This window comes from Hyalella azteca, unplaced genomic scaffold (assembly GCF_000764305.2).
Source record: "Hyalella azteca isolate HAZT.00-mixed unplaced genomic scaffold, Hazt_2.0.2 contig14064, whole genome shotgun sequence".
Lineage (NCBI taxonomy): Eukaryota > Metazoa > Arthropoda > Malacostraca > Amphipoda > Hyalellidae > Hyalella > Hyalella azteca.
The window spans coordinates 107,428-179,516 of record NW_025943963.1 but is presented as its reverse complement, the minus strand read 5'-3'; the positions used below and the strand labels follow the sequence as shown (position 1 = coordinate 179,516).

The 72,089-nt window shown below is 36.6% G+C and overlaps 5 protein-coding genes across 8 annotated transcripts in view; 1 reads left to right on the top strand and 4 right to left on the bottom strand.

The window, feature by feature from the left end:
• Nucleotides 1-6,785: 6,785 nt before the first annotated feature.
• LOC108678354 (tumor susceptibility gene 101 protein) lies at nt 6,786-15,668 on the bottom strand. Of its 3 annotated transcripts, none has more exons than XM_018166738.2 (10): nt 15,395-15,668; nt 14,899-14,983; nt 13,536-13,601; nt 12,551-12,714; nt 12,090-12,237; nt 10,584-10,711; nt 9,950-10,013; nt 9,317-9,492; nt 8,627-8,760; nt 6,786-8,368 (listed from the first exon to the last, which is right to left on the bottom strand). In XM_018166738.2, the coding sequence occupies exons 1-10, from the start codon at nt 15,440-15,442 to the stop codon at nt 8,179-8,181; spliced, it is 1,203 nt and encodes a 400-aa protein (XP_018022227.1). In that variant the 5' UTR covers nt 15,443-15,668; the 3' UTR covers nt 6,786-8,178. The 3 variants fall into 3 exon arrangements, with proteins under 3 accessions (XP_018022227.1, XP_018022226.1, XP_018022228.1); XM_018166737.2 differs by lacking the exon at nt 13,536-13,601 and adding an exon at nt 14,120-14,185 and having other exon boundaries at nt 15,395-15,667; XM_018166739.2 differs by lacking the exon at nt 13,536-13,601.
• An 8,125-nt stretch (nt 15,669-23,793) lies between these two features.
• On the bottom strand, nt 23,794-39,472 carry LOC108678352 (transcription elongation factor B polypeptide 3-like). 2 transcript variants are annotated; one of them, XM_018166735.2, is made up of 3 exons: nt 39,216-39,472; nt 31,165-31,446; nt 23,794-29,857 (listed from the first exon to the last, which is right to left on the bottom strand). In XM_018166735.2, exons 1-3 carry the CDS (start codon nt 39,291-39,293, stop codon nt 27,767-27,769), a joined length of 2,451 nt encoding a protein of 816 aa, XP_018022224.1. In that variant the 5' UTR covers nt 39,294-39,472; the 3' UTR covers nt 23,794-27,766. The 2 variants fall into 2 exon arrangements, with proteins under 2 accessions (XP_018022224.1, XP_018022225.1); XM_018166736.2 differs by having other exon boundaries at nt 31,282-31,446.
• Nucleotides 39,473-39,914: 442 nt separating this feature from the next.
• On the bottom strand, nt 39,915-48,927 carry LOC108678351 (U1 small nuclear ribonucleoprotein 70 kDa). Its single transcript, XM_018166734.2, has 9 exons — nt 48,724-48,927; nt 48,231-48,476; nt 47,677-47,758; nt 44,190-44,291; nt 43,835-43,931; nt 43,193-43,358; nt 42,404-42,519; nt 41,780-41,871; nt 39,915-41,283 (listed from the first exon to the last, which is right to left on the bottom strand). Exons 1-9 carry the CDS (start codon nt 48,865-48,867, stop codon nt 41,159-41,161), a joined length of 1,170 nt encoding a protein of 389 aa, XP_018022223.1. The 5' UTR covers nt 48,868-48,927; the 3' UTR covers nt 39,915-41,158.
• Nucleotides 48,928-58,254: 9,327 nt separating this feature from the next.
• Nucleotides 58,255-62,621, bottom strand: LOC108678349 (probable N-acetyltransferase san). The gene is made up of 5 exons (XM_018166731.2): nt 62,487-62,621; nt 60,265-60,324; nt 59,924-60,060; nt 59,145-59,331; nt 58,255-58,403 (listed from the first exon to the last, which is right to left on the bottom strand). The coding sequence occupies exons 2-5, from the start codon at nt 60,270-60,272 to the stop codon at nt 58,262-58,264; spliced, it is 474 nt and encodes a 157-aa protein (XP_018022220.1). The 5' UTR covers nt 60,273-60,324; nt 62,487-62,621; the 3' UTR covers nt 58,255-58,261.
• Nucleotides 62,622-70,595: 7,974 nt separating this feature from the next.
• LOC108678348 (RNA-binding protein Musashi homolog Rbp6) overlaps nt 70,596-72,089 on the top strand; it is a gene marked incomplete at its 3' end in the record, with an annotated part of 89,627 nt that continues 88,133 nt past the window's right edge. Inside the window, 1 exon segment of the mRNA XM_018166730.2 lies at nt 70,596-70,755. Coding sequence (XP_018022219.1) covers nt 70,685-70,755 — 71 coding nt within the window.

Genomic DNA, 72,089 nt, shown 5'->3' with positions numbered 1-72,089 from the left:
ATTGAACCCCATAAAATTTGATTCTAACCAGTATAACCAGTATTATATTTATGATTATGTTAAAAAGTGGCAAGTTAATTGAAGTAGCTGCAGATTGGCAACTTATGTGTCAATCTGTTAACAATAAACAATACCGTATATGGTAATAGCAATAAATTTATTTGAACCTTCTTTATCAAGTTCTATAGGAGCAGTAATTTGGTAGGTAGAATGGAGATTAGCACCATACATACATAGGATATTGAACAAAATCCTAAAGTATATCAGGAAATTGGAATGAACTGGCTTGCAAAATTTTTTTCTGTTATAAATAGGTATGTGAAGAATGCAACTCGATTAAATCACCACAGCACCTATATATATATATATATATGTATCTCGCATCCAATAGAATGATCTCTTTCAATTTAATAAAGAGCTAGAACCAAAACTTGCTGGTAGGATTGGACTGATTTCATTATATTTTCAATATATATTTATAGTAATTGACCAAACAAACACATGTAACAAATTATATTTTTGATTGGCATTATACTTATTTATAGATCAGCAGTAACTCAAGCTGTTCAGCACAGAGCCACAGACTGTGCAGCACCTGCCGAATGTTATCTCATGTGGCATCAACAACCAAAGTGGAAAATTGGGCAGAAGCCACCTGTGAAACACACAAAATGCCCATGAATCTGACTAATATCATCCAATCCTAGGACTTTTTTCTAATTTCTTTGTCAAAAAAAAAAAGAGAAAAACCACCTATTCGGAAAACCACAAAAATCATTTTGCTTCCAATTTAGAAAACTTTTGTCCCATATTGGAAATTTGATTTACAGCAACTCTAAGTCTACCAATTACCATTAGTGACATAAGCTGCCACTTGGCAGCTAGAGCAGTAAGAGCACTCTACTCAATTTGCTGCTCATCAATGAAAACCATATCATGCTGGTACTAGAAAGAATTATGAGTATTATTGGCACTGGGCCATAGCCAGGGTGCAGAGTTTGGTGAATGCATTGCCAATTTCTACATTTGTAGACCAAAAACCTTGCCAACAGTACCCAAGATGCATTGCCATGTTTCTGGCAGTCTTTAAAATGCGTTGCAAACAATTTTCATCAAAATTTTTACCAAACAAACATTGATGATTGTATCTTCTCATAACCTTCAGCACTCCAGGGACATAAGGCTATATACTTCATCCAAGCTCTAACGTGAATTACATCTGAACTTTCAGGCATAAATATACTTTTCCTGCCGTCGCCGCGAGGGCGACATATCAAAATATTTTAAGTATCAGAAAAGTTTTAAGAGTCAGGCATTGAATATATCAACTTGAGAACTTGGCAAACAGCAACTGGATTTTTAAAGCCATGGTTTTATGGGTTTGACAACTGTGATTCCATTTCGTTGAGCCATGAATTCCATATCTAGGGCATGAGAAGTTATTTACAAGCCACAAAGGCACATACTTGTTTACAAAGTTGCATGCACATGTTACCCCATATAGGTATCTAATTTTGCCCTAAAAACAGTCCAATTGTACAGCAACACTAACATTTGTCTTCACTTAAGTCAAGTTAAGTGTCAACTGAAGCATGAACATGTGAAAATGAAGTCTCAGTGTCTCACTGCTCTCGGCGGCGAGTCCGCGCTCTGACGTGACCGCAACTACGAGCATAGTGGCAAAGCAGAGAGTTTTTTACACTATTCCTCAAGTTCATTTTTGAGTCCTATAAGTAGACCAGTAAAGTATCTTGAATACCAGAATTATCATTATAAGAAATCTGTTAAAATATTGAGTAAATAAGGAAATTATAAATGAACTGAATCTAAAAAATCACTGGTTTGCCACTATGACTACAAGATCTTCAAGGAAATGTTTTGGGTTACTTGTTGTCAAGCATCAAGCATGGAAATTTTCTACCATTAGCCTTAGGGCTGCGAGTCTGCGACTAGAGCTTTCCTGCAAATCTGCCATTTCTGGAACTGCAAGATTTCTGAAAGATGAATTACTTCCTATCTAATTGTTGACAGAAGTGCATGATCAGGCCATAAGATTCCAAATGTAACAGATTTCCCAAGATTTCAGAATTCAGAAACAAGTAGGAAATTTCCAATCCTGCAGTTGTTGTTATCGAGTTCTGTAGGATATTTTGGCAGGAGCGTTGAAGTTATGTGGATTTTGAAAATAGAAAATTTTATGAAACATCATGTTTGCAAAGTGCAAACCATGATTTTTTCAATCAAAGAAAAATACATGATATTAGAGCTGTGATATTTCAGAAAAAAGTAAGACTTTTCCTGAGTGTCCTGACCTGCCCTTAGTAGCTAAGTACCTTATTCATACTGCAGTGGACAAATTTCAACCAAAATTCCCAAATTGTGCTTTGCCTCCTCATTCGACCAACCAGAAATCGGAAATTTTAAAAACAATGTAGCCACTGGTTCACCCCTGTTATGCAGTTAGCAATTAGCATTGCTGAAGATTTGTAAATATCTAAAATGCAATAATTTCATTCCAAATGTGTCAGCAAGATCTACTGAAGGCATAGGCCTAGCTAAATTTTCTTAAATGTCTTCAGATAGGTATTTGCCTTTTTTCTGCACCCTGGCTGGGGGCAGGGCCATTGCCGCCATAGATTAAGATTAGGGTCATTAGGCTAGTAACTAAGTAATAAACAACAGATTCTTTGGAATCAATTCAATTTTAATTTGGCCAACTTGACAGTGACTTTGAGTCTTGACAGGTTGACACCAGGCTGTCACGGTGTCACCAGCCGGGCCGCCGGCAGCCACAACTGCAACACAACAGTTACTTACTTGGTTACTTGGTTAAGATGAGGCGCGTCACCGTCTTGAGTATTGGCGCCCCCAATCCGCATTCTTCAGGGTGCATTAAATGTTGTTGAGCATGTTGGTGGCTTGGAGGTATTTGATGATCAGTTCAGCAGGGAATTCAGGGGTAAATCTGAGGTACTGTACAATTGAAACAGTTTGTCCACTTTTGATCCTCCTTTTCATTTATAGTCAGTCACCTGGCACAGCACTGTATCTAAGTAAAGCATTCCACCTTGGGTGGAAAGCTTTTTTATAAGTGAACTTCCATTTCTAGAATTCCACCCTGGTGTCAACTGAAGCATGAACATGTGAAAATGCAGTCTCAGTGTCTCATTCACTCACTGCTCTCGGCGGCAAGTCCGCGCTCTGATGTGACCGCAACTATGAGATCTTCAAGGAAATGTTTTGGGTTACTCGTTGTCAAGCATCAAGCATGGAAAATTTCTACCATTAGGGCTGCGACTAGAGCTTTCCTGCAAATCTGCCATTTCTGGAACTGCAAGATTTCCCAAAGATGAATTACTTCCTATCTAATTGTTGACAGAAGTGCATGATCAGGCCACAAGATTCCAAATGTAACAGATTTCCCAAGATTTCAGAAACAAGTAGGAAAATTCCAATCCTGCAGTTGTTGTTATCAAGTTTTGTAGGATATTTTGGCAGGAGCGTTGAAGTTATGTGGACTTTGGAAATAGAAAATTTTATGAAACATCATGTTTGCAAAGTCAAAGTGCAAACCATGATTTTTTTCAATCAAACAAAAATACACAATAATGATGATATTAGAGCCGTGATATTTCAGAAAAAAAGGTAAGACTTTTCCTGACCTGCCCTTAGTAGCTAACTTAACCTTAAGGTCTTAAGCTAAGTATTGCAGTGGACAAATTTCAACCAAAATTCCCAAATTGTGCACCGTGCTTTGCCTCCTCATTTGACCACCCAGAAATCAGAAATTTTAAAAACAATGTACCTAGCCTGTCCCTGTCTGAGGCTAGCCACTGGTTCACCCCTGTTATCTAGTATGGAATATATCTACTTGGCGAGCCGCGACTGAATTTTTCGAGCCGTGGTTTTATGGATTTGCCAGCCGTGATTCGATTTCACCGAACCGTGAGTTCCATATCTTGGCCATGAAAAGCCATTTACGAGGTGCAAATTTATTTACGAAGTCCATGCACATGTTACCCCAAATCTCTAACTTTACCCTTAAACAGTCAAACGGCGACAATAAAATTTGTGTCTACTGTAAGTTCAGCACACATTAATGCAGTCTGTGAGTCTGACCGCTTTGACATGACCGCAACTATGCGCGATCTTCAACAAAACGTTTCGTTGATCTGTTTACATTACAATGTTTATGTTTTTTCTGCAAGATATTTTTGGTGGGAACGGTAAACGGGTAAAGCAATGCGGATTGCGCCATGCAGAAGTTGAAAATTTTATGAAATGACATGTTTGCAAAGTGCAAACCGCGATTTTTTAATCAAACAAAAATTTATGACATTCGAGCCGCGAGATTTCATACCTACTGAAATTATATGATATTAGAGCCGCGATATTTCAGACAAAAATAGGACTTTTCCAGACTAGNATTCGAAACCGCCAAACAAAAATGGTGGAGCTTGCGTCGCAAAGATCGGTTCGACAACCTTACTCGTCCTAGGCCATACCATCACTGATCAGTAATCAATCAAGGATCATCACTTTCGTCCTTATATCGTACTAAACACTGTTGTTAAATGTTAACAATTAGATTGAGGTTATTTCATCAAGCGGTAAACTTGCGGGTCCAAAAATGACTTGTAAGCTCTAGTCGCGCCGCTCTGAAGGTAATCCATATAATCCACGCCTAGTCGCCTACGCTGGAGGAACGAGGAAGTTCAAACTTCCGAGGTGGAACTTGATGCAGTAAATTCGCAGCAAGCCAGAAAATACCAGATTTAGGCAAATATACCAGATCTAGGATATTCATACCAGACATCTTCTGGAAATACCAATTTGTGAAATTTGGTATAAAAATATACCATCTGGCAACGCTGGCCAGAAGCCCAGAAGAAGCCAGAACCAGATGGTTTCAGGAGAAAAAAAAAGCCAAATCAACTAAGAAAAAAGCCAGGAGCGGCCACAAATAATTTTGAAAGGTTCTATAGTCTATACTCTATACTAAAAAATTCCGTTAGATTCATAGAAGATTCATGTTGCTTAAATTTCCCCTCTGCAACAAATTTCGACCGAATTCTTAATTTATCCTCTATCGTCTGGTTCGATAGGAAATTATAAATTAACATAACATGTTGATGTCGGCGCTTAATACCCTTTACTGTCTGATTTTCTGGGTCAAGAAATAGCAAATTTCACTTTTCCGGTTTTTAGTCTCACCGTAAAGCTGACATTCTGACCTATCCAACGGTACCAAAATCATCTCTTTACGTTGATTTATGCCTTGACGACAGATTGCGAAAGGGTTAGGGTGGGGGAGTTCTTTCACATTTAATTAAGATAGGCGAAAATTACCGGCCGGGCACATATATAGACGGTCTGACCGTCTGAAGACGCTGATCTTTAGTTACCTCCTAGGATTTTACAGTACCTCCCTGTACAGTACTGTAAAAATCCTAGGATTTTTACAGTACCCCCCTATAGGCTGTTTTCTAAGAATTTCACGTTTTCTTTCATTTTTTCCGAAAAATTCACACAAAGAAAAAATTCTTAAATTTATTTTTCACATATTGTACCAAGTTTCAAAGTGATCCGTCTGTAAATAACCGAAATAAAATTTCCACAAGAAATTGGAAATTGACATTGGAAATTGGAAATTTCTTTTCGGTTATTTACAGACAGATAACTTTGAAACTTGGTACACATATGTGAGAAATAAATTTAAGACTTTATTTGCTCGTGCAAATTTTTCGAAAAAATGAAAGAAAACGTGAAATTCTTAGAGAAAATCCGTGCTTTTTGAAAGGCGACTTGAAAGCCCGATTTGGCGTTAAAGGGTTTTTAAGAGTAGGCCTGATGTGGCCTGTCGCCGATTCTTGCACTTTTCGTGACTTGTTCACAGAAAATCTAAAATTGTTCCTTTGACCGGATGTTTTCAAGGCTGACGATAGTTTTAATAGTTACTGGACTTACACCGGGTTCGATATGCTGCTAGGAATTTCAAGTCTGAACATATATTTTTCCATAGCTTTATCTAGTCTGCTCTTGTCCAGCATTTTTTTATACGTTTCTGCTAGCGTAAATCTTACATTTTTTATTGCATCGCGACGAGCGATAGTTCAATTATTTTTCATTATTCCGCGTTTGAATTTTTCAATAAATGGGAATTGGGAATTCGTGGTCGTGCTGCGCTCTGAACTTGGAAAGAACGAATGGTTGCATTAAATTAAAAATTCATTGTCTTTTCAGCGGGGGACTTATAATGGATTGTAAGGCTTTTTATATGTAGAAAACACGATTTTTAGTTGAAGCACAAATTTATTTTTGTTAAAGTCCGTTTATTGACACGTAAATTTCAATTCTAAGTTTCAGCGCAATCTCGCCACAAAAAGTTCATGTTTAAAAATCACATTTTTTTCTAGGCAGTACCTGCTGGTGTTTTCAACGTGAAAATAGTGCCTTGACTCCTGAAAAGAGTATCGGACATGAGTGTCTTCCTTGTCAGTTATAGGATTATGAACTAAATCATCCCGGAAAAGGGATAATTTGGTTGAATCAGTAAAAAAAATTAAAATGCACGATATTTTTGCAAAAAGGCCTAAATCGTTGAATTAGGCCGAGAAAAAGCCCATCGGGCAACTCTGTTTAGCACAAGAAAAGTCCTAAAGACTCCGCGCATGTCTCAGGACGAGCTTCAATAAATGAAAAAAATATCAAGAATCAATTAATAGCTAATATTATACGAAAAATGAAACAAAAATATCATAGAAAAGGACTCAATCAATTGCTGGTCAAATTAAAATTACTATATTTATCCATACAATAAGTCATACTTTCATATACAGGATAATATAAAATATAATGGCCATTAAGTTCATCCCTGGAAGAGCTCCAGACTCCAGAGCAAATTGTAAACTCATCATTGATGACATTCTTCGAATCTCAAAGAAGAATTAGTGAAACTTTATAAAATAGATTTCAATTAATGTTAGAAACATTTTCTTCAATAAAAAAATGCTAATTCAGCTCTGATGAATAGTTGAATTTCAGAAAAACCTGAAATGAAGGAATAACATTTCTTTTACCCAGACTACCGGGAACACGCAAGGTTCTCACCAATACTCTGAAGTAAACAATACATCCAATTGACTTGTACCAAAACAATTATACAATTACATATACATATTACAGAAAGAAATCAATTCAGAAGGCATTATTTAAGCGGAATTACGCACCCATAACTCCACTGAACTCTAAAGTGATGGTAATGCTAAAGTAATTTAAAAATGCTGCTTTATCTCAAATGACAGTCCTGTATTCCTGGGTATATAATTGGTAGTCATTGCACCAGGCCAGTGTGTGGTTTATGGATGAAATGAATTCTACTAGAGTACATAATTATAATCACAAAGTACATCCATAGCAAAATGAAGTATTCCATAAATAATAGACAAAATAATTACTAGCATTACTTAGCACTCAACTTTCAAAAATCATACAACGAGAACGCTATGATAAAACTATTAACTTTATGAGAATTTCAATAAGTTATTACAATGACCTGCTTCATAAATCTGAAAAGAAAATGACAAAAATTTGTGTTCTCAAGAAACGAACAAAACACATCCTACCCACAATTATACGCCGCGCCAGATAGCTTGCTTCTACACAACGTGAGTAGTACTTTTAAGATGACACAACTATCTTCCAGTCAAATAACGTTGAGACAACGTTCAATAAACGTTATTTTTAACGTACCAACGTTTGAAAAACGCCCTGAAAAAGTCTGATCGACATGTCAGTGGCCGAGAGCACGTGAAATAAAACACAACGTCGATGTTTTTCTTTCAATATAACACAAGAAATCCGCACCGCAGTTGGAAAAAAAAACGGAGAAAATGTTTATTATCACGGAGCGGCCCAGCCACTAGAACGCCGGTTAGACAATTTTTTCACCGTTATTTCTAACAGTGTATATGCCAGGTGAGAAGTAGGTCTCCTCAAAGTTACTCTCTTTAACAGTGCCCTAGCATATAGGTACAATACATAAATTCCTCTTGTAGTGCAAGAAATGACAAGTTAGTTACAAAAGGTCAATATTGCCATTCAATAAATTGAAAGACTATCCGAAGTGCAGGAACATTATGATCTAAAGGCATATTAAAGCAGATAAAAATGCAGAAATTATGGGGCAAGGTTTGCTTTTTGCCGGCAGAGAGACATGGTGGCGCGGAGCTGGTACTGTCGACGGCTGAGAGCGCGCACGTGGCGCATGTACGTGTCCAGGTCGAGCACTGAGCGTCTCAGGGCCTCGCCCAGATAATATATAGCGTCTTGGGTGGCTTGTTCGTCCGCGTACGCAGCTACAAGTTGCCTGCAGGTGCCCACAATTTAGTAATTCAGAACAATAATGTTTGTCCATATTGTGATCAGACTAGCGTTCTGGCCTTGAATGATAAACTAACGAACTACCGTCAATGAAAATTCACAGCACTCAACTTTCCGAACATTAATTTAAAAAATTCGTTGGCAAGATATTTGGTGATTAATATTTCCCCATGGGCAAAATTAATGAACATTCAAAAGTTTTAGGAAAATAATAGAATAGCAGGCAGGAGTTGAAATTATTGACCTGTAGAGAGGTGCGGTTGTGGTCACGGCTTCATCGATGTCCAATTCTTTCTGAGTGCTCTCGCTCTGCTCGACCAGACCACGGAGCTCAGCCTCACGCTCCCTCAGCACACGGATGCTTTTATTCACTTCGTTCTGGCAAAATATTGTTATACTATAATTATTATATTATTAAACACATATATTATTTATAATGTAAATATATATGTTCTTCATCAAGTACAGAAAATAAATCGAATATATTATTCTTGTCCTGACAGTTGGTGCTATTGTATGTGGTGAGAAAAAAAAAAAAACACTTGTAAACAAACTTACAGTCGACAACTCTCAAATCAAAATAAATTCTACAGGACCAAAAAATCATATGAAATGTTTATAACCACTCAATCAAGCATGGTTGCAATATATATGCATACCTGTATACCTATGGGAAAGGCAAAATGGAGAAAGTAAGTTTGCATAAATAACTAGTATGTTCAATGAATATATACACATTGAATATAAAATGTTCGTGTTATATTTTCTTTTTAGGCCTGATAGAATAGTAATAGCGGACCTGGTGCAGGTCTAGTACTCTAACCTACACGCTTGGGTAAACAAGACGCATAGTTTAAAAAAGTGCATTAAAAAAATATTCAATTCTCAGGTAAAAAGTTGCATAGTTTTTTCATTTAACTTATTTTAAAGTAACCTGCTCAGCCTGGAGTTTGCTGATCATATTGTTGAGCTTGGCGCGCCCTCGCTCGAGGTCGGCCTTCTGCTGCTTGAGCACCGCAACCTCGGCCTGCGCGTCGCCGTGTTTCTCGCGGAGCTTGTCACGCACTCGGTCCTCTACTGCAGACACCAGCGACAGGCGAATGTGTTCCTCTGTAATACACCAGGAACTTTTTAGTATACAAGGAATGTGTTACAGTGTACAAGGAATGTGTTACAGTGTACAAGGAATGTGTTACAGTGTACAAGGAATGTGTTACAGTGTACAAAGAATATGATGTTGTACAGGAGGAACTAATCCTACTACCGTCAATGACAACACTCTACACGCTGTCATATCAAGCTGATGGATACAATAAACCGACGTAATTATCTGGAAAAAATTCTAAAATTCATACGTAGCTTTGAATTTCCAAAGCTATTGACATTCAGGCAAAGATGAGGTTAAAAAGAAGCTCATGTTAATCCCAAAATAAATGCATTGAGAAACACAAATAGATAAAGATAAGAACTCTTTATTCATTAGGGTGATCCATAACTACCTATAATTAAAACCCAGAGAAAGAGAGTATGCATGGAAAATTAATGCCAAGATTTCATTGCTTTGTACCAGTTATGGTGCCCGTATTTCCTGCAGCAGCGGCCATGGAAGCAGAGCCACCAGCTAGAGTATTCTGCACAGAAATAAGAACAAATATAAGAACCAATAAAAGACAGTATGAAGCAGTAACATTTCAGAACTAACTCAGAACTTCATCACATAGCTTATTAACTAAACATAACCTCAACTAACATTTCAAAAACTTCAGTAACCAACTCAAGAAATATGAGCTCGACTTTGAGTTCCGGTAGCAATCTTCACATTTTAGGCTAACAAATAAACATTTCTTATTTCAATTGAGTAACTTGGGTTAGTGCCATCACAAGACAAAACCAGTGACAGCATCAAGAATATAAGACAAATCAATAATGTTGAAAATAATTGTATTCCTTCATTAACTAAACCAAAACTAAACTAAAACTAACTAACTAAAATGAACTACTTAGACCTAATTCGTACTTCTAATCTTACATACGTATAAACTGAGTTCAACATATTCAAAGCAAAGATATGGCTAATATCATACCTCTGCAAATATTAATATCTTAGATGGAGGCGGAATAGAGGTAATCCTACACCAGCAAGGTTGCTACCTTAAATGGAGGAGGAATAGCAGTAATCCTACCTCTGCAGGGTTGCATACCTCAGCAGGAGTAGGATAAGGTGTCGGGTAGGGCAAGTTGCCGGGGGGCGGGTAGGGAGGATATGCTGGTGCAGGATACCCTGTGTTGGAGGGAGGGTAGCCCGCTCCTCCGTGGTATGCCGGGTAACCTGCCAAACAGATCTCCATCAAAACTATTGAAAACTTTAGAAAATGAGCATTATTTCAATTTAAATTAAAAAAAACTATTTCTTCATTGGGTGTTGATATTTAAATAATATGCGTTTAAAAATGACTTTTTAAAGACAACACTTCTAAAGAATCCAGTGTTTCCAATGTTACAGATGTACAATGAATTTCAAATGTTATTTTCAAATATTAAAAAATTAATTTTTCAGTTTTTTACATATATATAACTTTTTTTCAAAATTATATATTCTGTCAATTGATTCATGCATTGTAGATTTGTAGCTGACAAAAATTATTTTTTCAATTTTTTTATTATAAATTTTTTTTTTACTTTTTAAAATCATTTATTTTGACATTTGATTCATGCATTGTCTCCAAATTTACACAAGTGTGCAAAATTTCAGATCAATAGGATAAGTAGAAGTGTATTAAATTTTGATTATAAGATTTGTAGCAGACAGACAGACAAACAGACAAGAAGTGAAGTTAAAGAGAAGTGTTGTAAGTAATAATAATAATATACGTTTAAAAATTACTTTTTAAAGACAACACTTCTAAAGAATCCGGTGTTTCCAATGTTACAGATGTAAAATGAATTTCTAACTTCATTTTCGAATATTAAAAAAAATTCAATTTATTTTTTAATATTTAAAATTTGTTTTCAAAATTATTTATTCTGTCAATTGATTCCTGCATTGCCTCCAACTTCACACAAGTGAGCAAAATTTCATGTCAATTGGACAGGTAAAAGTGTGTCAAATATCAGTTATAAGATTTGTAGCTGACAAAATTATTTTTTCAATTTTTTAATACAGTATTGAATTTTTTTTTTTAATTTTTAAAATCATTTATTTTGTCATTTGATTCATGCATTGTCTCCAACTTTACGCAAGTGTGCAAAATTTCAGATCGATAAGATAAGTAGAAGTGTGTTAAATTTTGATTATAAGATTTGTAGCAGACAGACAGACAGACAAACAAACAAACAAGAAGTGAAGTTAAAGAGAAGTGTTGTAAAAAGAGATCAAGTTAGAGATCTCCTCAGCTGACCCTGATCAGATCAACCAGGACCAGGTATAGACAAGATGCGATTCTAGACTGTGAATGTAATTAAGTGATAGCATGAAGAACTGAACCAACGGCATAAATACCTATTCTATTAGCATTAAAACGAGAAATTCGTCTCACATACGAGACAAGCGCGTCTCACACACGAGATACGTGTGTCACACACAAAACAAGTGTGCATCACACACGCAACATGAATGTCATACACGAGTCCATCACTCTTAAGTACAGCCAATAGATCATCACAATTTAATAAGGTTATCACAGCGTGCTAACATGATGTGCACTCACTTGGCTGGGTAGGATACGGGGTAGTTGGGTATGGCATGGCAGGCTGGGCTGGAGTAGGAGGCGCTCCTTTAGGTTTTGCATAGACAGGAGGCATCTCACTGAACGTCATGATCATCACTTGCACCAGGCCAATCAAATCTGAAACGTCCTGAAACAAATAATTATACTAGAAAACTTATTTAAACATGATAAGTTTTTAGTGTAACACAGGTTGTTAGAATACAAGATATCTTCAGTGAATACAAATATGGAGATGAACATGATAACTGATATTTTGAAGCTATTGCATGCAAATCAATTTTTTTGATATTCACTGAAATTTATGAAAATGTTTTGTTCAATATATACTGAAAATCATCCCATATGATGAGGTCTGTACTAGCATAAAACATATATGAAAAAAATATTGAACATGATGAGATATATGCACTCTTCAAGTTCAATATGGAACAAAAACTTACTGGATTCCACTCATGGAGGTAAGGCAAGTAGATCTTGCCATTTTGGTCGACGTGCCTAGAGGCCTTGATGAGCATATCTGCAGTCGGCTTGACAAAAGCCATGGGGGCAGAGTATGGGTGGGTGTCCAATATCCACAGGCAGATGGGGATGTTGTAGGTGCTACCTACAATATTTAGCACATATATAAAATCCTTAATGATAGGTTGTACATTCTACTACAAAATATTGGATGATGTAAAGATAATAATATAAGTGTCAGTTGCATTAATAGAACTATTCAAAACATCACTTGATAACAAGATTGTGAATTCTTTGATAATAAATAAAATCACAAACATAAGAAATACAATGAGTTTTTCAATATTTCACACATAGCATTCTAATTGGCAAGAAAGTTTCTAGCCTTCTTATAGCAGAGAACCTAAGGAGTTCACCATTGCAAGTAATTATAAGTGGACAGAAGCCAAGAAAAGCAATATGGTATACAGGTATACTTTAATTAGAAGCAAGGCTATTAAAAAAATCCAGAAATTTCAATATATTTACATTAGGTTGAGTTAATTAATACAGGTGTCACAACTTGCAGCCGATGCAAATAAATAATTGCAGCATAAGTAAAGCTGACATTAAAGAATAAATAATTAACTAGACTAGTACATATGTTGTAGCAGACCAAATATATTAGGTAATAAATTTGCCTTTCTGGCCAGAAAACTCCATTACCATACATCAGGAATTGAGAGAAATTGGGCATCCACTCAGAAACAATAAAATATCAACATGAAAGCCAACTTTGAAAGTTTGTGTAAGAATAAATTTAAGCACTTCAGTTCAGGTGTGAAACAACTTTTGACAAAGAGAGAGTAGGAGAGGTTTTTTGTAACTAAGAAATTAAGCACAGTCACAGAGTGCAATGCAACAGGAAGAAGGTGCAAGGCAGGATAAAGGCTTCACAGCATCTTGTCAACAATGAAATTGTATTACCTTTGTAGACAACAGGTATAGTTCCCTCAAGACACAGCAGGTAGCGGGATGTTCCACTACTAAACACTTCAGAAGCAGGCCGAGACAGAGACAAGTAATGAGAATCACAGAATGATAGAAAATTTGGCCTCTGCAAAACTGTGTTGTGGTTAAGAAAATTTGTGGCAATTTCCACATGAGTTTTAGTTAGCCACAAATTTTATTAAAACCAAACAGCAGCATCAGCAGGTGAGCCAATGTAATTTTCAAGCATCATACTCATGCAAGCCTGAAAGATCACATGCACAGCCTTCAAATGCATTTTAAGATTCTCTGTGTCGTCATTTGAACAATGAAACAGGCTAATCAGTCATTTATACTTCCCACATGATTGCTGCAAGTGAGATTTCATCAAAATGTTTACATCCCAGTCCATAAGTAGATATACAAGCAATCAAGTACCTATTGAAATGCAATCAATGCAAATAAGATGGCACAGCAGATCTCAATACTGAGAAAATTAACAGGCAAATAATGCATGGAGAGGAAATGTAACAGGAGATCTTTCAGGCAGAGCAGTAACATTAAGGCCTCATTAAACTCACCCTTGAAGGGTACAGGAATGGTACCATCCAGTGTGAGTAACTGCTTTGTGATGCCATCATTAAACACTTGAATATGAGGAAGTGATAATTAAAATGCCATGAGAGTGGAGAGGTACAAGTCATGTACAGAGAAGGTAGAACTAGTGAGTGATGAGCTAACAAATTTATTGCTGAGTATATGATCATCATGAAGGTGGATAGAGTACTATATTTGATATGGCAAAATATAAGATTATTCAAAATTATACACAAGATTACACAAAAAACCAGAACCCTTGAGCAAAAAATTGAAATCACACTATCATCAATGAATTAATTTATTTAAAATTTACTAACAATCTAATAAAAATGACAACTATGGTAATGATGGAAATTATATTTTTTGTGTATTTCATTGAGTTTATCTGTGTAGAGTCAATATCTTTAACTAACAAAATTATGGATATCATTAAAAATTATCTCTATAGACGTTGCATATTTGGCAAGTTCTGTACATATCCTATACATACAACAGATATACAAAAAAGTATATCTTATGCATCCTTTAATTTGTAAACATTACCAAGCCTCAAGAGCAATGATGTTTAAACTTGTATACTACTTGAATCATTACCTATATCATTATATTTTAGAATCTATCTTATTAACAATCCATATTGGTAATAAGATAGATTCTATCTTATTACCAATCCATATCTTATTACCAATCCTATCACAATAGTCATAAAAGTTCACAGGAAATGACAAAGAACTAAAGACAGATAATGGGCACAACCTACCAAATCTATCCAATTTGGCAGCAAGGCCTCGATACTGGTTGAGTAAATTCATACAGTCCGTCTTGGTCTTGGCAACATGTTGATACTGTGAAATAAAGGCATTCAAAATTTACTATAAAATACCAATAGGATGAAGAGACATGAAAAATGATAGAACATTTCAAACAATTCTATGAAATATAATGAGAAAGCTACATCCAACCTAAATCAATTAATGCCATTCCATGTAAGATGTATACTCAAATAATTCATATAAGTCAAATAACAGAAATAATCATATCTAATAAAAATGTGTCCAGTGCATTTTTTTATTAATAATTAGAATTATTTTAATTAATTTATACATACCAGTAATCTAAGAATTAAATATATATTTTGTAATCACTGATAAAAAGCAAATTGAAATGAAACCACAATTTTAATTCATTTAATTCAATAAAAAATAATCAATAAATTCGAGAGCTTTCCTCTAAATTTTAAAAGATTATCTACTCACCCGATTAGCCAGTGCTTGAGCCACACGCTGTTCAGTGCTACCTGACATTATGAACTGATTTTTTTAATGAAGGAGTTTGCAAATGATAGAAATATTTATAAGTTTAACACAATTTTCTCTTCATTTCAACTACAGGACACAGGAGTTCCAAAAAATATATACATACAGATTAGATTAGTATCAATTTATTCTACAGTACTGCAGACAATTTACTTAATGCCTACATCAATAATGAAATCATTGGAACTACAAATTCTTTGTAGCTTGGTCTCCAGTAATTGCTGTGGAGCCAGTTTCCATAACATTTTAATATAATAATAATTTTAATAAATTTCCACAACATTTCCATAACATTTCCATAACATTTTTTAGAAGTTATAACTTATAACCTTTCTCTGATTTCCAAAGGTCAAATTGTCATATTTAGATAATACTATCTGTTCAAGTTGTTACCTTTTAGTTTTTTCTTTCTGTATTGGAGAATTGACTGGGGAAATGCCCTTCAAAAGTTCAAGGATTTCTTTCCACCAACCAGGTCAATTTTCTTGCGACCATAGTTTTTAAGCTTAATAGTTAATTGAAACAAATCCCTTGCTGTATACTAAACTCGATAAATTTACAGATTCCTTTTGTCATTGAACTTTAGCAAAGGGACATCAGTAGAGTTTCATTGCATCCATTTAAATAAATAATTTGTCCAATTTATCAAAACACGGCAAATTTTTATTAATTTTTCTGATTGAATTAGGCAATCTCAATTTCTTACAACTAATATTCTAGATTCTAGTGGAAAATTGGGTAGAAGCTACACTTTAATTATACAAAAATACCCATGAATCTGGTCAATTTCACCCTTTCACATAGCTTTTTCATAAATTTATTCTGTTAATAACAGAAAAAACTGCAGTTTTACCACACTTCTCTTTAACTTCACCTCCTGTTGTTTGTTTGTCTGTCCGTGTGATACAAATCTTATAAATTATAACCAATACAATATTCAACACACTTTTACGGTCTACCCAGGGCTGGTAAAGTCCCATTTTTTTTCTGAAATATCATGGCTCTAATATCATATAATTTTAGTAGGTATGAAATCTTATGGCTCTAATGTCATGTATTTTTGTTTGATTGAAAAATCACGGTTTGCACTCTGCAAGTATGTCATTTCATAGAATTTTCAACTTCTGTAATCTGCACTACTTCAATAATCCAGCCAAAATATCCTGCACAACAAAACAAAAACATGTCAACCTAAAATGTTTCCTTACAGATAGCTAGTTGTATGTAGTCACAGCAGAGTGGGCAGACTGCATTATCATGCATGGTGGCAGGGAATTATTGAGAGTACTTATCGGTCCACCGCCGTGCGTTGGTCTTAACCCTTCGCAAGGCCCCATGCCCTTGGCCCTTGGGCCCCTCTTGCAAGTTGTAATGGTCTAAACTCTATTTTGAATTGCTGCATGCATTCAAATTCAAATTAGGTCCACCCACACCCCACGGCCAGTATAGCTGTCAGCTCACCTTCTTCAGAAGTGTGAAAGCTTTTGCCGGTGAAGGTGTGTTTTACGATCGATCCATAAAGAAGTGTTAATCGGTTCAAAATGACATAAGAACAGGTTCTTTTGAATAACCTATGGATTGGCACCATGTTATCATGTGATAAGTTGCCACTCAAGTGAAGACAAATGTTAGTGTTTACTGTTTTTAGGGCAAAATTAGAGATTAGGGGTAACACGTGCTGATGTGCAAGGGACTAAGTAAACAGTTCGCGGCTGCTGACTCATAAATGGCTTTTAATGGCCAAGATATGGAATCATGGCTGGCAAATCCATAAAACCACAGCTCCAAAAATTCAGTCGCGGCTCACCAAGTACGGTAGGGTAGGGCCTACCCTACCGTGGCATACCCATAGTGGCAAAGCAGAGAGTTTTTTAGACTCTGCCTCAAGTTTACTTATGAGTCCTATAAGTACTTAAGTAGACCAGTGAAGTAGGTATCATGGATACCAGCATTATCATACTTGGGAACTTTGTTTAAATCTTGAGTAAATGAGGAAATTAAAAATGAACCTATTCTAAAAAAAGCTCTGGTTTGCCACTATGCGGTAGGCCTAGCCGCCTAGATAGTATATTCCACGCGGACCATGCCTGTTTCTAGGCTGAAGTTCTTGTCCTAGCCTACCTGTCCAATCAATCTGAAATTCTGAAAATGTGTGTAAAATTGGAGGCAAATCAGGCAATGCATGAACCTATTGACAGAATAAAAAAATAATGTTTAAATTTTTTTCAATATTCAAAAACAAAATAAGAAAATCATTGTACCTACATGTGAAACATTGGACTAATGTCTGATTGGAATCATACCAGCCTGCAGCCTCTTTCTTTAAAAGTGTGTTTTTTAAAAAGTAATTTTTAAATGCATATTTTTTTACCCATAATTCTTGAAAAGCTCCCATCCCATCATTCATTTCCTAGGGCTAGGTATGAAACAATTATTTTTATCTGCATTTAACTTAGTGTCAAACCAGAGATTTTTTAAAACCTTTGTTTAGATAATGCTAGTATCCATGGCATGATTCCATCTTACATTCATTGCTGGATAGCTCATAGCTGGTCTATTTATAGGACTCAAAATTTAATGTGAGCTTGTGAGGAAGAGGAATAATATAAATAAAATAAGTCTCTGCTTTGAAATTGACACTATGAGTGACTTTTAGGCTTTAGCCTTTAGGAAACTCCCTTTCCCAATATTCCAAATAGTTCTAGATACCTAATTAGATTCAACTTTTAAGTTACAGTCTTTCAGAGTTTCAGTTTCATAAGCTGAGCTGAACTGAGAAGCATAGGTAGGATCACATCATCATAGAATCCAAAAATCCCAAATTATGAAACAGAATTTCAATCTAGAACTTTGAGGTGCAAAATTGAATAACATAATCTGAAGACTGAAAGACTGAGTGTTAGCCTAGTTATAATTTAATAAGTGAAGCAAAAATAAAATCTCAGCAAAATTTCAATGAGAAACTATTTTATTTAGGTACCTAGGATCCTAGGCAATCTGATCATTGATCAATAGGTACTACTTACTAGTATTATCAAACTACAGTTCAATTGAATCAGTTGTAATGTAAGCTCTTGGTCTAAAGTCACAGGCCTTCAATTTAATAGGGCCGATATATTTTATAAAAAATAAACCACAACTATGAATTGAACTTATTGAAGGGTGCTCCGTAGAATCGATGAATCGTAGCCGTCACTCTAACTGCCTGACGGAAAGGCGAGCAATGACGCAATAGGACAATGCAACACAGCTCGCACGACTCCCTAATCCCTATAAATTTCTGACGGTGACGGGAAAAGTTATTAACACACATAAACGTTTAACGTGAACGCCGAGCTCAGACTCCCGTCACGCAGTGGTTACGTGGTACGTAGAGACTAGAGATAGACGTGAGTATTAAACTCAATTTTCAAAAGTGTTAGCAGTTTTTTTACAGCAAATATTCCATCATTTGCCTAATTTGGTACGTAAATAGGTTTTCTGGTTCAAAAACTTGGCATTGAGCAATTCCAATTGCCAACTGCACTGCCGCACTGGTACCGTCGTACCGATGGGCGATGATGCGCAAGTTAACCTTGAGGAGTGCAGGCAGAAGTACGTTCAATCCGTAACACTGACCACTGGTAACAGTGTTGTCCGTAGCTGAATCCAGGTACCTAGAATACCGCTGGTTTGGTGTCTCCCACTTTAACATAACATTAGTGATCTCGGCGCTGAAGGAATTTACGCTTTCCCTTTACCACGTTTTACTGTTCTCCCACAGAGTCCTCCTCATTCTAGAAGTGGGCTACGGCCCTAAGATACATACAAGACAAGTGTTCAATCAGTGTTCTGTTAAAGTGACAGTGGTTTTCTAACGTGTAATATTAGATTAGTATCAATTTATTCTACAGTACTGCAGACAATTTACTTAATGCCTACATCAATAATGAAATCATTGGAACTACAAATTCTTTGTAGCTTGGTCTCCAGTAATTGCTGTGGAGCCAGTTTCCATAGCCAAGACCAACATTTTTTTTAGTTATAACTTATAACCTTTCCTTGATTTTCCATAGCCAAGACCAACATTTTTTATAAGTTATAACTTATAACCTTTCCCTGATTTCCAAAGTTCAAATCTCCGAACTGTACTATTCTTATTTCTTATCTACACTAGAATATCTTCCTCTTACTGGTATCCTCATACCTCCCAAGTTTCCTTTTATCCATCTTACTATAGCTTTCAGCACTATATTGTACCAAAATCTAAAGTTTGTTAATTTTGCTATTCATACTTGTCAGTGTTTGATACATAATTTTTAGCAAGTCTAAGTCATATTTAGATAATACTATCTGTTCAAGTTGTTACCTTCTAGTTTTTTATTTCTGTATTGCAGAATCAACTGGGGAAATGCCCTTCAAGGATTTCTTTCCACCGACCAGACCAATTTCTTGCTAACATAGTTTTTAAGCTTAATAGTTATCTGAAACAAATCCCTTGCTGTATACTAAACCCGATAAATTTACAGATTCCTGTTGTCATTGAACTTTAGCAAAGGGTCATCAGCATAGTTTCATTGCATCCATTTAAATAAATAATTTGTCCAATTTATTAAAATGTTACAAATTTTTATTAATTTTTCTGATAGAATTAGGCAATCTCAATTTCTCACAACTAATATTCTAGATTCTAGTGGAAAATTGGGTAGGAGCTACACTTTAATTATACAAAAATACCCATGAATCTGGTCAATTTCACCCTTTCACATAGCTTTTTCATAAATTATTCTTGTTTGTTTGTCTGTCCATGTGATAAAAATCTTATCAATTATAACCAATACAATATTTAACACACTTCTACCCAGGGCTGGAAAAGTCCTATTTTTTTCTGAAATATCATAGCTCTAATATCATATAATTTCAGTAGGTATGAAATCTAATGGCTCTAATGTCATGTATTTTTGTTTGATTGAAAAATAGCCGTTTGCACTCTGCAATCATGTCATTTCATAAAATTTTCAACTTAACTTCTGCAATCTGCACTACTTCAATGATCCAGCCAAAATATCCTGCACAACAAAACAACAATATGTCAACCTAAAATGCTTTTTTATAGACTTAGTGGCAAAGCCGAGAGTTTTTTAGACTCTCCTTCAAGTTCAATTTCAAGTCCTATAAGTAGACCAGCAAAGTATCATGGATACCAGCATCAACATACATAAGATATTGGTTTAAATCTTGAGTAAATAAGAAAATTAAAACTGAACTGGTTCTACAAAATCACTGGTTCGCAACTATGCTCATAGTGTAGTAATACTGTAGTTGTAGTCACATCAGAGTGGGCAGACTGCATTATCATGTGATAAGTTGCCACTCAACTCAAGTGAAGACAAATGTTAGTGTTTACTGTTTTTAGGGTGAAATTAGAGATTAGGGGTAACACATGCAAGGGACTAAGTAAAAAGTTTGCAGCTGCCAGCTTATAAATGGATTTTAATGGCCGAAATATGGAATTCATGGCTCCATGGATAATAAATCACAGCTCCAAGAAATGGAATCATGGCTGGCAAATCCATAAAACCACGGCTCCAAAAATTCAGTCGCGGCTCACCAAGTATGGTAGATAGTATATTCTATGCCTGCTTCTAGCTACCTGTCCTGCTTCAATTCTGAAAATGTGTGTAAAATTGGAGGCAGATCAGGCAATGCATCAATCAATTGACAGAATAAAAAAAATAATGTTAAAATTTTTTCAATATTAAAAAATAAAATAAGAAAATCATTGTACATGTGTAACATTGGAGTCNTACAGGACTCAAAATTTAATGTGAGCTTGTGAGGAAGAGGAATAATATAAATAAAATAAGTCTCTGCTTTGAAATTGACACTATGAGTGACTTTTAGGCTTTAGCCTTTAGGAAACTCCCTTTCCCAATATTCCAAATAGTTCTAGATACCTAATTAGATTCAACTTTCAAGTTACAGTCTTTCAGTTTCATAAGCTGAGCTGAGAAAGTGAGAAGCATAGGTAGATCTGCTAGAATCTAGATCACATCATCACAGAATCCAAATTAGATGAAACAGAATTTCTATCTAGAACTTTGAAGTGCAAAATTGAATAACATAATCTTAACGACTGACTGTTAGTTATAATTTAATAATTGAAGCAAAAATGAAATCTCAGCAAAATTTCATTGGTGAACTTTTTATTTAGGTAACTGATCATTGATCAATTACATTACTACAATACTACTTACTTTAGTACTAGTATTATCAAACTACAGTTCAATTGAATCAGTTGTAATGTAAGCTCTTGGTCTAAAGTCACAGGCCTTTAATTTAATAGGGCCGATATATTTTATAAAAAAAAATAAACCACAACTACCTATGAATTGAAGGATGCTTCGTAGAACCGATGAATCGTAGCCGTCACTCTAACTGCCTGACGGAAAGGCGAGCAATGACGCAATAGGACAATGCAACACAGCTCGCACGACTCCCTAATCCCTATAAATTTCTGACGGTGACGGGAAAAGTTCAAGTTATTAACACACATAAACGTTTAACGTGAACGTCGAGCTCCGACTCCCGTCACGCAGTGGTTACGTGGTACGTAGAGACTAGAGATTAGGCGTGAGTATTAAAGTCAATTTTCAAAAGTGTTAGCAGTTTTTTACATCAAATATTCCATCATTTGTCTAATTAGGTACGTAAATAGGTTTTCTGGCATTGAGGAATCCAATTGCCAACTGGTACGGTGGTACCGTCGAACCGTACCGATGATGCGCAAGTTAACCTTGAGGAGTGCAGGCAGAAGTACATTCAATCCGTAACATTGACCACTGGTAACAGTTTAGTCCGCAGCTGAATCCAGGTAGTAAGGTACCTAGAATACCGCTCGTTTGGTGTCTCCTGTTTTTTAACATAACATTAGTGATCTCTGCGCTGAAGTGTAGGTCTGATGTGGCCTGCCGCCGATTCTTTTCCTTTTCGTGCCTTATTCACAGAAGGTCTAAAATCGTGTCATTTGACCGGATCTTTTCCTAACTGACGATAGTTTGAAGTAGCTACGAGACTTCCACCGGGTTCGATATGGTGCTAGGCATTTCAAATCTGAACATATATATTTTCGCAGCTTTATCTAGTCTGTTCTTGAACGTGTTCATACTTGGAGCGCCAACGATGTCATCGGGGAGGCTGTTCCACATGTCGATGATTCGTATCGAAGAGAGAAGAAATTTTGCCGCGTGAAGAAATTGCAGCGCAGTTTTTTTTTATTTTATAGCCGTGCCCCCTGGCGTTGGTTCTTGTTTCAAATTCTAGTAATCAGTAGGGACATCCAAAGTCAATTTAGAAGTCTTCGGGGACCTTGTATAAACCATGAGTATACTTGTATCAGTTGTATGTATACTTCAATGAGGTGTTATTGAGGTCCCCACGCAGACGTCGATAACTGAGTCTTGGGAGCTTCATAATCTTCAATCTTTCTTCATAGGACTGGCCCTTCAAGCCTGGAATTATCCTTGTTGCACTTCTTTGAACATTTTCTATTAAATTTTTGGTATTATTGCAGATTAACTACATCCAAAAAAAAGGGTGTTTTTTTTTTTGGACCGTTGGCCTTGTGCTTAAGATCACAACAATTGGAGCAGTGAGATGCGGTTCGAAACCCGCAAGTAGCTGTGAAAGATTTAGTAAAATCAGAAAGCTGTCCGGTTGGTTGAGAATCGGCGTTATTATTATTATATTTTTATTAATACTGAGTAGTTACAATAGAATTTCATGTCTAGGCGCATACTTCACTGCACAACTCCGTCTTTGAAATAACTTTAATTTCTGCATATTTACTGAGTGATTATCGATACATAATATACGGTACTCTTCCTACATTTCTATTTTCTCTTTAATTCGATTTTATATCCAGAAGTAACGATGATTAACCCAAAGACTTCATTCTTGGCACATATACTCTTCACTGAAAAAAAGTGGGAGCGAAGAGAAGTAAAAAAAAAAAACTCGTTCCTCAAACATATTTCTTATCTAAAAAAACACAGGGCTATGTAACTTGATGGAAATCGGCACTTTATTTCAAATAAGATGCATTAGCCTTGTTCATGCCTATGAACGTTACTTCCTATTTACGCGTTTCAGAAATGAAATTAGGAAACAGTTTATTCCGTTTAATGAGCACTCGTCTCCAACAGAGCTAGAGAATCTATTACATTTTTATTGTTTATACATTCCAGGAACACGAAGACGTAAGTAAAACAAATCTTACAAAGAAAAGGACATACAAGCAACATGGCCGCTTATATCATCCACATTACGACACACGTAATTCTCTCGTAAAGCACATTGACAAAAAAAAAAAATTTAGTGTAGAGTATAAGGATCTGAGCTGAGGTGATACTCAAATAGAACCAAATGATAAAAAATCTTTGTACAATTATTCATGGGCGATAAATACAGTACAAACTTTAGTAGCGTATTTAATTTCATATAACTTAACCCACGAGAAATTTAGAAATTAGAAATATTTATGGAGCATTCTAAACAGCTGCATTATGCATACGCAATCTAAATAGCGTGTCTCGAGCAGCAGTTTGCCCACACGCAAAAATCTCATGCACTTTTATTCTAAAGTTGTATCACGACTTGAACGGATTTACATAATAAAATCAAAGATAAAGGAATTCGCAAGATATTCATTGGGGCATAGAAAATATACAAAGTGAAACGTGGAAAGCATCTTTCTTTGCAACTGTGTACAGTGGGCAGAGGAAGTGCATACTTTGATAACATCTTGGCTGAAATCATCTTTCGTTAATAAATAATAAACATATTAATTGTAAAGACCATACCAAACTCTTGTTAATTGCAACAATTGCTATCATCAAGTTCACACGCCACGTGAACGTGGAAAATATATTTTAGATCATCTATATATATGATCGGTACATGAAACCATGAACGGTTGTCAGGGTATCAGTAAGGTTCTTAAATCAAAGCATCAAATCAAATTCGTTGATCAAAATTGTATAAAGTCCACCTAAATGTTCACTGCTTTAGAAGAAATAAAGAGTATAAAATATATTGTTAGTAATGTTCTGTTACAAGATTGATTAAACTAAACGGGATCGATTACAGACATCACGAGACAATACATTTATAGTATTAGAGAGAAATGTCTTCTGTAAATCAACGATTTGACCAGTATACAAAAAGCCTTCCAAACTGAGATGAATAGTCTATATCAGTGAAACAAAATGTACCGTTATCCAACCAAATTAATGTTACAATTAAGTAAGAAATTTTAAATTAAATTAATTAAATCAGAAATGGTTATAAAATCTGGTTACATTTTCGTGTAAAAAAATCGCAACTGGCAACGTTTACGGGTATTTGGCATATAATAGAAACTTGAAACAGGATTCAGCTGCAGCTAGGAATTGAAACAGGTTCGGCAGTGGCTTGGAATTGAAACAGATTCGAAAGAAACCAGGAACTGAGATATTTTCAATCGTAATTAGGAACTGAATGAGACTCGATTAGATAGTGTTAACAAAAACAGATGCGATTTAGGAATTGAAACAGAACACCTGATCATTTGTTTCAGTTATACTATAATTTTTTACCGTTTCATAGCATCTGCCACCGAAATGGTTTCATTTGTGTATCAGAAGTAACATTTAATTAAAATCCGAGTTGTCACATCCCTCGTCGGCGCTAGACAGCTTCATCTCAAGAACCAGAACAAACGGCTTACGGCCTGTAACCTAACAAATAAATGGCGTCTGGTGCTAGTTATTGAATTCAGCAAACATATAGTGCTATAGGCCGCATTTGGTTAGTTATACAAGTTCGAATCACGCGGTTATTGAAGTCAAAGCACAAAAAATGGAGATGGATTACAGCTAGATTAAAAATACGCAGCTTTAAATGATTTAAAATTGATACCCACACAGAAAACAACGGAATAATCACTTCTAAATTTGATAAACTGATAACACGTAAGAAAACTAGCATATGAGAAGAAACAAATGGATATGGTTCCTAGCGAAGAATGTAACGATGGAGAAGTAAAGTGAACACACAAAAAGTTGAACTTAATAAAAGCAAATAGTCACAGAATAATAGAAAGAAACATAGTTGAATATGAATCAATTGCGTTAAAATACATGTTGACATGGCTATATCAATGAACTCGACATTAGTAACGTGAAATTACAAAATTCTCGTTTTTGACTGGAATAAAATCAGTGGCAGTGAACAAATGATTGTAACTCGCACCAAACGAACCTTAGTCAAACGTATCGAGAGCGAAGGAAATCGGTAGTCAGTAAGTATTTTTGTGCACCAATAAAAATGTCTGGGTTGCGAACTACATTTACGTAACAGATATTGCTCGTACAAAAAAAAATCAATTGGATCGCTGAATACGAGTTCCAGTTCATCACCTGATGTCTGGAGCGGGCCCTACAACCATCAAAGGGCATCTGGGCAGAACTAGAGTTCAAGTATCGTCGCCAGAACACCGACTTCATGTTATCAGCTGATCACATCGTTGTTATCTATCTTATAAGTACTTTGCTAAACATCATTCATAGCTTTTCAAGTCAACTCAAAGATTTGAATCAAAACTCGTATACCGAGCGTTAAAAGGTACCAGTAAAGTTGTTTGCTCTCGATTTCTTCGAAGTATTTTTCCAATATCCATTGTATATTCTCAAGAAACTGTGTAGTGGTAATGACTGGTAAAAGATGGCATGGAAAATTTACTATGTTGATAGAGCAGAGATATTCGAAGAGTATAAATAAGGAAAGGAATTTCAGAAGAAGTTCCAGGTTCTAGTCAAACTAGTACAGAGATTACCATGGAAACGAACACAATAAATAGCTTTTAAGAAGCACTAGTCTGATAATTAATAGATGAATAACACACTGAAAACACACGAGTAAATGTCAACTTAAATCAAAGAGATGCGGACAAATGGCAAGAACAATGTAGAACTGGAGGAGAAAGTTGTGGAGTGAGCTAAGAAAGCACAGCAATGACCGGAAAAAATCCTACCATTTATGCCTGAGATTCTTCCTATAGCTGCGAAACAAGCAGGTTTGTTGTAAATAAATCAATATAAGAAGGGCTGAGTAGCATCTGCCCTCATTAAATAGTTCTGGAACTAAAAGGCGACTTTTATATACTTAAAAAAACGATGCGCAAGTTAGAAATATTATACATGAAAAGCGGTTAAGAATTACAGTATAAAAGAATAAATAGATTCAAAAAGACCATTGAAACATTACGGATACATAGTATAAGGCCAAAATAATGGTTAGATAATTTGAAAATCGGGAATTGGAAACTTTTGTAACTTAAAAGTATCTATTGCTGGAAATGATCATCAAAAATGCAATTCACGAATTTTCATGAGAATAACGTTCACTAATCAAAAGACGAATATGTTACAGGGAATTTAAAAGACGAAAAATTGGAGGTCACAAAAGGTAAAGTTGACGAACAGAATGTGAAATTGAAGAAAAAATATTTCAACTGGAGTAGCCATGACCCGCAACAGAGAGCTCCAGGAGCGACAGAAGAAAATATCTGAAATTTAATAGTCTCTGATGTATTCACAAAAAATTCAGCAATTTTCAGCAAAGGCTTATAATAATTTTCACTATACCAAAGTAATGAAAATAGAAGAACACACTCAAGGAACACGTAGTAAGAAATGTTCAACCAAAATCTCGCCGCATCAGTGAGTCTGAGTGGTAGGCAAGGAAACCTTTTTTTTCAAGCTCACAAAATGGGAAATAAGAAGTAAGATGACAATAAATAATGCTAAAAAAGAACTGGTAATTATATGGTTCAATTGAAATCTGATGCTAGAACAGAAGTGTAACAGTAAAAGTAGTATCTGAAAATAATGTTGCACAACCCTCACCCCAGACACCAAATCTATAGATTATTTTCCTAACCGAAGTTAATTCCAATTGAGGATAATTTCCATAAATGATCAAAAAATAATAAGTATGAACGTGTTGCTATTAAATCAAATATCAAATAGTTGCAAGTTGATCGTGGAGTAGCGAATTAATAGTTTTCCCTACACGTTAGATCGTCAAACCAGAAATGAGGAAAATCCAAAAATTGCCAAGCGATGTATCTTCTTTTTCCTTCAAGGCTGGCACCTAGGTAAGTTTTGCATAAGAGAGCTCGGGCGAGAGATTAAATATTTATAAATTGCCAAAAAAACACAAATATATACACACATCAAGTAAGTGAAGTAGATTGCCAGGCTTCTCGATGACGTGAACGACGACCGAGAGTTATTATCGTCTAAACGTTTTTCTGTAGTCCTGCATGGTTTTGGCCATGAGAGGAGCTTTAGGTTTCTTTGAAGCACCAGGTCTTGCATTGGCACCGGCGCCGCCGCTCCTTTCGGCTCTCTGGGCATTGGCCATGGCCGTCTTTCGAGCTTTTATTTCATCTGATTTTGACTGGTTGGCAGAACTAACAAGCGTCGCTGTGCCAAACTTTGCCTGAGCGCGAGCAACATTCTTGGGTGGCTTAGCAACCGTACCGACAAAAGCGAGCTGAGTTGTGCGTCGCTGGGCGATCGCAGAGGCCTTCTTGTGGGTCAGTTGTTCACTCAAGGCCTTGAATTTTTGTTCACGTTCATCCATCAGTCGTATGTACATATCACGATAAGTTTCCATTTCTTCAGGTTTTCTGTTCTTGAAGTCCTTCTTGCAATGCTGCTCCCAGATTTGATTGGTGCTCTCCAACAAGTAAGGGTTGTAATGTTCTAAATTGAAGAGTTGCTTCGCAGTGGCACGTTCCACAACAGGCCTAATAACGTCAAACGGCACACCCCCCGTGAACTCAATTGAATCAATATTTTCTTGTAGACAGCGGGTGGCAATGTCAAACAGAGTTGGCACTTCAGACAAACCGGATGACTTGCCAGAGTAAACAGGTCTCCTAGAAGTTTTCTTTGATGACATTACGCCCCGCGCGTATTCTTCTGCTGAATAATGACTGTCAGAGGGTTGATCGTTCATAGGATATTCATCAATATCGTCATCCAGAACATCAGGTAAAGGAACACGGGGCAGAGGTCTATAGTTGGGATTGATGGCAGCGAGTGCGGGAAGTGCAGCTGCTGCAGCTACAGGGGCGGGAGTGGCAGCCTGAGGAGAAGTTGCAGCTTTGTTTACCTGGTATGAAGAGCTGGCCGCACCAGAATTGCGTGGTGGACTTACAGATGGAGAGGAAGCTTGCAAATCTGTATCAGAGCTCAATTTCTTCTTCTTGTCCTTGTGACTGCTTTTAGACTTGTGATTTTTGTCCTTTTTAGATTCTTTCTTATCTGGAAACTCTTTAGACTTCTTATTTGTGCTAGTTGATTGCTCAGACTGAACGCCCAATAGGGCAGCTGCGAAACCCTCATCTGAGTGCAACTTTTTCTCCTTAGGAGCGGCCGATGACGTGCTGGGCGAATGGTCCTTGCCACTCCGCTTCTCACTCTTCTTGCGATCTTTACTAGAGCTACTGTGTTTACTATGATGATTATGTCTCGAACCAGAAGTCGATCTTTGCTTACTTTCTTTTACACTTTTCAAATCTGGGAGGGAGTCGTAGCCATTATATACAATATTGCAATCAAGGGTATTATTATCAGGACTTACATCACTACTATTCACTAAAGAACTATTATCATAGCTTGGGTCATCTGCAACGAGCTTAGGAACTTTTGAACGTCTACGATCTAAGGATTCTTCAATCATGGATTCTGTTCCCTCTGCTTCTCTACTTCGTTTGCTTGAACTTTTTCCATCTTCTTTTCTCTTGTCCTTGTGTGATCGATCCTTTTCAGAATCAGAACTTTTAGACTTGTGATGTTTACTTCTGGAGGATTTCTCTTTGCTATGACTCTTGTGTTTTTTTTCCTTACTGCGAGTATGTTTATGTTTGCTCTTCTTATGGGCAGATGACGGAATTTCTATAGAAGGAAGGTCTTCATTGTCATCCTCTGAAGCGTAAGGGTTGGCAGGAGTGGGTTCATAAGTTGGTTTACTGACGGCAACAGCACCTACTTTGCCATAATCTTGCATAGAAGTCAGTGGATTGTATTTACCTTGTCCGTGATCACTGTCACTCAAGGAAGGTTCACAAAACGTCCCTGCTTGGTATTTACTTGAGTCGCCATTGCTTTGTGGCAGGATTGCATGTGGTCTAGATGGATCGTAGTCGTTTTCAGGTGCAAGGTTACATAAATGGCGAGGTGATATGTCTTCATCAGGTAATAGTGAAGATTTCATGTTATTTGATATTGCTGAAATTTCACCAGTGTAGCCGTTGGCGTCTTCGTCAACTTCAATTTGCAAACGCTCATCATCTTCATCTTCTTCATCAGGAGACTGCAAAATTGAAAATTGTCAGTACAATTAAAAAAAACATAACAGGGACAGAATATACCTATACAAAAATTTTTTTTTGAAAGTTTATATTGATACAATGCTAATTGTTGTCTCATTTTTGTACATAATGGCCTATGATTAGTGCAATGGATGGAGGCATTACAAGCAATTCAAAGCCCACACAAAATCAGTTATGAACTTTTCACTCTAAGTTTGAGTTTATATAGTTCTAAAATTTACACGAATTTCCAACCCCTAAGATAGCTTCCTAACATGCTGCCTTATAAGGCTGTTAAGGAGGCCATGCACCAACATGGAATGATAACAATAAATGATAAAAGAAAAAATTCTTTTAGCTTTATAAGTTGATAGAAATGAGGAGGTTTGTGGCAATGTTGCCAATAAGGTGCGAATTATTCAACGGTTTGCTACACCCACAGAACAATGGATGGATTAGATAAAGGATAGAAATTTGAAATGTGTAAAAAATGCACAAGGAAAACCATATACATCCAAAAATACTCTAAAGATACAAAAAAGTGAAGTACTTTTCAGTACATATAGCAATAAATTTATGTAGCTAAAGTAGATCAGATGTTATTTTACCAGTAGATTCCCAAGTAGAAGAGTTGTACATTTATGAAGCCATTTCCATTGATAGTGAAGTAAGTAAAAAAATTTCATGTAAAAAGAACATGCATTTCCTTGCGAGTTATTACAGACTAGATTCAAGGGTTACAATAAGCAAACCCAATTCAAATGAACCCAATCTCTACTGGAAGGACCTTTTATAATAAGCATTTTTATATTTTATGGAACATGACAGAACGGCCATAGATATTTATTCAAGAGAATGTGGAAATTTGGTTAATGGTATAAAATTAACACAAGATTTTTCTATTTCACATAATAGGGATAGCATTAACTATGTTTTATAACTGCTATTGCCATAAAGGATATTTAATAAAGCAAAAAAACTAGGGAAGTTTCCAAGCTAGTAGCTGATATAAAAAGGCAAAGTTTTTACATATAGGTATACATCCGCAACTCAAAAAATTCATTAGCCATCCAAAAATATGCAAGAAAATTAAGGAACTAAATAAAAAGATATTCTAAAAATTACCAAAAAACATTAAATAAACAAAAGCAATGTTGCATAAATAATTAAAAATAGGAAATAGTTACATAACCCCTTAACTAGTAGAGAAAATGTTGTGATGATAGTTGCTAAAATGTAGAATTTTAGCAGCACTGAACATGAGTTAGTTGCAGTAAACAACAGGCATGCCATCTCTGAGTACGCTAACCATCTGACTAGCCGGCTGGTGTTGTTTGTGCAGCCTGCCACCAGTTGAACATCCAGAGCTTGATGACTCTTTTGATTTGTTGATTGATGCAGAGCTGTGCTCATTACTGTCACCCACCTCAGCTGCCACCATCTTCTTCCATACACCAACAAGGCTTCTAGCACGTTCACCCACGGAGCCTTCAAAGTGCCGCAGTGAGTTAACAGATCTCCCTACTCCAGTCTGCTCCAGGTGAGGAACTTTGATAGGCAGGTGCTTCAACTTGGACAGGTAGTACACCAACTGCAAGATAAAATCAGGTGAGGCTTAAAATTAAAAAACAAGAAAATGCCAAATTAATATTGACTAACATTACCGAATAATATTAGGGTCCATGTTGTTGTACAGGTTATGTTGTGAACTTTATAGAAAACACACAGTGATTATTTTCTTACCAAGATGCTAGTAATTTATCAATCTATCAATTGTAATTTATCTAATTTATCAGCACTTAGAAACAAAATTAGATCAGAACATTTTATATTGTTGGGGTCAACAATTCAAAAAGTTATCGTGAATAGGTACTGTATAATTTTTTTATGGAAACTGTGGCAGAACAAATGAGAAAGTTTCTATGAAAAAGTGCATTTCATACATTACTTGTGCACAAGAGATAAAGAGAACAAATAATAATGTTGGATTTTGAAAATCATCAAGTGCATAACATTAAACTGTATCTTTCAGGAAATCCATTTAGTTATTTATATAGACAACATTGACTCAAGGAGATATTGAACCCAATGGAAATATTGAAGAAATGGAATTTGGCCTACTTTTAGATGATGAGGAAGAGATGGTAGAAGGTATAAACTTTCTTAGAGTTCAAGTGATAATGATAATAACATCATCTTCAAAACTTAAGTTGATCCCTAAACTGAAGATGATATAAGTCTGAAAATAACAATGACAGTTCTCGCTTCAATAACTTCAAATGAGCATGACAATGAGCATGAGGACAGAAATATCCTAACTAATATATTATTGCATACTGCACAAATTTGTTGATATACATATTACATTCCATAAGCAAGAATAATTTTGTCAGATAAAATTCTTCATAATTGATGAACCAAATCAATTAATATGCTGCACAAGAAATAAAAGAAATGCAGAGTGCAGTAAAAATCTTATATCATATTGAAGTGGCAAGGCATCAGTGATACAAAAATCAGAAATTTCTGAAGCTTGAGTTGCCAATAAATCTTGTACTTTTGCAAGGCCTTGAATTTGGCATTCCAAAAATAAAATAAACTGAATATGCAAATTATCTTCCAGTTGTCAGCTGACATAGTTAGAAATTGTTATGACATAGGTACATGTACACTGAGATATTAAAACTAAATAGTAAATTAGTGGTTTGAAAATGAATCTACTGGTCAAATTAACATCAAGTGGTCCCCCTGGTTCCAATACCCTCATTCACCAGCACTATGAGTGTCCTAAATTAGATCTATGTGAATGAATCTCAATTAATAGAAGTACACACTGATTGGATCATTGAATACTTTAAAGTTTACATTCCCTGACTAAGATGATTTTCTTCTATCTATTGGCAGAATTACAGCCAGATGGAAAAATTCATGCACCCTATTGGTCATCCCAACTTTAAATGCAGTTCATGTGGAATTGGTTGGTTGGTTGGTTGGTTTAGTGGCCAAATGTTTACTAGCCCTTCAGCCATTTAGCTATCTTGCAGCGAAAGTCAAGATGAACAACACCATTGAGGTGGAAGGTCTCAATTATCCATCACCCACAAGGGCGCAAGGTCTCAGATGTCCAGCCCGCTGAAGCTGGCTTGAAGGAAGCAGCGTTAGCATCTCTAAGAGACGAAGTGACAAGGAGGGACAGGTGAAAAGCAACAGAAACGAAGACACTCGAACAAGAGGTCGCTTACACAGTTACACGGGACGTCGGCCACCCGCACGAGAGAGACAGAGAAGGGAAATGCAAGGAATCCTACCTACATAATAACTTAGTGTAAGGAATCCTACCTACATAATAACTTAACCCCACAACTGAGACCTGCAGTCAGACACTGCGAGCTCAGCGGTGGGGCGCTCAGGAACAATCCCCCTAGGAGCGCGAAATCCCATAGGACTTCTAACGCGCACAGACACATGTTAGAAGTCCCCCCTGAGGGGTTCATGTGGAATTGTGATTCAATCATGAAATAACAATGATTACTATCTGGCTTCATCATCTTATCTTGCTTGGCATCCATCACTCAAATTAATCGATGATGTATGATCGCCAACCATAGTGAAATTGCAGGAAGGGTTAGGTCATTCAGATGCACCAGGATGGTTGGAGCGCTCTGCACTTCAGGAGGGAAGGGTGCAATACAAAGGCCCTCCAAGAGTGCTAATTGGTAAGGAAATGGCAGTGATTTGGGTGCTGGAGCACTGTATTGCATTCATTCAGGAATCAGGATGTCCTTCTCCTTCCTTTTGGAGGGATTGCACTACTATTTTGGTCACCATGCTCCTTAATTACATAGGTACATGGTCATTTGGAAGGCATTTAGAATGCCAACAGTGAAAATTATATGCCATCTTCAAGATATGTTGCTGGCTTGTCACATCACTGGCAATCTTCAAAATGCGAGAACATAATTTTCAGAGAAATTCTTACAAAACCAGCTTTAACAAGTGTATCTTCAACACCCCAGGTATTGCAGTAGACAATTGCATTGCAACCAAAATTAATGAATTATGGATTGTGCTTTGCAGCCACATCTCACCATATAGGACCTGGAAATTATAATAACAATGCAGCCACTGGTATACCTCCTGTTCCATGGCTAGCATTGCCAAAAATTTGCAAATATCTAAAACGCAATAATTTTGATCCAAGTATGTCAGCAAGATCTTCTGCTATCTGTAGGCACAAATTTTACTCCTGATGAGTTGCCAAAGATCTTCAGATATTCACACATTAGCTGCACCTAGGGATTCACAGACATTTTGGTCCAAGCCAGTCTGTAGAGTATGGCACAACATAGGTCGAGGACGCCATTTTTCTGCCCTAAAGACGCCAAGGCACCATCTGAACAGAGGGTGGATGCCGATGTTTGCAGCGAAGGGACGGCGATCACATCGAACACATTGTTACCACATTACATAACACATCATAATGTAATACAACATATCATAACAGAACACATTGTTACAGAACATATCATGATATAAAAAATTGTAACACAACATAAGATAAGATAGTATTAAGGACATTATAACAACACATTTTAACACAACATAACACAGCACAGAAAATAACATAACAGAACATAAAATAACATACGGTAACAGATTATGCTGTGTTATGATGCATTGGTTTATATTAGGATTTGTTATAAGTGGTGTGATGTGTTATAATGTGTTATGTTATACTGTGCCATGATATAATGTGTGATATTTTTTTGTTATGTTGTGTAGTGTAATAATGAGTTCTGTAGTGACATGTATTATAACTGTTTATGTTTTGTTTTATGTGTTGTCTTATGTTATGATGTGTTGTGTTATTATGTATCCTGTTATATTATGTTCTGTTGTTATGTGTCCTATTTTATTATCTTATGTTATGTTATATTATAATCTTTGGTGTTACATTGTGATGTGTAATAATGTGTTAGGTTTAGTGGTAATGTCTTATAATGCATTGTAACATGATATGTTGAGTAAACAATGTGCTTTTATTATAGTTTTTGATATAATTTTTTTATTGTTCTTTATTATGTTACAATGTATAATGTTATATCACGATGTTTTATATTATGTTATAATGTAAAGTGTTATTTTATGTTACATTATATCAGTGATTCCCAAACTTTTTCAGGCTGGCACCCTCTTTGACTCCCTACTGAACTTCTAGCGCCCCCCCCACAGACATATAAAAACATACACCTCTTTCTTGAAATTTAGTACGCTGCAATTTAATAGATAAATGTAAAACACAAATGTGTATTTCATAAATAAAACCCCATTTAGTGAACCAATATGTTTTTATGCTGTTCTAACTGTTTCAGCACTAGAAACCTAGCATGTCTCGTGCATATTCATGGCCAGACTCGTGGCCGGTCGCACGACCAATCTCCAAATTCAATTATCCAGTAATATCTCCCAAACTAATGAACGCAGCTCAAGGAAACTTGGAACATATATTCATCAGTACCTAATGTTGATTTTTAGCTTGTGAAAAATTTTAAATTTTATCTTCATTCATGAATTATATTGCGATAAAGGCCGAAATACGCAGTGATCAAAGAATTTCTTCCAAACTACTGAACAGATTTGAATGAAATGTTGAATATACATTCCTAACTACCAAGCATTGACTTTTTTGGCTTTTAAAAATTTTCGATTTTACCTTCGTTTGCGATTTTTTTTTACACTTCACAGCCATTCTTGATTTCACATTTCATTATATTTGGCCCTTATTGCCGGATAATTTGTCGCTCAAATTTGCGGCGATCAAGAAATTTCTTCTAAACTACTGAACAGATTTCAACAAAACTTTGTATATAAATACCTAACCTCTCAACGGTGATGTTAAACTTGCAAAAAATTTTCTACTTTGCTTTTGTTTGCGAGTTATACAGATATAGAAGGAATGACCGGTTTTCTACCAGCCGGTTTAACCAAGAGCTGTTTATGTATATCCGTATACGTATAGCCGTATAACTTGCAAATGAAGGCAAAACGAAAAAATTGTAGCGAGCTAAACATAACCGTTGCTGAGGTTAGGTATAGTCAGATGGGGTAAGACAATACCAAAATCACTAACAAGCCTGTAGCATCTGTACCATGAATATCTAAAAAACCCTAAACCTATCACAAGGTGNAGCTAAACAATAACGTTTGGTAGTTAGGACTGTAAAATGTAAATTCAAATTTCGTTCGAATCTGCTCAATAGTTTGGAAAAAATTTCTTGATTACCCGGTACTGTGAATTTTGGCCCGCATTGCCATATAACTATGGCAAAAACAAATGAAGGCAAAATAAAAAAATTCACAAGCTTAACATTACTGTTAGGTTCTAATGCATATGTGCACCAAGTTTCATCGAGTTAAGTTCATTAGTTTGAGAGATATTATTTGAACATTGAATTGGAAATTAGCCGTGAGATCAACCGGGAGTCCGGCCATTAATTTTTCCAAGACGTAAACCCAGGAGAGGTTAAAAAAACAAATCTGGGTGAAAACCCCATCACTGGGAGTCATGATGTGCTGCACGTGTTGTGTACAAATCGTACAATCAAAAACATTCGTGTACAAATCAACAAACATTCAAACTTCTGACTTCGACTTTGGACTACCACCCTCCTATCGCCCCCCAAACGCCCTCTTCTTCCTTACCGCCCCTAAAATCTTTTTATTGCCCCTAGGGGAGCGATATTATAATATGATATTATAAACGATATTATAAACACTTTGGGAACCACTGTGTTATATTATAATATGTTATTTTATGTTGTTACAATATGTTCTGTTATGTTATGTTGTGTTATATTATGTTTGGTATGATATGCTGTGCTATAATGTGGTGTAATGTTATGAAGTATTGTGTTATAATAATATTTGTTGTAATGTTTTGCATTATAATGTAATGTCATGTTATGTAGTGTTATGTATTGGGCAGTGGCCAAATCGATCATTAAGCGCTTGCCTGTGTTGATCATCCAGCGTAGACCGCATTGATCGTGCAGCCCGAGCATCATAATCGATCATTGGGCATCGGCCACATCATAAAATGCATGCATCCGCGTCGATCATCGGGCATTGGCTACATTGGTTTTAAAGTAGGTGTATAGGTGTTGATCATCAGACATTGGCCGCATTGATCGTGGAGCGCGAGTCAGAATCAATCATTGGGCACCTGCCATATCGATTGTAAAATGTGTGCATCCATGTCAATCAAGCCGCATCATTTGCAAAGCAAAAGCATCGGTCACATCAATCGTAAAATGCATGCATCCATGTCAAGCATGCCGCATCATTTGCAAAGTGAAAGCATTGGCCTCATTGATAAAAAAATGCGTGCTTCCATGTCAATCATGCCCTATTGTTTGCAAATTGTGAACATTGGAATCGATCATGGCATCGGCCACATAGATCGTAAAATGCGTGCATCCATGTCAATCATGCCGCATTGTTTGCGAAGCGGGAGCGTCGGCCACATCAATCGTAAAATGCATGCATCCATGTCAATCATGCCCCATCGTTTGCGAATTGTGAACATCGGAATCGATCGTGGCTCGTGGGCATTGGCCACATAGATCATAAATTTCATGCATCCATGTCAGTCATGCTGCATTGTTCACAAAGCAAGGGTTGGCCAAATCGATCGTAAAATGCGTGCATCCATGTCAATCATGCCGCATTGTTTGCAAAGAGCGAGCATCAGAATCTATCATTGGGCATTGGCAACATCAATCATAAAATGCGTGCATCCAGGTCAATCATGCCGCATTGTTCATGAATCATGAGTGTTGGAATCAATCATTGGGCATCGGTCACTTCTATTGTAAAATGCGTGCATCCAGGTCATTACGCCGCATCGTTTGCGAAGAGTGAGCATCTGTATCGATAATTGGGCATCGGTCACATGGATTGTAAAATGCATGCATCCAAGTCGATCATGCTGCATCGTTCGCAGAGCATCAGAATTGGTCATTGGCGTAGGCCACATCAATCATTATTTATCTATGTCAATCATGCTGCATCGTTTGCGAAGCGTGAGCATTGGAATCAATCATTGGGCACTGGCCACATCGATCGTTAAATGCGTGCATCCATGTCATTCATACCGCATCGTTTGCGAAGCATGAGCGTCGGCGGGTCGGCCACATTGATCGTACAATGCGTGCATGCGTGTCGATCATTGATCTTAAAGCGCGGGTGTCTTGGTCAATCATTGATCGTAAAACGCAGGTGTCTTGGTTGATCATTGATTGTAAAGTGTGGGCATGTATGTCGATCATTGAGCAACAGCTTTCCTGCCATTTCCGGAATAGTGCAATGCGCGATTTCCGCCAGATGAATTAACTCCTATCTAATTGTTAACAAAAGTGCAGGATCAGGCTGCAAGATTCCAAATACATTGAAAATTTGTCCTGTTGGAGGCTTGGAGCCACAAGATTTCAGAAACAAGTAGGAAAATTTCAATCCTGCATGATGATGGCAGTTGGCTTATTTATATCTTTTCAGAGTAAAATCAGGGTGGCCCAGTGGTTAAAGTTCAGAGTAGGTACCAACTTACCAAGATTGGCGCAGAGAGGCGCGGGTTCGATCCCAGCTCTGAGCGCCAGTTTCTGGTCAGAATCGGCAAGGAGGCCTTTTTTAAAAAACACGTTTTTCGTGTGAACTAAAAAGTAGAAAATAAATTATGGTTCGCCCCAAAAAAACGTGGGTCGGGCTGTACGTTCACCATCAAATTTCCAAAATTTAAGTGTTGTGTGCTTTTCGCTTTAATCATAAATCTGCCTGACACACGTTTTTTTGGGACGAACCATAATTTATTTTCTACTTTTTAGTTCACACGAAAAACGTGTTTTTCAAAAAGTTTTTTTTAAGTATTTTATTTACCTTGTTGGTAGCTAGCTATTTAAATTAGAATTTTACCACCCATAATAATAATTAATCACACTTAATATTCCAGCAAAACTCAAGATTAAAGAGTAATATAATCAGAAGGAAATCAAGAAATAACCAAATATAAATAGAAATCCAAAAAATACACCTAGTACCTAATAACCTAGGTCCTAGGCCTACCTATTCGCTATTGAGCTTTGAGAATTCGAACAGCCAAAATCCTAATTGGTAGTAGGCCTACCTACTAACTTCAGCAAATTCATTCAATAGGAAGTTCTGAAAAATTTTGGAGTTCTGAACAAATGACAAACAAGGTGTTCAGGGCAAAATCCAAATTCATGTAAAGGCAGTAAAGCTCTACAAGATAAGTAATCTACCTATATTCTATAGAAGCAAAAGAAAACACAATTAAAAAATACTTACCTTATCCGTATCTCTATTTTGAGCGTATTTTTCGACTTTTCTTTGATACAGTAAGACATTTTTCAGGGTTTCATCCATTCTGAAGCGATACAAGCTGTATACTCTTGGATAATCAAACCTAAAAACTAATTAAAATTTTAGAAGTGTCAACTCAGAGCGTATCATCTGAATATGGTAACCAGCATGGCCCTTTGAAACCAGTACGGTCATGTCAACTGACAGAGGCAGACTGAGGTGAGAGAGTTAGTCCGAGTATCACGAAGCGTAACGGCAGCCTTACGGTACTCCGTAAAAAAGACAACATCAGCAGACTTTCACGTATTTTTCAAATTCTGTGATCAACAGAGGCATTGAAAAGTGTTAACATGACTGGAGCACACATTAATGTTTAACTTCGTAATGGAGATAACTTAAAATAATTTTTTAATATCTACGTCTCAACGAAACCAAATGACGCATTGACGCAATGCCTGAATTAATATGCGATAGATTTAATGCAAAATATATCTAAAAAATATTCAACATATTCATAATGTAATATTTTCATACTAGCTTCTTGCGAGAATAATAAAGTTTGGTTCAAATAACTGCTATTCAGATAACTCATACAACTTCGAGAGGCAGTTAACTGAACTGAATCCTGTCAACATAAAATCGTGCGGCGAAACTAAATAGCCAAAGATTTAATGAAACAAATTATTCTTTCGTCCACTTTATTAGGATTGAGGAAAATGCACTCTACTACTCGGCCTCGGCCAGCGGGCATGAAAGATAAATGGGTGTTGAATTTTAATTTACTCGAGTGTAATGCTAAGATCACTCGTCACAAAATATAGCAAGCCATCCGGTCCCAGTTAGAAAGGTCTTTATAAATTATGGCGCTAATAATTAACACATTCACTAAACCCCATCAATGCTGATTTGAAAGCAACATACTAATCGCGGTGCTAATTTTGGCGAGTAATAGCAACGCTAAGAACTCATAATTCAATTCATGAGAATCAAATCCATATGCACAATAAACCTACTAGACTCAATCACAAAGAGAAAAATTACATTCAAAGCAGAACTCAGAAAAATTGTCGGTGTTGTCGCTAAAAAAATTTCAGGATAAATCCAAGAGCCTCGAGCATCGGCAAACTCCAGGACAAGAAATAATTAATTTTTTTTTTGACAAATCGCAAAATTAAGACGACGACAAATAAAAAAATTAAGAACCTGAAAATAAGTTTAGAATTAGACGACAACGACAAATCGAAAAATTAAGAACCTGAAAATAAGTTTAGAATTAGGTAGGGTTTGACACTTTTAGCGAAGATTTGTTCATTTTTGCATACATTATTCGAACAAATTTTGAAAAAAAGATGACTCAATTTAGGCTTCGAGACTAACACTAATATGTACGGGGAGAAGCGATGAAATTCTTCTATAATAACTGCTGTCGTGATGTTGCTGTGGTGACACCAATTTGCTCCTAGAACCCACTAAAGCCTTGAATTGAATCCTATGTACACGAGAAATATAAATTGAACATACCTATTTATTTTTACTCCCAATTCAAGACGCGGCTGCTTTATTTTGACACCGTTATAATGCCACAACGATAAGTATATTAGAAGCTAAATGAACACAATTTATACAAGCTACATCTCCAACGAGTTTTAAAGCAATTATGCAATCACCAGGATTAAAAAAAAAAAACGGTGGCCAATTACCAGATTTGTAAATATGAAAATCTAGTCGATTAAACATTAACACACGAGCATATAAATTACTTATAATGAATGAAAATTAGATTAAAGTTTTTTTTTTTCTTCACAAAACTCATCGGGCATTCGAAATTGAGAGCAATCGGATAACCAATACTTGAAGCAAGATGGCAGGCGCTGTGAACTTCAATATTGTGCAACTGGATAGAAATATTATAGAGGGGATACTGGCGATCAATAGTCAATCTCATTGTTTCCCTCATCGTCTTCGAATTTGGTGCCATTCTTAGGTCTGCCTTCCTCGTCCTTGAGAGGAATGTTGTTGTAGACAGGGTTGCTGTTGCTGTAGTCGGGGTAGTCTGAGCGAGAGGTATGATGTTACGATCATCATATAAGTAAAAATATCATATAAATAATCATCTATTATATGCATAATAATGAAAATATCATACAATAGAATAATTAAGAATATAATATCATGAATATGAAGAAAAGATTATTCACAATATTGAAAACGGAAGCGAAAGCAAAATACAACAAGTAAAGTTCAAAAATTGCCTACACTGATTTTTTTCTGAATTTTCATCAAAAATTGCTCTAGTAATTTGAAATGTGTAAAAATTCAAACTAAAATGACGTTGTGAAGAGCCGAAAATTTCCTTTTCCTTTACATAACATCCAAAAAACTTGAATCATTCCAATGATGTCTTTGTGTGGACAAGTTGTCTATAATTATTAATGATTAATCAGTGTATTGAGAGTAGAGCCCCTCATTTAGACTTGTTTTGAAGAGGTTAACTATAAAAATTGCATTAGTTTTAAATAAACATAATTCATGAGTGGTAAATAACTAACCGTCGTCAGGCTCCTGTTTGATCTTGGGTGGCAAGTCGCCGGTCTGCGCTCCACCCTCGATACCAGTAAGCTTCGGTGCACGCTCGCGATCCCTGCACGTACAAGACTGAAGCTCAGCACCAATGACATCAATTTCATCAATTAACGGTCGATTAAAAAGTATGATTAACCAGGAAAAAGTACCTACCAGGGACAACAGTTGCATCAATAACAACATAATATATTATGAAACAGAAACAAATGATAGAGAACTTGCAACGGAGTTTCAATTAAATGAAATTAGATCCGACTAAATGCTGAATATTTTAGGTTTCTTGAAAATTCCGATTCTTCATCTAATTCAAATTCCATAACAAATACATTAGGTCTTCCACAAATCTGACAAAATTGACAGATTAGCATAAATTAAACTGTTAACTCTCCATTGTGTACATACAAAAAATACGGGAAGTTACTCCCAGGTTCGGAACCCACTTTCTTGTGAAGTAATGGTCAATTGTTTAGCTGTGAATGCCCGTAACTTGCTAGTTTGGTTGTTGTAGTAAATTATGTATATGTTCAAATCGCTTGTAACGAATATAAATATTTAAAATTATGGACACGTGACACAGCAGCAGAACTAACCTGTCCCTGCGGTGCTTGCGCTCTCGGCTGCGGGAGCGACGATGCTTCCTCTCACGGTCGCGGGAGCGACTGCGGTGACGACGAGCAGCGCGTGTTTCCTCTTCATCCACCGTAACCTGAATAAATAGGCAACCAGGTGAAACGATATAATGATGTCATATAAAAAATGTCAGTCATGACGTTATATTTTTGGGGTAAAGTTAAACTAATAGTTGATGAGCAGTGTACCAAAGGAACTGATAACAGACAGGATTGAATGCACTACAGTTCTTCAGGAAGTTCTTTGATTAATTATATATTGTACGACTCATTTCTACAACATAAATGATGAGAATTCGCTCAAATTATAAATTTCAATGAAAATTCAGATTTCAGAATATAGGAGCCAAACAGGAAAGACTGCAATAATTTAACGCTTCACACTACTCACACGATGCCTTCCTGTACTTATTTGAAACGAATTACTTACTTGACTTATTTATACGACATTTGCTGCGTAGCAGCTGCCATACCTCGCTCATATGACACTTGCAGCTGCCATACCTCTCTCATACTACACTAGCAGCTGCCATACCTCGCTCATACAACACTAGCAGCTGCCATACCTCGCTCATACAACACTTGCAGCTGCCATACCTCGCGCATACAACACCTGCATAATACGACACTTGCAGTTGTCGTACCTCGCTCACACAACACTTGCAGCAGCCATATCTTGCTCACACAACACACAAAGCTTCCACACTTGGCATCCAGCTGCCACCAACATGCCATTTGCCCTGAACCCACCTCAGCAGGGCGCTCCCTTGACCGTCTGCGCTTGCGGTCTCTGCTGCGTGATCGCTTTTTGCGGTCGCGCTCTCTGTCGCGGTCACGATCACGGCTGCGGGGACTGCGGCTACGGCGTCGCTCGTGAGTGCGACTACGATCACGGCTACGCGCAGGCTCGCTACGACTGCACAAAACAATACAAACATAATCGTTCAGTAACATCAACTATAACACATTTAATCTATTCAATTTTAACAGTAACCCACCTATCAATGTAACATGGAAGCATGTTCAGTAGCGATATTGTGGCACGACAATCACACACACTATGATAGTTAAACAGTAAAATCAACAATGACACATTTAATCTGTTACATTTCTGCAGCAATCCTCATGATAACGTAACACTTGAGCATGTTCAATAAATTATCTTGTGCCACGGTGCTCGTGGAAAAGGACGTGAGGTAACACAAATGAGCTGGTAACAGTCAAGACAAACAAATTAGAAATAGATGAACTCGTACAAAACCCAGCTGCAAATGAGTGCAATGCTATCAAAGTTAAAGACAATAACTTATGAAACCATTCAATTGAGCTGAAGCAAAAATTGATGCATCTCACTTAGTAAATAATGACAATAAAACCATTGTTTATACTCACTCCATGTCATCATTTCCTCTCTTACGGTCGTCCTCTCGGCCTGAATGCTTGATGTTGACATCAGGGCCGCCTCTGCGTGTGCCACCCAAGCCTCCCCCTGCCAGACACGAGGTGCAATTAATAAAATATTCAACACAACTCATGCCACAAGACAACGAGTTTCTAACTACATGAACAGATATAAACGTAAATGAGATGATTTAGACGCACACTAACCAAGAACTTACAGCAGGGCCAGGAAATATTATGAAGGAAATATTTCTTTATCGTCCCAAAATAACATAGCAAAGTAATCTCTCAGGTTATGATACTAAGGTATTTTAAATTCTTAAAAAGAAGTCAAGCCGAGACGTACCAAGTCGACGCGAGAGCCACCCCTTGACAGTGCGGGCTCGCTCGACGTCAACGAGCACTCTCCTGTTGTCTATCTTGCGGCCGTCGGCGTTCTTGTAAGCCGCTGCACGGAGGATAAGAGCGACACATGAGAAACATATCACTATCATCATGCACATCACTGAGCTGGTCATTGCTGGACTGTTCATACATACTTTTTACACCTTTCAATAAATTTATGTGCCAAAAGTAGAGCTGTAGGCTAAAGCCATCTGAATAACTAACAACAACAGACGTTTACAGCTGCATATCAAACGAAACATATGAAGGAGGAATAATGCTCTCCAAACTATCCAGCAATGACCACCTCAGAGTGAGTTCAACATTTTAATACCAACTGAACTTCTGCTTAACTCCAGTTGGATGCGGCGTCTCCTGCGTGCCTGATGACTAGCAAAGCACCTTTCCTCGAAGACAATGTTACCTGTATACATAACTTTATTACCCATTGATCTTGAATAAAAACCTAAGAAAAAGCTCTCCATACACTTTTTACTGCATGTACTTGAAATTTTCGGCCATTTTTAGCATGGAGAGCCTTTCCTTGTAATTTGAATTATCCTGTGAATGATTTCACACACAAAGAAATACAAGGAATATTTCATCAATATGTTTCAAATGACCACTCCACAGCATACCGTACTGCAGGCGTAATGTCACAATTAGTTAAAAACTTAGCAAAAGAGAATCTGTAGAAGAGGAAATTATTTACCTGCTGCCACCTCTGAACCAAAAAATGGACAACTTCATAGCACTTTAAGATGTAACGCACATTTGGACAAAGTTCTCCTCCAGGGCATGATATCAAAGATAGAAATTTATCATTGGGACTTATTTAAAGGGTGTTATAACTAACTTTGTCTAACCGTTATAAAGATAGTCTCCACAGCTCTTAAGTGGAACTGGCCTTCCAGTTAGATTTAAAAAATCTCAGCAGGTAATATCGATCACGTTACGGTCAAAGAAATTTGAACTGAGATGAGATACATTAAAAATGTTGTTATTGATGCTGCCTATAATCAACTATAACAGCCAGAACTTACACGCCCTACCTGCTAGGGGGTCGTGAGTTTGGCAAGAGATGATGAGATGCACTGAGGAAGCAGCCAGCAAATCCAAGCAGGGCAGTGGTGTACTTACCAAACTTACCCTTCATTTTACATATATACTCAGTTCATATAAATATTGTCTCAAGCATCATATCCATCATAACTCAGGTGCTTTTTATGCATTGACTAGACAACTTTTGGATCAACTAAGATTTTACGATTTTTTTTTCAACATAACCTAAACATCAAGCTGAGCCTTAGGTAATTTGAATCAAACTCTCTAATAAAAGTTAAGACGGTGAAAGAAACTCTTCGTAACAAATTATGTTAAATGATGGCTTATACATTTTTTCAAATCACGAGTACAACGTTCATTTCCGTCATTCAAATCCTAAAGCAGAGTAACCCCTGTCTGCGAGATTATTCATATGACAGAAAAAAAAGGCTTGCAAAAACAACTTTAAGCTCATGAAAATTGTCTTACAAAAACAACCTTAGAACAAATGCAAAAGGCACTTTCGATACTGAGTTAGGACTTGAATTTTTCCCCAAAATACTTCCCTAAATCCTAAGAGCTGGTCCGTCATGAATAGGAAATGTGTTTTAAAATCTCACGAGGTGAGGTGTTTAGTGTGGAAGAGTTGAAAGAATGCAAGCGTTGTTGAGTGTGGTTGAGTTTTGGAGCTGCACTCCCCAACCTCATAATGCCCTTCAACATTCTCACACCACACCTCCAACATCACAGCCATACAACCATCATTTGAATCCAATACATCAGGAACAGAACAGGTATCAAAGTGAAATAGCCTTCTAGGTTTGTGCAGTGATCTATATCACTTCAAATACAATCTATTCATAGTAGGTACCTCCTAAGATGAAACTGATGCATCACAATTTTGAAATTTCTAGTGAATTAGTTCAGAAATTTGAAACATTAATATGAATTAGTTTGATTGAAACATCATCATTTTCACGAGATATTTAGTAAATTTCCATATAAACTGGGAAAAGGAATTAAGATTGTAAGGGCAGGTGCAGCTGCAGTGAGTGATGAAAGAAAGGCAATATGAGGCAGAGGAGTGGCAGCTGAACCTTGCTTACCACGGATATACAAACCTAGCGCTGGTCATCATTACACACTACAAGCCAGCGCACCACACCGACTGTGTAGGACGAACAAAATAATCACTGTTAGTCATCATGAATTTAGATATTTCTTGCTTAAGTTTAGGTGAGAATTCAATGAATGACCATTAATCGCCAGCTCAGTCATAAAAAAAATCTACCAAATGTCCATTCAGCCTGAAAGTGAATCAACACTTAAAATGACGAATTATAATGGAAGCTACCAGAGATGTGCTCAAGCTTGGAGACCCTATATAAAAAAGCTCAAATTACCAGCTGTAGGAGGCACAAAATAATTTTCCATAGTTAAGAGTTAAATCAGCATCAGCTCTGTAAAAGGAAAAACTTAAGCAACATCAATAGTTATCTTACATAGTTAATAAATTGGTAACAGTATAAAATAAAGGTACATATCATCCATATACGGTGAAATTCACAGCAATAAATTATTATTATATAAGGAGTATTGACAGGCTATTTGAAGTAATTTAAGCAAATAATTAGAGAGCAGAAATGTAATTTATTAATTTTATAAAAGACAGCAAGAGATCATGAGGCTTAGTTGATGCAATGAAAGATAATTGACTTGCTCAAAGATCTTCAGGAAACACAAACAATTTTCGATTGATGAGAAGAAATAATCTCAAACATTTACATAACAACAGCCAGCAGAAACCAGAGATACTATTTTTTAATTTTACGGTAACACAGTCGATCCTTAACTAGTATAAACTATAGTTTATCCACAGCAAAATTGTTAGCAACATCCATGAACAAAGAGGACTTGATAAAATTTGGAGAGTTAAGTTCCTCGAGAATATCTGCAGTCCTATGTCCCAAACAAGTACCAAGATTGCCTAAGGATAAGGAATGCGTTCATTTAAAACACAGAGTCACGTATTGAAGTTAATTATTAAAATTAAATGTGAAACATGTCCGAGAGACAGGACTTCAAGCCAAAAGCTTTATTTAAGCCATCATAGGTCATTAAGTCAAATGATAATGATGTTCTATGAACAATTTGCGATAATAAAACGTAATATGCAGGGTGAATGGCATTGATTTCTGCAACATGAGGCCTCTCAGCTCCTGCATGAATAAAGATTAACCTATGCAACATAAATGACAGCTCCTGAAAGTCAAGACAAAGCATGTAGCTGACAGGGACTGTGGAATACCTATTCACAAAGATATTTGTATTTGTACTTCACAAAGATATTTGTCATCATAATTGAGACACATTATGAACACGGCTGAGATCAGGGGTCTACTCACAGTGCATGTCTCGCTCGTGTTCATACTCAATGAACGCATAGCCTCGTGGTTTGTTGTTTGTTGTATTGACAATCATGCGGATCTGTAAATTAAACAAACATCAGTAGAGGTCTTCCAAGAACCATCAATACAATTGACTGAAATATAGTTAAGTAAATAATGTTACCATCTTTTACCAATAATCAGGAATTAAAAATCATAATATTTTCAACCTTAATTGTCAAGTAATCTACTCTCAAAGACTACATCTAAGTAGTTTAGTATTACCATTCAATAATGGACATTCAGGACAATTTTACAGAAAAGACGTCGAAATTTCTATGTACCAATACACAATAGCCACTTTGTCCAGTAACCTTGACTGAAACTTAAGTTATAAATTAAAAAAGGGACCATACTACCAAAAGTAGCTTAATCATATATATGTACACATAATGCATGATTTACAGTTTGTTATATATTAGTGGGTTTTGCTTGATAAGTCATCAGAAATTAGTTTAGGAGTACATTGATAACAATAAACATAACAATAAACAATGAAGAAAAATGCTCACTTTCTTAATTGGACCATAGATCTCAAATTCTCGGCGGAGCTTTGACTCGGAAGTATCATAGTTTATCCTGGCAACAAATAAGGTTTTATAAGGATCAGAGGTGGCGTCAGGAATGTTGTGAGGATCCCACATAGCAATTTCCTGCTCAAGCTTGTACTGGATTTGTTCAGCTTTCTCGCGGCGTTTGCGCTCCATTCTCTCGTCACGGGTCTCAACATGCTTGGGTGGTGGTGTGTTTGCAGGATCCTGTAATAAAAACAATATTTTACAACAAGGCTTGACAAATTGGGACTAAAAATTTTCATATTTTCAAATCATCATTTTATTGAGCCTAAAATTTTACAATACAGCCCAACAAATTAGGATAAACCCATCATTAAGTTTTGTTATCCAGAATATCTTCCTATAGCAATTAACATAATGCAGTTTCATTTCCAATATTCTGTGCCATTCAAAATTTTCAAGAGAAGCATGCTGCACACGTAAAACATACCTCAAATCTATGGATGAGGCTAGCAACACCAGAATATCCATCAGTTTTCTTTTCCCATGTTAGTTTGTCAACAGGGGGGAGATATGGAATAGGGTCACGGGCAGCAAAAAGTGCCAATAAATTTGGAGGTAGATATTGTGTCATTTTGATTGTTCACCATATGTCTGTAAAAGAATGTACAAAAATTAAAACATACCTTATAAATGTGATAAAAAAAATCAAAGACAGTTATCTAACAGGCCACTAGCACTAGGAGCTTAACTGGAAAATTGAAGGGCTTATACATGGGGGCTGTTAATAGCTGTGAGTATTTGCTGCAAGTTTCCACACTCCTAGTTTTGCTGACTGGAAGTTTATATACAAGGGAATTATGTTCAACAGTAATTTTGCATCTGCAAATGTCAGTGTGTTTTTAGAAGCCAACAAGTGATGTTAGCGCAATGCGCATGGTGGAATATGAAACGTAACAGTAATGGCAAGTTTGCAGAGGCTTTCGATAAAGCAGTTCATGGCATTGCTACAACTCTAGCTGAGGAGGGGCTTTGTTTGAGTTAAAAAAAAAACTATCTTCTCAATAAGCTTCAGATAGAATATTCAATGTGACATACATTCCACAGGGGATCCTGCTTTTGGAATATACACCTATAAGAAGAGTTCAATATCATCTCAAGTCTCAACGTTCCTAGAACAGTACCGTCAACCGGGGCTACTCGGGACAGTTTTGAGAGTTTTTTTTTAATAACTTCTTACGATGAAACATTTCATAAACAAGTTTAGGCTCATTTTATAGCTCTTTGCGAGGGCTATCAAATGGCATCTTCAAAAAAATTTCATATGCTATTCGTAAGGTGCCAGAAGCAAAAAAAAAAAAGAGTGTTGTCCCAAGTAGCCCCGTCAAACAGGGCTACTCAGGACACTGGGAATAAAACTTAATTTTAAAATATTTGAAGCATGCAGAGCATACTCATCAATTACTAACAGTACTCTGAAGTCCTCCTCTTTCATTGTAGACCATGTAGAGGTAGAATAAATGACATTTTCTGTGATTTTTACTAGTTTTTCCTTCATTGATATATTATCATAAACATTAATTACCATCAACTGGGGTGACTTTGGCCATGTTTTTGATTCATGCTGGGGTCATAAACGCAGCGTCATAAACGCCAGGGTTGTAAACCAGGTCATAAACGCCTGAGTGACTTTGGCCACCATTCATGACCGTTTATGACCCCACTTTGGCCATCCTTATGAACAGGGCCCAATCCCCCAGTTGATGGTACCCTATTATTGATGTGATATTACCCTATCCATGAAAATGCCATTTAGCATTTACAACAACCTTGTTCACTGCAAGCTTTATATCAGCAGCATTATAGCATTTTTTCTGTATCTGTAAGCTTACAGGACAGCTTGTAATTTGTGTGATGATAAGTGAACTTTTTTTGGCTCAGCGAGGTAAATGTAATCAATAATCTTTGTTTTTAATCAATTTTTTTCTTAACTGGAGCCTTTGCTAACTGAGGTTCTACTGTAAATGTGCTTTCAGGGGTATCCCGAATAGCTCCTGGGAGGTGTCCTGAGTAGTCCCGCCGTGCGGAAATGGCCGCCATTTTTTTGGAATGAGATAGGCAAAATCTGTCAATTACGTTTTCAAGCCGACACCTGGGTGCAACTTTTATGTAAGTAAAATTTTTTAATACAGCAAATATTTTTTTTTTGCTACAGACCTTAGCAGAAGTAACTTTTCAAAATAGCATTTTTCACCATTTTTTTCAGGAATTTTCCTGGATGGAATTCTAGAAATGATGGTCAATAGTCAACCGGGGCTACTCGGGATGGGCGGGGTAACTCGGGACAGTCCTCTGACACGGCATAAAACTGTTTCAGTAGCAAAACTAATTGGAATATTGCAAAACTAAATATAGTGGCATAAACGTCAACATTTTTCCTATCTATGTAGTACTGTCAACTGGGCTACTCGGGACAATTTCAAAAGTTTTTCATTCATAACTTTTTACCATGAAACATTTCATAAACAAGTTTGGGCTCATTTAAAAGCTCTTTGAAAGGGCTATCGCATGGCTTCTCCAAAAAATTCTCATATGCTATTTGTAAGGTGTCAGAAGCAAAAAAAAAAGAGTGTCCTGAGTAGCCCCGTCAAACGGGGCTACTCGGGACACTTTGAATAAAACTTAATTTTAAAACATTTGAAGCATGCAGAGTGTACTCGTCCATTACTAACAGTACTCTGAAGTCCTCCTCTTTCATTGTAGATGATGTAGAGGTAAAATAGATGACATTTTCTGTGATTTTTACTTGTTTTTCCTTTAATGATATGATATTACCATATACATTAATTACCGTATTATTGATGCAATATTACCGTGTCCATGAACAGGCCATTGAGCATTTCAACTACCTTGTCCACTGCAAGCTTCATATCAGCAGCCTTATAGCATTTTTTCTGTATCTGTAAGCTTACAGGATGGCTTATAATTTCATACCATTTTAATTGGGTTAAGTGAATTTACTATAAAAAAAGATTGTTAAAAACATACCTGAAACAGAAAGGAATGTTTTTAGTGACAACCATCATATGTTTTGGAGAAATAAATCATAGTTTAGGTCAATTACTTTTCATTCTACGATGCCTGGTGCACAATCCTATATATGACATTCTATGCACAATTTTGTGATGACCGATGATGCACTTATTTTTCTAAAAGTGAATTTTTTTCGCTGAGCAAGGTAAATGTAATAAATATTCTTTGTTTTCGGGGGGTGTCCCGAGTAGCCCCGCCATGCGGAAATGGCCACCATTTTTTTGGGATTGAGGTATGTAAATTCCGGAAATAAAGTTTTCATGCTGACACTTGTCTGCAACTTTTTTCTAAGCAAAATTATTTAATACGGCAAATCTTTTTTTTTTTTACTACAGACCTTAGCAGAAGTAACTTTTCAAAATATTATTTTTCACCATTTTTTTCAAAGCTAGTAAATGTAGTATTTTTTAACTTCTTTTATACTACATAGATAGGAAAAATGTCGACGCTTACGCCACTATAGTTAGATTTGCAATATTCCAATTAGTATGGCTACTAAAACAGTTTAACGCCGTGTCGGTCGACTGTCCTGAGTTACCCCGCCCGCCCCAAGTAGCCCTGGTTGACGGTATTTCAATCAACAACACATGCGTGGAACTAAGAAAAAGCTTAATAAAAAGGAAAAAAGTCGAGAAATGTCAAAATTACCCACGATGTCGGAATATACCGCATTTACCCTATAGGTTGAATCTGACATATTCAACAAAAGCCTATGGCATTTTTCATTTTCCCAATTTCCAGGGTTGACATTGATTAAATCATGTGATTAAATCACTTGATTTCTTTATAAAAAATCATGATTCTTTTTTATTTTTCTGATTTTTTATATATTTATTGTATTGATGTATGTATTGAGTGGCAGTCTGTAATTCATTTTTAGGTATTGTTATTCATGGCTTAGTATAAATGTACTATGAATGACAAATTGGTATATAAACTTGTTGCCCTTGATGTATATTAGGTTCTAATAAATTGAATTTTTTTGGCACAGAGGCATCAAGTGTTGCAATACATTGTACATAGCTAGCAGCTTGGCTAATTCTTAAAAGGCTATAAGTAGTCTTTAACTATTTGTTATATATTGATTACAAATAAAATGTATAAAAAAAAATTTTCAAAGACCACGTTTTTCATGTGGATGGAATTCACTGCCACGGTTACTCCCTCCTCTAAGAACGACTCCAACAGTGTGTTGCAGCTAACGGGCCCCCATCTTCCAGAAATTGTTTTTAAAACATAAGTATTCTAAATGTATGCAATGCTAACCTCTCAGAAAATAAACTTTCTTATGTACCTCCATTACTCTTTTATTTTGTCTCAAAACTGCTCACTTGGTTCTGTCCCATCCTATCCTATATATTGAAAGATTGAGATTGTAATGACCTTTTAGGCAATTAGAAAGATTTTCCACCCTAATACGAGTATTCAAATTAAAATATTTAATTTCAATCTTTAAATATATGAATTTAAAACAAAAAACAAAACAATTACAATTATAAAACTATATATAAAATAATTAAATGCAGTGAATGGAAATAAAATGTTTGAATTATGCACATGTTTATTCCAAACAGTGTTAGCTTTTCTCTAAAGTCTGGTTTCAAGTTGTTTGAGGTTTGTTTGGTTATTGTTCAGTTTATGTTTAATATTGGTTTATTGGTCTGACTTAAATGGGAACAGTGCAGTCAGTCACTCAGTCACTACTAGTCGGTGTGTTTAGAGTGTAGAGTCTGGTAGATTTATAGTACATAAAATTAGTAGATCTATTGATAGTGCTGTGCACTGTGCTATCAGCTACCTATCTCAGTATCCACGGTCAGGAAGATGTGCCAGGTGCGCGGGAATTTTTATTATCATTGCATCAATTCGCGCCGTGCGCCGTAATATGCCAGTAAAAAAGTGCACCGTGAGCCAGCCTGCGCCGTGCTCCTAAAGTTGTTTGAAGATGAATGCGCGGCAACACTATCACACACGAACAAATATCTGCATCACATTGACTAGATTTCTAACGTGTTACCACTCAGTTTCTACGAGTCAGCAACGTTATGAATATTTATTTCTTATTCATAGTTAACAATTCGGTTGGAAATTAATTACAAAACTGAATAGTAGAAGGCAACACTCCACATGGCTTGAGATTAGCTCCTTCTAACGAAGGACTGACTTTGGCAAATAGTACAAACCCAAATGTCAATGTCAGGAATACGTTACATTCCCGACATCCTCCCGGCTGGAGAAATGGGTTTGTGCGGTGCAAACCCATTGAAAACAAAAATACAGGCACCGCACTTTTTTTTAAAATATCAGTTCTCAGATGTGTATAAGAGACAGCAATACGTACGTTGAGTCAAGTAAATTGGCTCGCAACAACGTTTTTCATGTGTAGCAACTGACTAAAAAGGAGAAAATAAAATACTTAAAAAACTAAAAAGTAGAAAATAAAATGTATAAAAAAAATTTTTAAAGGCCACATTTTTCATGTGGACTCAAAAGTAGAAAATAATTTTTCGGCAGCTACTNCTAAAATTGCAGCGTACTAAATTTCAAGAAAGAGGCGTATGTTTTTATATGTGTCTGTGGGGGGCGATAGAAATTCACTAGGGAGCCAAAGGGGGCGGCCGCCTGAAAAAGTTTGGGAACCACTGAAATAGACTAACAACAAACATTAATAAAATATGAATAGCTTCAAGAGGCTCATCACAACGTTTTGGACAAATTTATGGCCAGTCTCCCAGCCGTCAGTGTACCTGGAATATCTTCCAAAGTACTGAACATATCTCGATGAAACTTGGTACACATATTCATTATGGCCTAACATTGCTGTCAAGCTCATGATAATTTTTTTAATATCGCCTTCCTTTGTGACTTATATGACGAAACGTGCCAAAATTTGCAGTGTACCGGCCATTTCTTCCAGTGTACTGAACAGATCTGAATGAAATTTTGAATATGAATTTCTGAATACTAAACGGAGATGTTTAGCTCATTAAAATTTTTTACGTTTGGCCTTCGTTGGCAAGTATTTTTATCTTTTCCCTCATTCGTGATTTAAACAGCAAAATAGTGCTTAAATTTGCAGTGAAACAGAGATTTCTTCTAAAATACAAAACAGATTCGAATGAAACTTTGCATATAGAAACCTAACCTCTCAATGGTGAGGTTTAGCTTGTGACAATTTTTCTTATTTTGCCTTTGTTGGCAAGTTATACCAGGATTGGCAATAATTAAATCAAAATGATTAAATCATGTGATTAAATCACTTGACTTTTTTTATACAAAAATCATGATTTTTTCATATATATTTAAATATATTGAGTGGCTGTCTTTAATTTATGTTGAGGTATTGTTATTCATGGTTTAATATAAATGTAATATGAATGACAAATTGGTATATAAACTTGTTGCCTTTAGTGTGTATTAGGTTCCAATAAATTGAATGTTTTTGGTACAGAGGCATCAAGTGTGCAATACATTGTACGTAGCTAGCAGCTTAGCTAATTCTTATAAGGCTATAAGTAGTCTTCAACTATTTGACTATTTGTTATATATTGATTACAAATTACAATTTAAATGAGCTAGCTAGCCTATACAGGGTGGGGCAGAAATGATTGAACAGTTTTGAGACAAAATAAAAGAGTAATGGAGGTACATGAAGCAGAAAGTCTTTTTTCCTCAAAATTAGCATAACATACCATTTAAAATACTTATGTTTTAAAAACAATATCAGGAAGATGGGGTTTGTTAGTTGCATCACACTGTTGGGAATTGTTCTTGGAAGTTTTCTACAGCACGTTCACACATATGGCGAGGTACGGCCATAACCTCTTCTGCAATAATCTCCCCTTACCTGTGGTAGTGTGTGAGGGCAACTTTTGAACTTCTCTTTTAGATGTCCCCAAAGAAAGAAATCGCAAATGCTCAAATCAGGTGACCTCACAGGCCACTGTAAATCACCCCTCAGAGTCTGGGAACATGCATTTCAAAACATTGAGTGACATTCGAGCTGTGTGAGCACCTGTCTCTTATACACATCTCCTCTAAGAACGACTCCAACAGTGTGTTGCAGCTAACGGGCCCCCATCTTCCAGAAATTGTTTTTAAAACATAAGTATTCTAAATGTATGCAATGCTAACCTCTCAGAAAATAAACTTTCTTATGTACCTCCATTACTCTTTTATTTTGTCTCAAAACTGCTCACTTGGTTCTGTCCCATCCTATCCTATATATTGAAAGATTGAGATTGTAATGACCTTTTAGGCAATTAGAAAGATTTTCCACCCTAATACGAGTATTCAAATTAAAATATTTAATTTCAATCTTTAAATATGTGAATTTAAAACTAGAAACAAGACAATTACAATTATAAGACTATATATAAAATAATTAAATGCAGTGAATGGAAATAAAATGTTTGAATTATGCACATGTTTATTCCAAACAGTGTTAGCTTTTCTCTAAAGTCTGGTTTCATTTGAGGTTTGTTTGGTTATTGTTCAGTTTATGTTTAATATTGGTTTATTGGTCTGACTTAAATGGGAACAGTGCAGTCAGTCACTACTAGTCGGTGTGTTTAGAGTGTAGAGTCTGGTAGATTTATAGTACAAAAAATTAGTAGATCTATTGATAGTGCTGTGCACTGTGCTATCAGCTACCTATCTCAGTATCCACGGTCAGGAAGATTTGACTCCTTTCATTAACCATAGAATCTTTAATAACCCTATCAGCGCACTAATAGTATATATAGAACAAGCTAAATCTGTCATTTAACACTAATATTTGTTTACTTCAGTCTTCATATGCCCAATTTCTGAGGACTTGGTTATTCACCACTTGCCTCACACCCTCCGGCCCTCATGTCCGGACAGAATATTGCCTCACTTCCGCACGGTCTACGGAAGGTAAACAAACGATGTTTGTCAGTTCGTATAGGAAATTTGTAGAAAATTTCTTTGAAAATAAATTTCTAGATTTTTACTTTCACAAAATTTCCAAATCAAGGAAAATCATAGATTATTGATAGATAATTAAACACATATTGAGTATTATACGATTTTTGTCACTTGAGTGACTTGTTGACTTGACCCTTGACAAAATGTATGTGCGCGCTGTGCCGACGCTTGCATGTGCTGCGCCAACGCTGTCGTGCGCTGCGCCGACTCTTGCGCGCACAAGCGGGGATGGCCAGAAGTTGCACCAACTGTGCACAGCAATGGCTTAAAAAAAGTCAAAATGCGGGTGAAAATTAACCGAAAACATACATCATCCTGAGTGTGGCTCAGTATCTGTTGTGTGACTCTTCAATGTTTAGAAGATCTGCATTCCTGAAGTGTTTTTGTATATTGAAGCCAGTTAAATGGTCAATATTTAGCTCATTACCTTGCTCCATATAAATTTTACAAAGCTAATGAATTAACTTATCAATAATTGTTTTCCCAAAAATCCAAAAGTGGTAAATACCACCTTGGCCTGTTGGCCATTACTGATGACAATAATTGCCCATTTTAGCCATCCATTATGATCCTTATACTGTTATTGTTAGTAGGCTAATTGCAACATACCTAATAAATAACCTTTCAAAAAGACAAAAGAGCGGAAAAAATAAGAAAAATCAAATAAATCATGAAAAAATAACAAATATCATTGATTATTTTAATTAAAAAAATCACCACCCCTGCCAATTTCTTTAGTGAATAAACATAAAGTACCGTATTGCACATTCTCACCCATGCTTAACATCTTATTATCATCTGCATTTTCAATTTTCTGGTCCTACCTAATCAACCCTGAAATTATCATTTTAACCTGCAATTTTAGGAAAATTAGGTATGCACAATATTCCAAATTAGGAGTCTGGGTCTGGAAGTCTCAAAAGTTTCTGGGTCTACCATCTAGCGCTCTAGTCTCTAGAGTGAGTCTAGCTGCCTCACACGCTTGGTTGAGTTGGTTCTTAACTTTTAATAGTATCTTCATATTCTAAATTGGACATTGTCCATAGAGGCAAAAAATATTATAGTTTAATATACAACAAAGAATTTACGATGAAATGAACTTCAAAGGAAAGTAGCCGCAAGATGCTTTAGTAAACGCAAGACTTAAGGCTAATCGCTAACGGCTAACTTGCTACGCACAGGTCAACATAGCTCATACTTCCACAAGGCGGCCATCTTGCTTCTTCAGCTCTTGCTCAGTTCGCACGCTGAAAATTTAAAACGACACGAAAGCGGTTTCAACAAATATAGACTTTTGGCTACACAACTATCTCAAACAGGCACACCGCTTCGCAATTTATAAAATTTTGTAAATCAATGTTCAATTTTGAAGTAAAACTTATGGATATCTGCATATTTGCCGGCGCTATATCGCACACATGCGTACTTGTTCACCCTTGCCACTCGAATGGCTATTCACGATTTAACCGCTGGAGCTACCCTGTCCGCTTTAACGTAGCATTGAGTTTTCTCGCTAGTTATTTTTGATTTGAGCCAGTGTCGCGTGATTACTTTCAGATAATTCGACAAAATAATCATTTCATTTAATTACAATACCGTTAATTCAAACAAAATTTTACTTGGTTATAATTAGTCTTTCAACTGATTTTGGATCACGCTCCAAGTCTCTAAGTCAATTCAATAGAATTGGATTGTAAACGTGCAACATTTTGAGCACTCATCACGCATCGGATATTCCTTCAGTCGGTTCTCCTGTAATGCAGAAACAGGGTTCGCTTGGTTTTTGACCACCGTTTGATCAATTTTCGCGTAATTACGTGGAAGCCAAATAATTGAAAAAAATTTGTAACACTTGAAAAAGTATGCAGCCTGCAAAGAAAAAAACTGCAAAAATATGAAAGGCTGAATCTACAAAAGTATTTAAACGTGGTGCAAACATTAGTAACATATATACCGATTTCAGGAAAAAAACAGAACAATTAATTTCAAGATTTACTAATGGTTTTTTGTAATACATGAGCATCGGCAGGTTCGATCCTCTTGTAGTAATGTTCTTTAGTTTCAACAACTTCAAAGCCGAAATTCCTGTAGAAGTCGAGAGCTCCGTCATTGCTTACTTGCACGTGTCTGCAATATTTACATAATAAAATATAATTAGTGATTGGTAGCTCAGATGTGCTTCGGAACAAAACCAAATCGATGTGAAGTACCATTATATCCATATACTGCTAATTTTGTTTATTGTTACGTGAATATTTTACGTAGCTGAACCATGAATAAAGAGTAATAAATAAAATACCAACATAAGCATACATGCCTGTCACAGAACCTCACAGCTTCATGCTTGTCACACAACCTCGCGGATACATGCTGGTCAGTTGCCACAGATCCTCACAGATACATGCTTGTCACAGATCCTCACAGATATCAGATACATGCTTGTCACAGATTCTCACAGATACATGCTTGTCACAGATTCTCACAGATACATGCTTGTCACAGATCCTCACAGCTGCATGCTTGTCACAGATCCTCACAGCTGCATGCTTGTCACAGATCCTCACAGCTACATGCTAGTCATAGGTCCACACAAACACATGCTTGACACAGATCCTCAGACACATGCTAGTCACAGATCAAAACAGATATATACATGCTTGTCCCATATCCTCACAGATATATACCTACATGCTTGTCACATATCCTCACAGATATATACCTACATGCTTGTCACATATCCTCACAGATATATACATGCTTGTCACATATCCTCATAGATATATACATGCTTGTCACATATCCTCACTCATATACACATGCTTGTCACATATCCTCACTCATATACACATGCTTGTCACAGATACTTACAAAAATATACAGTGAATGTTGGCATCTTTTTCAACATAGTTGAGGACATGTTGGAGCATGAGGGTGCCGATGCCAAGTCGTCTGTAGGGCGCAAGACATCCCAGCGTCATGATGTAGAGTCGTCGCTGCCCCTCACTCACATCAATACGGCAGCATACGCCTCCCACCACCACGTCATTATAGTAAGCTGTAAGAACAATGTCATGCAGGCAAACAAGAGGTTTTTAAAACCAGGTCATTTCTAATTTACTGATGTACTTTGAGATTTCATTTGATATATGAATGTTAATGATGATATCCATGAAGCTTACTGGTTTATCTCTAAAACTCAATAAAGAATGTTGCTATGGAGGAGCATAAATATGTATTGAACAACAAGGTCTAGTAGGTAAAAGGGTAACTTTTACAGTCAAAGTAAATGTTGTTATTAGTCAGTGTGAACAATTAAAAAAAATGAAAAAAAACCCTCAGGCTAGATTATTTGCATCAATTCTGCATTCTGCAGGGAAATTTCAGATAAAATCAAAACGTAAAACTGATGTACACAGGGAGCAAGAAAACTAATCAGTAATCAAGCAAACAGCTTATTGTAATACAAGTCCAATGAGATTCTGAAATGAAAAACCAAAACACAGCTATATATCTTAGCAAATTTATAATTAAAAAAAACTTAAGAAAGGTACCTATCAGAAATAAATAAGCTAACTTCTGATTTCCAAAAGCAATGAAATTCATCACTAAAAATCAAATGAAAGCCTATATGAAAGGCACAAACATACCAAGCTTGGCCAGCTCCCCAGCTTCTAGGACATCTTTATAGAATTTGTCATTATAGCTGACAGGAAAGACCACTTGATTGAGGAGCTTCAACTGCTTTATGTTGTGAGGGGTGACATCGCCCAGCTCAATCCGGCCTCTGCAAAGTGAAACAAAAATTATGTTATAGGTATCACACAGAATATAAAAGTTTTCTTGAACAAAATATCAACTATAGTACATGTTTATAGCTCAGCATTTCCAAAGTTTGTCATTAAAAATATCGATTAACAACTTTAAGAAAACATTAGGGCTAACTTAATTTTGAAAGTACTACCATGAGCCCCTGATTTGAAATACTTACCGTTTCATGATTTTCCAGTTTTCAATTTGTGTTCCCAATAGATTAAAATCAAAGCTAATGCTGGAAAAATCAGAAAAGAATTTTAGTTTACAACCAATTTATCTTTGAAATTGGGTTTCCTAGCAGAAATAGCATACCTGCTACACAAAAGCAAGCATGAGTGATCAGGTGGCTTTAGGCCCTGATCATTTGCTACCGTATTCAAAAATCAAAATGTAAAATTGTACATTGATTTATCATTTATATATACAATTCAATTATCAGTGTAGTTAGGCAGAAGTTCTTCATTTATACAGGTTTGATTGAAGACCAGAGCGTACTTTTTATTAACAATTTTCTTATTGTTTTTTTCGATGAGCCGAACGAAATTTCTTGCAGGTGCTTGGAGATCAAAAAGCAGATTACAAAATGACATTTTACTGGAATGCGATGTTTCGAATTACAGTCTCGTAGTGTCGGGGCACCGCATGACGATGCTGGTGCAGGCCTCCAACGTGGCACGGGCGATAGTCTCGTTGTGGGCCTCCCGCAATTGGTTCTTTGGTCCTCCAGCTTGCAGATGGCATGTGATTCTACGGCTCAATGTCGTGCTTGTCAAACCGATGTAATTTACATTTTGGAGAAGTCTACAACCTTCTTTCATGCAGGGAAATTTGTAAATGACATTGGTTTCTTGTAGTGGTCCGGACTTTTTACATGGATTGTTTTTCATGATTAAATTCTTGATCTTTTTGTTTCTGTAGTAAATCATAAGTCGTATTCGGTCAGTTACTGTTGTGCAGCTGATGTTATTTTGCACAATTGAATTGAGGACTCGTTCGTCAGTCCTATGACCATCGTTCATTTGGTTTTGATAGTAAATTCTGGTGACGCAACCTCTTGATGAGGAATCATCTGTTAGGTTTTGACATGCTCTGATATTTGAAATTTCTTTGTCAATCATTTTGTTTGCATAGCCGTTGTTGACAAGAATTTGTTTGCAGGTTCGGAGTTCAGTTTTTAAGTCACGAGCAGAGGTACAGGTCTTGAACGCTCAATGTATGAAGGCGGGTTTAGTGCTGATTTTGTAGCGCTGGGGACATTCGCTTTCTTGGTTCAGGACCTTTCCGACGTCTGTAGGTTATCGATAAACTTTTGTGACGAACGAATTATTATAGTCTTGCACCAGGACGTCCAGAAAAGGCAACATGCAATTTTGTCCAAGTTGATCTATGTTGATCTCCAAGCACCCGCAACGTGTTGATCTTCAAGCACCTGCAAGAAATTTTGTTCGGCTCATCGAAAAAAAAAACAAAAAGAAAATTGTTAATAAAAGTACGCTTTGGTGTCTGGACTCTGGTCTTCAATCAAACCTGTATAAATTCTATTATCATGCAGTCACCAGTCAGAAAGCATGTTCAGATAGCTGAGACACAGTATATTATTCAACTGTAAAGAACCTACTTAATAATAATACTTATTCATAAATTTTCTGAATTCTGTAATTCATAGCCTGATAGCCAAGCTGAAATATTGACAGGAATTTCCATTAATTCCATAGGTACCATCCCATGGATGGACCCATGCCAAACAAATTGTTCCACATGCAATTTTTGAAAAATATATGCTTTTCAAGGAAGATTCTTAAAAATTGCTGTAAAATTATATTTTTCTCTGAATTCTATTGATTTAGTATACATAAAAAAACTGGGTAACTAAGGTCTAAGGGGTAAGGGCCCAGTCCACCACCGGGCACAGCCGGCACCCAAGGAATATGAATATCCAATGGGCTAAATTGTCATATAAAAGAGCATGGCAAATTCATCTCATCCACGGACCACAGGTTCATTATTTTCAAACATTTTTCCAGTTCAGAATTACAGATTAGTGAGATTACTAACAAATACTGAGATTAGTAATAAACAAATAATGAAATAGGCATTAGGCAGTACTCAGTAGGCCTAACAATTATTCATTCTTCATAAGCTAAACAACAATTATTCATTCTTCATAAGCTAAATAGTAAATTGTAATATTGATACTCAATATTGTAGAACTAAAAGTATGAGTTTAGATGTGACGTAGTACCAATCTTTGAAAGGTGACATGTTAGTTATTTCAGTTCGAAGAGTTAGGGACTAACAACTAGGTAACATTTAGTGTAACTGTTTAACATTAACAAGGACTACTGACAAGTCCCTGAGACTGAGAGGCTGAGTGACTGTCCCTCTCTGGCCACTCACACGTGAGCGGATTTTAAAAAACGGCATCGGATGGAGAATATTTTTGATTCATCAAATTCTATTAAAACATTATAGCAATTTCGCAATGCGTAATAGTGGATATTGTACCAGGCCGTCCAGGCGCAAATGTTAAATTTTTTATTCTTACATTTGGATAAAATTAGAGCAAGAAATTTTCTCCGGTCAAATCTGTCGATGACAAAATTGTCGCTCATAGAGACGCCTGACGAGTTTTAAATAACATAGTATGAAATTTACGAGGCCAATAAAGCACTTTTTAGCGGCAAAAATGTATATATAAAAAATATATATAAAAAAGGATTCATTACTTCGTTAAAATTTATGTATATGTAATTTTTCTTGATTATTATCATATAACTTTTTATAACATGTATTTCTTCAACTTTCACGACTATTGAGCAAAATAACTATATGTGAATAGATGCATGTGACTAGCAATTCAGTTCAATTCATACTAAAGTGGAACGATGACATGCCTTAGTTGGACGACGAGTGAGCGGTGGTCTATGATTAAGGTTAGATATACTCGTTTACATACAGTAATTCACGTGTGAAAAGCTTTTTATTGGACTGCAGAAGCAGAATGTATCAATAGAGAATATGTATTAGAATACAAGTTAGTTATAATTCATCAGTTCACGTGAGAATCGAAAACATCGTTACGTAAATGATTAAGTAGGGTGAAAATTGACTTCTAAAATATGATTCTCATAACACAACCCATCTATCTCAAAACGATAAGATAATGTTTAAAAGACCAGCACTCTTTGCTCTATCTCATTTCTCAAAGAACATGGTAACCTACCCAAGTTACTTGAACTATAAGCGATGCACTTTTTGCTCCTGCGTGGGTTATCCTAACCCATTTTGGCCAGAAAAATGAGGTATCAGTGCTACGTGCGGAATGTGTGTCGTTATCTGGACTACATAGCCCATTCATTTTTCTGTGTTTAACAACATAGGTGAATTTAATCAATATCGTCTAGATTCAAACGGTACATAAACATAAGAGGGTAAAGTGAACACCGATAAGCCGATAGTAAATTAGGCTGGAATTCTACGAATATGTTGCTCCATATATACGAGATTAAAGCAGTCCGGTAACTTGATCAGTTCGAAAACATCAGTTAAATATACAAGGATAATCTAGTATCACATTTTTGGATTCAATACGCGTAGGTGCTCTCGTTTATATTGTACTACATATCTTAAATTCCACTCTAGATAATGTCAAACATGCAGAGGAAAGGATTGATATATGAAACTGTCCAAATGACGATGCATTTTTTCCCAATTGTGGGTCATCCTGACCTAGTTCGGTCTGGAAAAAATCGTATCAGTGCTATGCGATGAAAGGGTGACACTATTTGGACAAACACGGCCTATCAATTTTATGAATATGCATCAGCCAAGAGCGCTGTCATCAGCAGGCGCTCTGCATGCGGTGCTGCTGTGCTTGCATTGCTCTGCACATAATTTACTGGAGGAAATCTCGGCATCAGTTCAATTTACGAACAAGTTTATTGCGCATTTTACACCTTCCTTATTCCAAAGAAACTGAATGGAACTGGGCGACTGAATTAAAAAAAGTTTCTGATCGTGTTTCGGGCATCTCCGGTTGATCGAGGTTTGAATTTGTGTTTTGAGATTGAGTGTGTATATAGTGTGCCTTCATTGAATTACGAGCATTCAAGCCACTTGTACTAAGAATTTGAAGAAACGTACACTAGGTCAACTAATAGCGTCCTAAATTTATCGTGCCACGGCTCAAACTTGGGTAGCTCCAGTAATTGTATAGCAAGCTCATCATAAAATTTGGTTCGCACAATAACGTTCGGTTGAATTTATGATCATCATTTATAAGCGTCATGATATGCTCATCGCACGTGTTCATAAATGTAAATGAATAATTACACACAGTCCTGCAGTACTCTACACACAGAGAAATGACTGAGACTTTGTCCAAATAAAGATGCATATATTGCTAATGTGTGGGCCATTCTGACCCAATTAGCCCGAAAAACACGTTAATGCAGTTCTACCCGTTAAAAAATGATACATTGTCTAACCCTGATACTGCGTATCAGTGCCACGCACGAGTAAGACAGAGTGTCACTATCTAGGCAATGTGATCCATGTATTTTTATGCGTGTATCTCCCTTCACGACATTCCCTGTCCTGACTTACGCAGTGCTTGTGCTGGAAGTTCTGGTAGCGTCGCTCGTTTCCAGCAACGCCGTCTCCTTATCGCCGAACATGTCGGCCAGTTCGCTGGATTCTTGACTTGTTCCTCCACTTGCATCCTAGACGAAGAATCCTGCGCACCTATACTCCCAACGCCACTCAGAAAAAAAGGGCTTATTGTACAAATAGTGGCACACTTTCTCACCACCCACAGTACAAGCAGAGAGCTTACATAGCACTGGTACGCCCTTTTGTCGGGCCAAACTGGTTCAGGATGACCCACACACGAGCAAAAGTGCATCGTTATTTGGACATAGTCTCAAATATTTCTCCGAGTGACGCATATAACGGGGAAATGCAGCACGCAGTTACATCGTTATTTGAAAGGGTAATCCTACCTGGCAAAGAAGTAACTTTATTTAAAGCTTTCTTGAAGTTAGAAGCCCATGCAGGGCATAATCGTTGAACTTATTTACACGTTTTTCCAGAAGTTATAGAAGCTCTGTGACCAGATGAAATACAGGAACGAATTCCTGGAGAGATACGCTGCGATTAATTAACTTAATAAAAAAAGCGTGTGTGAAGATAGAAATCCCGTGACTAAGTGAATGAAATGTGAGCGTTAATTAAGAAAAAAAAAATAATTATTAAATAGTTATTATTGTACGTATATTCAGCCTTCGATAAGTATAGGTGTACGCAGCGCATCATTGGCTACGTGACTTCAAAATAAATTAAATTATTATATAAATAGTCATTAAGGTAATTATTGACCGTAACCAATCCTACCATTTCAGTCCGCGGCGCTCAGAAAATGTTCTTGTTTCTCTCTACAAGAATTAATCAGTTATAGTAACTCTAAGTTGAGCACCTGTCAAGAAGATTGTATTGTGCCGTGCATCTGTTGAATAACTTTTCAAGAAGATGGTATTGTGCATCTGTTGAATACCTCTTCAAGAAAATTGTGCCGTGCATGTGTTGTGTTGAACAACTCGTCAAGAAGATGGTGTTGTGCATCTGTTGAGCACCTTTCAAGAAGATGATGTTGCGCATCCGTTGAAAACCTCTTCAAGAAGATGGTGTTGTGCATCTGTTGAACACATCTTTAAGGAAATGGTGTTGTGCATCTGTTGAACACCTCTTCAAGATGGTGTTGTGCTGCGCATCATATTTAAGGGCGCTTTGGCCAAGCTTGGAGCCCAACTTGCAGGCGAAGAGATGGACGCCAATTGTGGCAAGCAAACGACCGGCCGTGTACATTCTCCCACGAAGCCCTGCTCGGCACTGATGGACTGCTGATGAGTGCCTGCTTTTATTGCGAATTAGGCGCACAGGAGCGCCTCTTGCGCCTCGTATCTTTTGACCGCGCTTTTCATTTGTGCTGGGCACGCACTCAGAGAAATGAGTGAGGCTTTGTCGAGATAGCGAGGCACGTCTTGCCCATGTGTGGGTCATTCTGACCTAGTTTAGCCTGACTAAAGGGTGTTTCAGGGATACGGCCGCTTTTTGCATGTGTTGTGGCTAAGAAAATGTGTCACTATTTGCCCAATATGACCCATTCATTTTTTTGAGTGCAAGCGCACGCCTGCTTGCGGCAGGTCATTTTTTCGCTCGCATTACGCAGGTAAAGGAAATGGTCTCAGTTAACGTATATAATTCCCCACTGTTTTTTTCATAACGATATTTAAATTTATATATATTGATTTAACTAATTTTTATTCAAACTTTGAAGCCCTTTATTTGTAGCAGAAATAAATAGAAAAATTATAACTCAGTACTCACTGCAGTGAGTGACAGAGAGCGCATTTTCTCGTCGACGAAAACTTGAGGTCACGGACAGACGGACAGATGGACGGACAGACGGAGAGACAGACGGACATGGCGAGCACAATAGTGCATTTTTTCCATCAATGAGAAAATGCGCTAAAAATGATCCCCGTTCTTTACTAAAGAATCAAGGACTTGGAGACGTTCAAATTGTCTCAATTAAGACTCCCAGCTTGAAAAAAAGCAAGTTTTTATGCATAGGATTCCGGTGGATCGTAGGATTACGGTGGATTCTATAGATTGCGGTGGATTCTAGGATTCCGGTGGACTCTAGGATTCTGGTGTATTCTAGGATTGCGGTGGATTCCAGGATTGCGGTGGATTCCAGGATTGCGGTGGATTCCAGGATTGCGGTGGATTCTAGGATTGCGGTGGACTCTAGGATTGCGGTGGATTCTAGGATTACGGTTGGTTTTTAAATAATATTTAATACTATTAAGTGAAATCTAAAGACTTTATCTATAAATGTAGCGGTAGCGCTGCCAGCGGCAAAACCTCGTATCGCTACTTAAATATGTAGCGGGCGCTACCTCTACCGCTACAATTGCTTAAATGTAGCGCCGCTACCGCTACATTGCCTTAAATGTAGCGCCGCTATCGCTACTGAAAATGTAGCGGCCGCTACATGTATAGCGCGCTACTGCCCACCTCTGGTGGATTCTAGGATTCCGGTTGATTCTATAGGGATTCCATCGTTTCTCAACACGTTATATAAAGGCGCATTGTTATGCATGTACACTCAGAGAAAGTGTGGGACTTTGTCCACGTAGCGATGAACTCCTTAATTAATTCCTTAATTAATTAATTCGTCATCCTGTCGCAGTTTGTTGAGGTAAAAAAGGAGTATTGGTGCAACGTGCAAAAAGTGTGTCGCTGTGTGAACAGTATTAACCACGTATTTTTTGAGTGTATTAACCTTTTTTTAAAAAAAATTCGGTAAACACATCACTCATGTGTCGTCGTAAGCGCCATGTATAATTAAGGAGTCATGCATATTATCTTGTGTAAAAATGAATTGCAACTACTAATAAGTGAGTTAAAATCATTCATTTGAATTATTAATCGCTATCATTAATTTTCTATTAGCGATGAAATATTTGATTTTCCTCATATGATATGAGTGAAAACTAGAAAAAACCCTAATAAAATTAAACAATAAACATACATAAAAAAACCAGCTTCCTTCTGCCAAATTAATCTACCTATATATTACTTAATTATAATAGAAATAAAATCAAGAATGAATAACAACAGAACCGTAAGTATCCTATTTAGGAAGACAAAGTCGTATCCTAAGACGAGACAATTGCCCAATTGTTTAAGAGCTTTATGAAGTTCCTCATTAATTCAGTTAGCCTGAAATGCACTCGCCATTTGTTGGCAACCGCGGCGTCTGAGAAGCGTCGGACCTGATTTTTTATACGCAAAAGTAACCTGATTATCTTTTAAATACCATTAATTAAAAACACAATCCAAAATATTTAATTCAGAATATTAATTATAGCCAGTAATAATGTGGACACAGCTAGATTTTTATCTCACAAGTATTCAGAATCCACTATAAGCTTTTATCGATAAGAAATATCTCGCTAAGAAAGTTAATAAATAATTAATTGATTAATGGTATAAATAATGTCATGGTCATGTTATGGTATTCTTTATACAATATTATTTAATAATTATATTCATAATAATAGAGTGTAGGATTGTTGTACTCGGCCTCTCTATAAATATGGGAACAATAAACCGCCTCTGAACGCAAGATCATTTGAAGTTGATCATGATAATCAGGATAATTCTATATTCACATGCCTGCATAGTAACTATATATCATGTATATATACGCACGTTATTATAGCTCATTCCAACAGCCATTTATATTTCTTTTTTTCCCCATGACAATACACTTTCATTTACACAACCATTCATCCGTTATTCAGAAAAATATACACAAATGAATGTAGCACATTTACTATCCAGAGGCATACACAAATGAGTGTATATAGCCATTCATTTTTTCAGTGTCATATACAAGTGAATGTACAGTACACTGAATGTATAAACTAGTGTATATGTATATGAATGCATTTTTGCCCCGTTGTCACAGTCACACATCCGACTTATATATAAAGAGACATACACGAGTAAATGTACAGCCATACACGAGTATATTCATCCTCATACACGAGTGTATGTGTGGTCATACATGCGCTCGTATTACACTGCTCTCTTGACATGCCAAGCCTTGACATCTGTCAAGACTGACGTGCGCTTCACCATCTGCTTCTCGTGAAGCTGTGATGAAGCATGCGTGTCTTCATCTTCAAATTCCTTCTATATTTATATACCAGGTTAAATATTGCGAGTATAGCACTCTAAAGCTTAGCTATATTCCTTCTATTGATATACCAGGTTATATATTGCGAGTATAGCACTTATATTGCGGGTATAGCACCCCACAGCTTATAGCTATATTCCTTCTATTGATATACCAGGTTATATATTGCGAGTATAGCACCCCACATTTTAGCTATATTCCTTCTATTGATATACCAGGTTATATATTGTGAGTATAGCACTCCGCAGCTATGGCTATATACCCAGATAAACGAGAAAGACTTTGTTCCAATCGCGATGCAGTTTCAGTCCGCATGTGTTGTGGATCGTCCTGATTCAGCACCAATTTATATTCTTCAACAATTTTCATCAATTTTCAGTCGCTGCAGCACTAAAAATGCTCACAAAAAATAGTTTCATTAACAAAACTTTTAAATTTCTATATTGTATTCATATATATATCTTATATTCATATATATTATATATCAAGGTCAAAGGTTATTTTAAGTAATCATAAATACGCATGCGCACGTGCCTGCATATTTTATTTATAAATATAACGCACGTGTACGACAAGGCCGAAGATTCCACACTAAAAAAAATGTCCGAATAGTGACACACTTTCTTACCTGTAGCACGATCACTGAGTGTATACGTAGCACTGATACGCCCTATTGCCGGGCCAAACTGGGTCATAATGACCCACCTCGCAGGGGTGGAGAGAGTATAGATATTTGGACAAAGTCTCACCGTTTATGTGAGTGGTCGCAGGAAAAGGTTCATAAGTGGGTTCCAATGGCGAGGACGAGCGGCTATTTCAGGCCCAAGGTGTGAATATTTATGCTAATTTGATCACAACTCACGTGGTTTGAAGAGAAATGTAAAAAGTTTAAAATTAAATGTCCTTGCGAGTGACACGTGAGGCGTTCGGTTATTTTTAACGCAGTTTAATTTACTTAAATTTTGTATATATTAGTTATGTAGTTTTTGCCCATTTCATTTAATTTACTTCCTAATTAATTGATGACATATTTGTTATCTTGTCGCAATTCGTGTTTATCACAGGAAAGAAGGTTAAGTACCTTCTGGGAAAGGAGTATCTCAAAAAAGTACCTAAAAAAGGTGTACCTCATAAGGGGGCCGTGTACCTGCCCTGGAACCCACTAGATGGCGCCACGTGTCTTTCAAGTCGCGATTTCAGTTCTTAAAGTAGAAATTATTATTTATACTGAGAATTTTGACGTCTCGTGGACACGTAAACTCAGCGTTTGGTTTTATTGCACTTGTTACAATCCTGTGTGTAGCTTCACCGTTAATGCATCGATAATCATCAATAAGAAAATTGTTCCAAAATCTGGAAGAGTCATTAGCTTGACTAGTTGGATAATTTGTCCCCAGAGGGGGCGGCACTGTGACGTCATTAACTCAGGCCAATCAGAGACCTCGGTTGCGTGGCTGGCCTCATAAGCCGCGCCCACAGGCACTTGAGGTGCCAGCTGTGAACATTACTTAATATTTGTTTATAATTAATTTACAATTTCTCGAAAGAAAACAGTTATATAAAATTCAAGAAAATATAATTATCACAACAAAGCAGCTGTTTTATCAATTACTAAACATTAGGAAACATGAAGTTTTGTTGCTTATTGTTATCTAGCAGTATTTGGCAAGGTAAGGTTGCTCCGACCCTGGCATGTGCTAAGATTTTGTGTAAGGTGTAAGTTTTGCTCAGTGCGGTGTTGTGTGTGCTTGAGTATAGCGTTGCTCTTTTAGCTAGTTGTAACTTAGTGGTCTAGTCTGTAGCTGAGTCCTGCTATATCTTGTGCAACATGATCATGGATGCTTCTAGCGCCCTGGAACCCTCCGTGGGATCACCAAGTGAAGTTCCCAACGACCCTGGGTACGAAATGCTTTATTTTACCTAATTTTCCTATGCATATCTTGGTAAGGTGGCCCGGTTATGTGACTAAATTTGTCCTAAATCAATGAGCTTCCAATGGAATAAAGATATCGCGGTTTTCTGAAATAATTTCTTGTCATTTGACAAAATCTAGGCGTAAAATTCCACATTAACATTAAAGTTTTAGCAAAAAATGTTAAATAAAGTGTTTTACAAAATTCGGTGTGAGCGAAATGACGCATAATTTAATAAATTCAAATTTAGAAGAAAAATTTTCATCGAGCCTAGAGCGCGCCATTATTTATCAGGAATTTCTACCATCAATTTCTACCGCGGGAAAATTGTATTCAAAATCATGTTTATAAAAAGTTGATGTAAATAAACAAGTTAAAAGCCTGGATAATTCCAAGTTGATTTGTGTCTCGCTAATCGATTCGTAATTTTTTCATTCAAATTCAAAAACAGTATTTGCTAAAAAATCTTCAATTTTTCAATTAATTTTACTTCTTATGTTGAATTTTTTTCGCATAAATAAAAATATCGCAAAAATATCGCAAAAAATATCGCAAAAAATCGGCCGCCATCCGGATGATTTCTTTGATAAAATATCTTTTGTGATCTCTCAAAGTAATACTAATACACACGATGAAGAAATTAATGTACATATGAAGGTAAATTATATTTCGCTGTGTCAGGCAATAGATAAGATAGATATTTAATTATTGATAAATAGTAAGAGAAACGCGTCTCGCTGGTCCAGAGTCATGATCCAAACGAGAAGTTAGGGGGAAAGTCGCGCAAATTTGGCAACACCGGCGGCGGAGGGAATTCGGGAGCTTTAAAGGTGATGACCACACACCGCCGAGCGGCGGATGAGGAGGGTGGTGGTGTGGTGCTGCTCCTGGTGGTGGTGTGGTGCTGCTCCTGGTGGTGGTGTGGTGCTGCTCCTGGTGGTGGTGGTGTGGTGCTTCATATCTGTTCTTCATGCCTGTTCTTCATGCCTGTTCTTAATGCCTGTTCTTCATGCCTGTTCTTTATGCCTGTTCTTTATTCCTGTTCTTCATGCCTGTTCTTAATGCCTGTCCTTCATACATGTTCTTCATATCTGTTCTTCATGCATGTTCTTCATGCCTGTTCTTAATGCCTGTTCTTCATGCCTGTTCTTAATGCCTGTTCTTCGTGCCTGTTCTTAATGCCTGTCCTTCATACATGTTCTTCATATCTGTTCTTCATGCATGTTCTTCATGCCTGTTCTTCATGCATGTTCTTCATGTCTGTTCTTCATGTCTGTTCTTCATGTCTGTTCTTCATGCCTGTTCTTCATGCCTGTTCTG

What these genes read in the sequence shown, in the direction of transcription:
- LOC108678352 (XM_018166735.2), bottom strand. Translation starts at nt 39,293, where the DNA reads ATGGATGAAACCCTGAAAAATGTCTTACTGTATCAAAGAAAAGTCGAA. An exon ending in AAAATAGAGATACGGATAAG is followed by an intron (nt 31,447 to 39,215) that starts GTAAGTATTTTT and finishes TTTATCTTGCAG; the next exon opens with TTGGTGTACTACCTGTCCAA. An exon ending in ACCAGCCGGCTAGTCAGATG is followed by an intron (nt 29,858 to 31,164) that starts GTTAGCGTACTC and finishes TCAATTTTGCAG; the next exon opens with TCTCCTGATGAAGAAGATGA.
- LOC108678354 (XM_018166738.2), bottom strand. Translation starts at nt 15,442, where the DNA reads ATGTCAGGTAGCACTGAACAGCGTGTGGCTCAAGCACTGGCTAATCGG. An exon ending in TATACCTGTTGTCTACAAAG is followed by an intron (nt 12,715 to 13,535) that starts GTAATACAATTT and finishes TAAATATTGTAG; the next exon opens with GTAGCACCTACAACATCCCC. An exon ending in AAATACGGGCACCATAACTG is followed by an intron (nt 9,493 to 9,949) that starts GTACAAAGCAAT and finishes GGTGTATTACAG; the next exon opens with AGGAACACATTCGCCTGTCG.
- LOC108678351 (XM_018166734.2), bottom strand. Translation starts at nt 48,867, where the DNA reads ATGACACAATATCTACCTCCAAATTTATTGGCACTTTTTGCTGCCCGT. An exon ending in CGCAAGCACCGCAGGGACAG is followed by an intron (nt 41,872 to 42,403) that starts GTTAGTTCTGCT and finishes TTGTACGTGCAG; the next exon opens with GGATCGCGAGCGTGCACCGA. An exon ending in CAAACAGGAGCCTGACGACG is followed by an intron (nt 41,284 to 41,779) that starts GTTAGTTATTTA and finishes CCTCTCGCTCAG; the next exon opens with ACTACCCCGACTACAGCAAC.
- LOC108678349 (XM_018166731.2), bottom strand. An exon ending in TGGGGAGCTGGCCAAGCTTG is followed by an intron (nt 59,332 to 59,923) that starts GTATGTTTGTGC and finishes TTGTTCTTACAG; the next exon opens with CTTACTATAATGACGTGGTG. An exon ending in AACATTCACTGTATATTTTT is followed by an intron (nt 58,404 to 59,144) that starts GTAAGTATCTGT and finishes TAAATATTGCAG; the next exon opens with ACACGTGCAAGTAAGCAATG.